At 32.7% G+C, this 65,526-nt stretch overlaps 2 protein-coding genes across 7 annotated transcripts; both read right to left on the reverse strand.

Annotated features, from left to right (window-relative positions):
- Positions 1 to 235: 235 nt before the first annotated feature.
- On the reverse strand, positions 236 to 39,818 carry LOC143075318 (P2X purinoceptor 4-like). Of its 6 annotated transcripts, none has more exons than XM_076250699.1 (12): positions 39,651 to 39,818; positions 31,719 to 31,875; positions 16,562 to 16,633; positions 15,439 to 15,514; positions 14,433 to 14,517; positions 11,334 to 11,420; positions 8,238 to 8,385; positions 7,414 to 7,544; positions 6,031 to 6,187; positions 5,502 to 5,603; positions 2,090 to 2,162; positions 236 to 437 (listed from the first exon to the last, which is right to left on the reverse strand). In XM_076250699.1, the coding sequence occupies exons 1-12, from the start codon at positions 39,782 to 39,784 to the stop codon at positions 418 to 420; spliced, it is 1,242 nt and encodes a 413-aa protein (XP_076106814.1). In that variant the 5' UTR covers positions 39,785 to 39,818; the 3' UTR covers positions 236 to 417. The 6 variants fall into 6 exon arrangements, with proteins under 6 accessions (XP_076106814.1, XP_076106812.1, XP_076106815.1 ...); XM_076250697.1 differs by having other exon boundaries at positions 2,043 to 2,162; XM_076250700.1 differs by lacking the exon at positions 2,090 to 2,162 and adding an exon at positions 3,622 to 3,651.
- On the reverse strand, positions 21,251 to 22,459 carry LOC143075319 (uncharacterized). The gene has a single exon (XM_076250703.1). It carries the CDS (start codon positions 22,306 to 22,308, stop codon positions 21,340 to 21,342), a length of 969 nt encoding a protein of 322 aa, XP_076106818.1. The 5' UTR covers positions 22,309 to 22,459; the 3' UTR covers positions 21,251 to 21,339.
- Positions 39,819 to 65,526: the final 25,708 nt, after the last annotated feature.

The raw sequence follows: 65,526 nt of genomic DNA on the forward strand, positions 1-65,526 counted from the left end.
TTTCATGACTTGGCTGTGGTTGTCTACAGCAGTTGGTTCAAATTTCTGACTAGTTGAACAATTTGATTTTAAAAAACAAATTGCAATTGGGTCAAAATTTTGAATGAGTTGCAATTGGTGGAGAGCAACACTAACAGTCAACTCACTGTAAATACAATAAAAACTTTATAAATATACATTTTTCTTTTTGTGACATAAGGTTACATGTTCATATAAAATAATCAATGTCAGGACCAAAATGTCAAAGATTATTTAAATTCATATATGTTACATGATATGGCACTCATAACTTCAGAATTCTTTGACTTTTAACTTTAGTAGTCTACCAAAATGTTGAAAATAATATGGCACTATTTCTTTGAGTAGTCTTTTCTACACCAATGGAATGTAAACAAAGTTCATTCAGATTTGTCCTCATCATTTTGGTCGTCCAGTTGCTGAAAAATAAAATAAACTACGTATAAATGCTTCCAGTTGCTAAAAAATATAATAAGCTTCATACAAATATAAAAGCTTTACCCAATATCTAAAATTATGTCAAGATCTGTTCAATTCTATGATGAAACAGGATGAAAAACTTTTATTGATGTAATTTGTAAAGTAAAATAACAAAATTCATGTAAATTATGTAATATTCTACAACTTTTTAAGGTTCATTCTAAGTAAATTCATCGGCATGCGTCAATAGAACAGCATAGGCTTTCAAAATATCACATTTTCATGTTCAGTGATTACTGAAAAATCTGGGTCAAACTTGCAATTTGGTCTATATTTATATCAAAATGCACATGTGAATTAACTCAAAAATTGATGTGATAAACCAAAACTACAATCTACCTAAAACCAACTCTTTTACTTTATATAGTGATAGAGACATATGGCATGCTAGAAAACATAATAAACCCTCCCTTTCTATCAAAGGTCTAACAAATATTCTAAATGTTGCCTCGGTCTGATAATATTATTTTCAAATCTAATTTGAACCCCGGATTGTATAATTACAATCAATATAAATTGACAAATTATCTAATAAAATTGAGAAAGGAAATGGTGAATATGTCAAAGCGACAACCACCCGACCATAGAGCAAACAACAGCCGAGTTTGTTTCAATACTTCTAGCACAATTATTTGCAATAATATGTTTGCTATTTTCTATCATTTTGCCTTTAAAAGCACTATACACATTTTAATATTGTTGTTCAAATTTCCAGATGATATATTTTGTGTGCTTTTCAATTTTTGAAAGTGTTTGTAAGGATCAAGGATAGGAATGAATCCAGGATGTTTTACTTACATGAATGTGCTTGCAATGCACTTTCAAATTCCTCACCAAGAATCAATACAAAATCATGTATTTTATATACATGTTGTCGACATCAGGCATTTATAAAAACATATAACACAGGTAAAGTGATTTCATAAAAAGCTCAAGCTGTGTTTTCATTACAAAGCTGAAATCAAAGCACTCTTGATGTTGTGAGCCTGTGAACCAGTTGAATCAGTGGTCTGACATGATGACAAAAAGTAGCATATCAGTACATGTAATTTATCTAGTACAATGTACTTTTAAATCATTTCTATACAAACGTTTATTCAAAGCAGTCTGCACCATAATATTTTCTGACTTCTAGCCTGAAGACCAATATGCCATCTAATTTTTACTAATTAAGTTGAGCTCCAATGACTGGCATTGGTCATATAAGGGATATAAAAAGTTAGCAAATTTGTGCAATTGGATTTTTCTAGGTCTGTTTAATTTCCAATGATTTGATTAGATGCCTTTAAATTTTGAATTTTGTCCCATCTTAAAATTAGGAGTGGTGATAAAGAGAACGATTGGCTGGCTAAAATAAAATGTACAAATCAACAAACTTATATAATTATAAACAATATCAGATAAGTTTGCTCAATGAACAAAAATGAAAAAAAAGTCTAATTTTAGAAAGTTCTTAGCAGATGATCCAAAGCTTTGTATGTGCTGGTTATGATGTGACATGGAAATAAAGGTAGGGAGGAGTGTAACCACAAGGGGGAACAAACCTAATCACTATCCAGTGATCTATATTTGGTAAAGTTATTAGTATTACTATGTGGTCTGTCATTGTGTATTGGAGCTCCACTCTCTTCCGCAAGTAGTGGCTTCCTATCAACTCCAATTGGCTGAATTAGATTGAAAACATGTGGAAATGAAATCAGAATTTTTGCTTCACTTGAACCACTTCTTTATAATAAATAGAACAACTAACATTGGCTAATAAGGTCACCAAATGTAAGTCAATGCAACAGTTTTATTTTTAAGTCAAGGTAATAGTTACACAGTGTGCAACAAATTTATCCATATTTTGTTATCACAACTATTATTTAATTAGGGGGGGGGGGGGGGTTCACGATAAATTCCATATTTAGGACAATTGCACACTGAGCCATGACTTTATCCTATTATTTATTATTTTTTTCCCCTGATAAATTCCGTATGGGAACAATTGCACATTGTTTAGAAATTCATCATGACTTCCATTAAGATTTTTCTGTTTGTTAGCAAAAGATTATTTGTATATCAAATAAGTTTGTGTGGGAAATTTATTTTTCTATAAGTCAATGGTATAAGGGAGATAATATAATTGACTTACTAGAAAATTGCACTGAAATGATTAGGACAATATCAGCCAATCAAATTTGTGAGAAATTACTCTAAATCATTAATAGTTATCCAATGAGGGGTGGCATATCAGTGTATGATCATCCTGATAACCGGAGTCCAGAGGGGGATCTTACACTGACACCCCAAGTTTGGGAATGGGATAACTATTTTACATCCCAGCTGTTTTAGATTAGACGAAAAACTATTTACAATTCATAAAATCTCTAGTTTAGAACACCACACAACCATTTTAATATACTTTATATATTACTACATAATATATACACTTTAAATATGACCCCTGAACACGATGTTTCAAGCATGAAACCATGTCAACTCGCCCCACTGGCCCACACTAAATTGCCACTTTCTATAAAATTGCCCCACTCTTGTTTACCAACTCACCCCACTTATAAAAAAGTTAAATTCCATTGAACAATCAGTCTAACAACTCGCCATATTTATGAAAATGTGTAGAATAATCATAGACAATGTTGAGGCAATCTGATTTTGTTGCTGTTAGAAATTAGGAAAATTTTATAGAAAATATGTTTACATGTATGTTAGTTGTTAGTTGGCAAAATGAAATTGCAAGTGGTGAAAAATATATTGTTTTTGCCAAAGACTCACTCAGGTGGCGAAATATGAAAATTGACCCAGGGGAAACCCTGCTTACATCCTTGTCATATAGACCAAATGGTAATCATACCACATCTCCTTACTTTTACATAGATGTTATTAATTAAAATATCAATAGACACTCGTCATAACTTTATATTGATTTCTTTTTTTTTCTTTGAAATTATTTCACACTAAATTTTTTTTTAAATTCACACATTTTAAAATAGCCTTTAAACACCCCTGAAGTTTCTGTAGTAGCATGGTTGGTTTGGATAGAAAGCATTAATTGAGTTTACACAGCACTCACTATATACTAAAATCCTATCAAGTTATAAGCAATGAACTAAAATGCATTACCAGTTGATCAGTTTGTAGAAGGGTTTCAAACTGAAATAGGTTATACTTTGTGTTGGCAATTTGTATTGTAATAGGACAAATCCTCTGATTAAACATAGCAACATAAAACTACATCTGATACAAAAGCAATAATAATAAAGGGCTGCGCTTAAGCGCATGATACGCCCGTTGCTCTTTTAACTTGTCTTTTATGCTTTAAATGAATTTATATGATCAACTAGAAATATATATACAAATCAAAAGGGATGTTACATTAATATATTCACCAAAGTTTCATAAAATCCCCCTTTTTTAAGTATAAAAATTCATTACTTAAGAAAACGTAAAATCTAAAATTTATAAAAATGGAAAGGGAGCTTATGTCAATAGATATAAACAATTTATCAAAGTTGCATAAAATTTTGTGAAAGTGTTAGTTATTGTCCCAAAATTGGAAAATCCCCCCTTTTTTAAGCATAAAAATTCATAACACGGAAATGTAAAATCTGAAATTTATAAAAATTGAAAGGGAGCTTACATCAATAGATATAAACAATTCACCAAAGTTTCATGGACATTGGTGAAAGCCTTTTTGAGTTATTGTCCGAAGTGTTGAAAATCCCCCTTTTTTTATGAATAAAGCCCCATAAATCCAAAACTTAAAATCTGAAATTTATAAAAATTGAAAGGGAGCTTACATCAATAGATATAAACAATTCACCAAAGTTTCATGGACATTGGTGAAAGCCTTTTTGAGTTATTGTCCGAAGTGTTGAAAATCCCCTTTTTTTTTATGAATAAAGCCCCATAAATCCAAAACTTAAAATCTGAAATTTATAAAAATTGAAAGGGAGCTTACATCAATAGATATAAACAATTCACCAAAGTTTCATGGACATTGGTGAAAGCCTTTTTGAGTTATTGTCCGAAGTGTTGAAAATCCCCCCTTTTTTATGAATAAAGCCCCATAAATCAAAAACTTAAAATCTGAAATTAAAAAAAAACCAAAGGGAGCTTGCGTCAATAGATATAAACAATTCACTGAAGTTTCATGGAAATTGGTGAAAGTGTTTTTGAGTTATTGTCCGAAGTGTGGACGATGGACGGACGGACGGACAACGGTATACCATAATACGTCCCGTCTAAAAGACGACGGGCGTATAAAAACTATATTGCAAAAATCCAAGAAAAATTGCATATTTTAAATTAGTTAAAGTGATTACGGGCTGTTGCAGCCAATGCAACAAAATATCATAATGCTCTGAATGTAGCATAAATGGTAGACATGATAATTTTGGTCCATAAAAATTAAGATAAGGTTCTTGTAAATCTTCAACTTCTTGAATGTGATAAAACTTTGTTGCTTTTAGTTCTTTGCTGGGGTTAATTTTGTTGTTAAACATCAATAATGGTGATCATAAAAGATCATATGATTGATTTTGAACGAAAAATGTAACTGAGAAGTCTTAATTTTAATTCTCTCAAAGTTGTGTAACGGAAACAGAAGAGTATAATAATATAACAATGCAAAATTCACTTTAAAACAATTAATAACCTTCCCAGCTCATCAGCTCACCTGCCTTATCTTATTTGTATACTAAATGCAAAAAATACAACAAGAAGAACTGTGGGCTATCGGTCACTAATGATACTTCACTTTTATTGCTTAGTAAATAGAAGAAATATGAATCTGAAAACTCATTACAAGGAAAGGCCTGATCACATGAAGCCTGATAGCCTTAGCTATGAGAATTATAACAAATGTATCAAACATGTAAAAACTTCTGAAAAAAAATCTCAAAAAAGTCAAAAATACACAAAGTAGGTCACAGTGACTTACTTTGTCTAGAGTCTTATCTGATAAAAAACAATATGTTGTTGATATATATATATTAAAATACCTTATATGCGTCATCTCCAACCACTTGTAAGTATTTCTTATCTTTGTAAAGATTTCTAGCCTTCAGGAAATATAATACCACTATATCACAAAAAACTGTAGCCTAGAATAAAATAAACAAAAAATTAAAATCAAACCCTTGTGGTCAATATACCTTAGAAATATTTTATAAGAAAAATGTGTCCTTTTTTTTTTTTATGTCATTTAAGATGGAATATCTAATATTGTTAGGACTGTTTATACAGTATGGTACATCTTGATAGAATATTGCTATAATCAATTTCAACTAACAATCTTAAACCATGTGTTTCTTTCAATTGTTTTATGTATTTAAAAAAAAATAAAGTTCAGTTTTCTGTCTATATCACCAGTATACTAAAGTTGCTTTTGGATACAATGCCTTACATGCTGTGTAACTACTCATGATTTCAATAAAAAGGTTGATAACAGATATATGTTCCAATTGTTGTTACCACAAAATTTTCCTCTTTCCTCGAATTGACCTCCAGAATTAGACTTAAAATACTCACCATACCCAATATAGCCAATCCACTACCAACATTGATCAAAAAAGGCTCCAAATTAAATTTACCAGCCTCCCCAGTCACTGACAGGATGAATTTGATACCAAAGGCTTTAAATAATGTCCTGTATTCTGTATCATTTTCCTTATAATACTTAGCATATCTGTAAATAAATCAAGAATGTATCAGAAAGAGAAACAATGTTGATCAGTTACTAGACCTGCTTTCACCTTTAGCGCCACCTTTTAAAATATAAAATATTTCAAATAAGAACTGATGGTAATGTTTGTGTTGGGTTTATGATGCTCACAACTGAGTTTCTATGTACTTTTTTTTCTAATTTATGTAATCTCTTCTCTTTTTTTTTGCCATGGTGAATGTCCTCGGAATGTAGCATTTAACCATCTATATCAGTTTTGTTATTTAATATTGCCGACTGATAATCTTCATACATTGGTATTGCCAGGAGACTGTGAGTCACTAAAAATTGATAATTAACCATTACAAAGTTTACAGCATTCCAAAACAAGCTTAACTAGCTTTACATAACAATTCAAGCAGTTCTTGAAGTTAGATATGAATTTAATGTAAAAAGGAACGAGAGCTAGGTTGGTCACTTAAAAGAACAAAAAAAGTTCCCAAAAATCAGGCTCCAGAATTATTAAAATTATGGGAAGAAATTTTGTGTGCCTTAAGGATGTACTTAGGTGAGGTTTTGGAATTTGTGTCAAATGTTCGGACTCCTTGGTGTTTTTCCATACAATACAATGTAAAATATTTTGCCCCATAACACCCATTTATTTTTTCATATAAGACTTATAGCTCATGAAAGGTCATTTACCAAAATTTTTAAAGATTCTAAATTTTCTTTCTTTTGTTTTGAGACCCAAATAATATCAATGCAAATATAAGGTAAAAGTCCGAGTCAGCCTTTTCCCGCCATATTTTAAATCTCAAATATCTCGAAAAGGAGGTCCATGACCTATCTATATTTTTAGCTTATCTTTATCCTTAATTGATGCTCTACCAGCTTATAGTATCAGTTTTAATTTCTTAATTTCTTAATTTTTACCTAACCTCACCTAAGTACATCCTTAGCATAAAGAAGAAGAGTTAATACTGCAACCTATCACATGATTAACATTTTCTTAATTCCTGTGGTTTCATTAATTTTTGTTAGTACTGATTTTCATGGATTAAGGAAAAAAATGTCTTTCTGTGAACCGGGTATATTAGATTTTTTTGGTTTTACAAAAGTCTGTTTAACAGACTTTAGAAAATGTTTACTGTGTTGAACATTTAAATACATGGTACACCTGTCACTAAAAAATCCATGAAAGTTGATATCCCACAATTAATACTGAATCCACAGAATATAAAATATAGTACCTGAAATTATATCCTTTAGATATTTTATAATCAGAACTATCAAGACGTCGAAATATGTATTTAGGAACACAATCAGATTCACTGAGATCTAAGTTACAGTTCCACTGTATCTGTATTTCTATTACGCCACCCTAAAATGGAAAAAAATAGAAAATCATAAATTGACAGTAGTAGAGATCAACAAAAAATAATACCATGGACAGATTAATGCATCAAGGATGAGCTTTAAGAATGTAACAATAGAAGCCTATGATTCATTTCACCAAAAAATACTTGGACATGTTAGAAGTCATATTCATTTCAGTATATCATACAATCACTTTTAGTTGTAAGATTTTTTTGTGAAAATAGACCAAAGTTTCAGTTGACTATTCAAATGATGAATAATTTGTTATGCCATCAAAGGATACCCTTGAAATGCACAACAGCTCCTCATCTTGTTTTAATATCCTTTTAATTGTCTAATTTTGGATTTTTTTCCTTTTCAACTTTAATGCTGTTTAATGTCAAGCACAAGTGATGAGAAAAGCTTTGTTAAATGTTTATGTGGTGCATCAAATTAAAGTTGGTATCTTTTATACTTTCACATTGTTGTTTTACATCCAAAGTTATGAAATTTTCAGTCAACTTAACGCTGCATAATTTGTAACATTCTCATGTTATTAATAGCTGTTTCATTCATCCTAATAGAAAAATAGCAATTAACCTTTACAGAATCATTCAATGAATTATTTGTCCACTTTTCTATTTTAGGTATCCATGACAGCCATGCTATTTATTTATAATAATTATAACATGTATAATGTAATGAAGTAAAACATTACCGAGCCTGCCATTTCTTCGTAGCTACTTCCCGTTAGATTTACAATATCATTCAGAATGAAAATAGGACAATACTGATCCTCTGGGTGGTTTTGATTAAATCGACAACTCGATAACATTGAATTGTTAAAGAAATCTAAAAGGTTTCTCCTGAAATGAGCAAGATATGGATCAATTAGTAAAAATTACCAATCAAATTTTTTTTAAATGTCTAAATAATTTGAAAACTCTGCCTGGAGGCTAATCTAAAGAAGTATCTAAACAAAGAATCTATTATTATCAGAAATTAGACCATCTTTAAAACATCCATATCCAATAAAGCATGCTTATATAGAAATGGCTGATCTTTGTAATGTTTTACCTGCAAAATGTTAAAAAGTGTACCTTAATAAAGATAACATGTGTGTGCATCATTTATAAGGATACACAAGTACCAAGCAACACCACCCATGCAAAATAATAGCATTATAACAAGATTTCACTGTGGACTCTCATTGCCAAAGTAAAATATATATGTGGTTCCTGTTACATAATAAAAAAAATAAGAAAGATAAGGAAATTAATTTCTCTTTCATTTTTAAAATGTCATTAAAGAAGATAAGATCTAGACCATTGTCAGTTCTTGTTAAAAATAACTCCAATAAAGTGCTTTGAGAACGGTATTTTTTATAAAAATCGGTCAGAAACCACAAATATATTTTATTTATTTTATTTTGGCTTATATCTAAACATATATGTCCCATAATCCTCTGCTTCAAACATGTCTACCTCTTTAGCCATAGCTGAGTAATTTTCTCCAGCTTCTCTGACAATGGTTTCTAAACGTAATATAGGACAATCAATGGAGTGTGAACCATAGTTACAAGTCTGGAAAAACTCATCTGAAGCATTGTCTGGTAAATTTCTCCTGTTAATATGTAAAACTTATATTGTTAGTAATATAATATTGTTATTGAAAGTACTTCGTATTGATAAAGACATCAACCTGAAATATCATAGACATTTCAAATTCCTCTGATATTTAATGAATAAAAGACAAAGTTACAAAAAAAGAGGCGGAATAAAATCATAACTATATATAGAGAGTTAGACTCCCAAAAAGCATGCACCCTACCTTTGTATTCATTTGAATATACATTCAGTGTTGACCTAGACCTTGCAGACAAATGTTTCAACCTAATGCATTCACATCATATTTCCTGGTACTTGACAACAAAATATCAAGCATCATTTTTATCCTTCAAGGCATTCAAAAGTTAGGTGCACTTTGCTAGTGTGCAAAACCTCAAACTTAATTGACAAGGACTGTTAGTTTCCTACCGAAGATTGTAGTTCTTTCTGGGCACTTTATCTTTCTCCACCAATAAAAACTGACCGTCATGAAAATAGCACATAAGTGCTAAAAGTGGTGTCAACACCAACCAATCAAAATTTAATACTAGTATATAGAATTTTTGATATTCAAATTATTCACTTAGACCTTGCACATGAATATTTCAACCTAATTTATAACACATTGGACCTTGTTTGGCAACCAAACACCATCAATTATCCTTCACGGCATTCAAATATTACTTTCAATCAGAAGATGTCATTTTGAATTAATTTGTCGTCTTTGAGAGACATTGACTTCACAGACAGACATTTCAACCACATCACTTTTAACGGTGGCCAACAATAATATTAAATATTGTTAATATTTTTCTAGGCATTCAACAGTCTTGATCCAGAAACAAAGGAGGGACAAATAGTGATTATAACATGTGCCTTACATAAGTTCTCAGTTTATATAATTCACTAGATCTACAAAACAGACAGCACATTTTAAATGTACTGCAAATGAGATTTACTGTAAATTTATCCTTGATTTTTTTTAAATTCCAATAGGGAACATATTTTACACAATTGTAGATTCCTGCTATCTTCATTCATGTATCTATTAGCATAAAGTTACATGGTGTGACACTGTGAATCTGGCCTTCATCATGCAAGATGCATGCAATTTAGATCATGCAAGTTGCTTATATTTTACAAGTCTATCCATAGCAGTGTGTAGACTTGTAGTTTTGTTCGTTTAAATGTACTTTTATCATTCTAAATATTATACTCATTCTATTCATTCACCGTGCTTTATTTGTAATTCATTTGATTATATAACTCAAATTTTAGGCACCATGATTGGTTAATATAATTATCTTATTATAGAGGTACATATATCAAAGAAGGTGTGTGTAACAGGTTAGATTTTTGCAATATGCTTACATGCCACTTTTTTAACTCATGTTTACAGTCTGCACCAAAATATTTTCTGACAACTAGTTTGAAGACCAATATTTCAACATTTATCTTAAGTGTCTAAGTTTTGCAAACTTACAAGTGCCAATAAAATTTTACTTGTCTGAGGCATCAGACTAGTGGCTAATGGTGCAGACTGTGTTTAAGGGCTGAAAGGCTGTTTTCTATTTTCTATGATGTTCTATAAGCATTGTACCTAAAAGACTAAAACCAATTTTAAGTTCATTGTGAAATAACATATTTGTTTTCAATTTCACTAGTACACTGAAATTCCTTAAATACCCTTTGTGCAGTTTTAAAAAGCATTCTATTCCAGGGGTTGTATTTCTCATTATGATTTCCTTGATAGAAGGTTGCTGCTCTCAAGAAAGCTATAAAACCAAGAGTTCCAAACGGTGAATTTGAAATCCCTTATTATATTTTACGGAGGCCATCACGAGTTATGGCACTGTTATGGAATATCTGTTTCACAGTTAATATCAGATATGTCCTTATGTCGTAACTACAATCCTGTTCCCTTTTCAAGAATGTGACCTACTAAATTAAACTATCTACCGGCTATGTAATAACATGAGCAACACAAGGGTGCCACATGTGGGGCAGAATCTGCTTAACCTTCTGGAGCACCTGATATCACCCCCAGTTTAGCATGTTTATTTTTCTATGTTGTGTCTTGTGTACTATTGTTTGTCTATTTGAATTTTTCTTTTTGGCCATGGCGTTGTCAGTTTGTTTTTGATCTGTGAGCTTGAATGTCCTTCTGGTATCTTTTGCCCCTTTTTTTATCAAAATATATGTCTTACCTTTTCACTTTAAACTTAGGAAACTGTATATTGTTTTTAATAAACACTGTAAAATCTTTTGATCCTAGAAGTGCTGGTGGCTCAGGTCTGAAAGACAAGAACAAATCATTATCAAGAGTACAAAAAAGGTATACTTTAATATTGTTAATCTATATCTGGTAAAGCTACATCTTAGAAAGACTAGCCAACTTATTTTTGCAAAGAATTCTGCCTAAGCTGGTGCTAGGGGCAGTCTTCAACTTGATGTGGGAGTTCTTTTGCTCTGTGTTGAAGGGATCCTTTAAAAAAATGACTAGCTATAAAAGCCCTGTTCCTTTACTCTTTTATGCTTTTTGCGTAGCATGTACTAATTCTGTGTCATGGATGGATACCACATATCCTCTATTCTTTATATTCAAATAGATGCACTATGATTAGAAGTGCCTTGGTTGTTTGGATATAGTTAATGTGACCTACCGAATTAGACTATTTACCAGATTTGTTATCACATAAGCAACACGACGGGTGCCACATGTGGAGCAGGATCTGCTTACCTTTCCGGAGTACCTGAGATCACCCCTAGTTTTTTGGTGGGGTTCGTGTTGTTTATTCTTTAGTTTTCTATGTTGTGTCATGTGTGCTGCTGTTTGTTTGTCTTTTTCATTTTTAGCCATGGCATTGTCAGTTTGTTTTAGATTTATGAGTTTGACTGTTCCTTTGGTATCTTTCGTCCCCCTTTTACTTGTCTAAATAACAGATCTAGGCATTGTGAATTTGTTTCATGATTTGATTACATCACACACAATTAAATTTGTATTTACCGCTTAGAGTGATATCTCTTGCTGTTGGCCATTTCCTCGTAAGATATATTAAAAATTTGATAGCTTACATCTTAAGACAAAACAATATAACCACATTGTAAGAAAATCTTCTCCTCTAAATGTGGTTAAAATATTCTTCCTAGATGTTAAAGCTATATAAACCACCATCTTACACACTTAATAAACCACCTTCAGTTTTGTGAAATCTATTGAAACAGAAATCTGGATATACTTCACACATTTTGCAGTTCTTTATATGTAAAATTATTGTAGTTCTTAAAAGGATCATAATTTATCATACATTACATGAAGCACTGAACATTTTCAGTTCAAGACAAAGACATTTTAGTAAATGAAGTTTTGTTGCCTTGGATAAATAATGGCTGTCGACCTTTTTAGGTAAGAGATTTTTCTGATTGTTTTTTTTGTTATCATACATACAATATTCTAACTGAATAACTGAATGTCCAATTTTTTTTTTATTTTTAACAACAAACATTCAAATTAATCTTTTCATCAATGAAAAATAAAAAATATGTCAGCTACATTGCATTGTTAGTCAAGTCAAACTAAGACTTAACCTCAAACTAATTGCAACAGAAAATGTTTAAGTTCTAATCTATAGCTTTATGCCCTTAATATACACAGAAAAAAGTCCCATAAAATCTAACTTGAGGAAAACTCAAAATCAGCATTTTTATTTTCCTATGGAAATTAACATTGGAAGGGGAGATAACTCTGCGAAAATGAGTCTTTTTTGGTCAGTTTTTGGTTGATTTTCTTGAAATTTATGTACAGTACGATACTTTGATGGGGTTATAAGGTGATATTTGACTAAATTATATAATCTTCTGCTCATGAAATGTACAAAACCTAAGTGTTATGAGTAGTTTGATTTTTTTTGTACATTTTCATTAAAGAAATTGCAAATTTGAAGCTTTGTGACCATTTGGAAAAATAATGTGAAAATTTGGTATTGTTTATATCTATATATTATATCTTTTCAGCATTTAACTTGTCTAAAGAAACTTTAAACCACAAAAAGAATAAAACATGCTTAATTATTTTGATTAAATTTGAGATTCTCTTGAAATTTATGTACAGTATGATATACTTTGATGGGGTTATAAGGTGATATTTGACTAAATTATATAATCTTCTGCTCATGAAATGTACAAAACCAAAGTGTTATGGGTAGTTTGATTTTTTTTGTGCATTTTTCATTAAAGAAATTGCAAATATGAAGCTTTGTGACCATTTTGAAAAAATAATGTGAAAATTTGGTATTGTTTATATCTGTATATTATATTTTTTCAGCATTTAACTTGTCTAAAGAAACTTTAAACCACAAAAAGAATAATACATGCTTAATTATTTTGATTAAATTTGAGATTCTTTACCTTGACATGTTGAAAAATTCAATAAATGGTCAACTAATGAATTACGAAATCTAGATTATAGCTTGATAAAAGATATACCTGTAGAGTTGTTTGTTATACCCTATAAAGACCGCTAAAAAATCAAGAACCAATACACTCTGATGAATAGAAGCGGTAAAGTTATAATTTTGTATCAATTTTTATTGATATTTCTGCCTTTTTTGCAAGAGTTATCTCCCTTTTCAATGCAAATCTACATAGAAATTTTAAATGGTAACTTTTTTTGTCTTCCTCAAATAAGATTTTATGGGACTTTTTTCTGTGTATATTTGGGGTATAATGCTCAAGATTAAAACTTAAAAATCTTCTGTTGCAATTACTTTCAGGTTAGGGTCAAATTTATGCTAGATTGACTGGACTATGTGTAAACATGGTAAACAACAAATATTTCGACCAGAGCTTTACCAGAAATATGGGAAAAGAGGAAAACACAATATGGTGATTTTTTTCCACAATGGGATATCTGACCTTTCTGTCAGATGATTGAATTCAGAATTGTATACTTTATATTTAGGCTACATTTAAAAGAATGTCTGTTTCCCCTCCCCCGGGCCTACCCTTTGTAAATAGACCAGGAAGGCAGGTTATTTTATTTTTTAACTGGATGTCATAGCATGATCACATGAATGGTTTGACTTGTCCAGTCGAGGCCACTAGCCAGTTGTTTGTGCTCAATTTGAGTGTATAAAAAATAATTATGTTTTTTTTTGTGGAAAATAATTTTTTGACCAGTGGGGGGAGGGGAAACAAACATATTTTCTTATTTTGGCCTTGGAGTCTTCCATCATTATCTAACAGTAATAATTAACAATTACAATTGTACTTCTTACACAGCAAGTGGATAAATAAACCTGACTTACATTTTTGCGGCACCATTCTCTACAGGACACCATGCTCGTATCAAACAACGTCCAACTGTTGTATTACATTCCCCTGTTAATAAACCTGTTACAAGAAACAAATTAAAATTGAAGAGATTAAACTTGGGGAATTTGTCAAGTAGAGCATGAAGATTTCAGTGAAGTAGCTATTATTACTCATTAATATTCGTGGATTTCGTGGGTACAGAAGAACCACAAATTCAAATATTCAACGAATTACAAATTTTCTAAAGGAATATGTGCAGACTTTGCCAAAACAATGAAATTAAATATCCACAAATATTCAAATTTTCCTCAAACCACGAGATTGGTACCCATGAAAATAAATACATCCACAGTTGTTACTATTAATTACAGATCCTTCTAATAAGTCAAAAGACAACAGGCTCCTGCTTGAGAAAAGGTCCATAAAAATACAGCGGGTTAAAGCATTTAAACAAGTGTGAATCTTCACCATAACCCGAGACAGTAGTGTAACATTACAAAATAAAAAGACAAAAAATAAAATACCAATGAAAATGCATGGCTTAACTTGATTAAAAAGAAATTTAAACAAAACAAGTACACATACACTGGACACATAAGTTTGATCTATGACACAATATAAATACAATATTAAATGTAGGTGCCTATATAGCATAGACATTACATGTAGTGAAAAAAAAAGATGTGGGAACAGTGTGGAACAAACAACTCTAACCTGAGACAAAATGGTGTTAAATGAAACAACATATATACAAGTAAATTTAAATATAATTTAAATATAATAATTCTGATGTTAGGACTACAAAAGTACAAATTTTTAACAAAATTAATAAATTTATTGTTTATAGTTTGAGTAACCTCCATGCATGTAATTAGAGATAGATCTACACAATTAGAACTAAAACCTAATTTAATATGTCCAGCTGAAGGACTTTTCATACTGCACACTAACTTGATACAGCTATTCACCCTGCATTCTACAATACCTGTAAAAACTTACCATTTCCAGCTGGAAGTACTTTTCCTGCAGGACACTGACTGGATGTTGTACAGTTAGAACCTAACACCTTAGGATCCTAAAATATAGAAACATGAAAAACTAAAGTGTTTGTATATATTTCTATCTGTATCAGTATATTAAACATTGTACATCAAACATGTTGGTCTTAACCAAATGCAAACATCTTGACCTTGTAGTAAATTTGAATAACATGCATAGTTCTTTTTTTAATTATGCTCATATCAATGAATTTTGACTCCAGACAACAGCACATATTGAAATACCTAGACATGCTAGATATAAGTGTATGGATGGCAAGCATTGAATTTTAATGAATGAGTAATATATGAGTATACTTGATTGTATAATTGTCTTTTTCTTAAAAGTGTAATAAAATATATATTGATATCCTGTAAAGGAAAACATGTAAAATACCATCTCAATATACAATTCTGTTAAACACTGAGTATTTCCCCATTATCATGTAGAACCTAAATTATGTCCTTATGCACATCTTCAAGTAATTTTCTACAACTGTGTAATATTTAGGTCACAAAATAGTTTTCTTTTTTTGTGAGATGGCTATAAGGATGCACTTAATCATGTTATATGACTATAGATCACTTACTAATATGACAGTTGTTATCCATTGGTTTGATGTGTTATATCATTTGATTTTGCCATGTGATATTAAGGGACTTTCCGATTGAATTTTTCTCAGAGTTCAGTATTTTGGTGATTTGACTTTTTACTATGTTAGATCTAAACTTGATGTTTAACAGTTAATTTATCAATGAAGCATAAAATATATGTCAAAGTGACATTATTTCTATAATGATGTTTATGTAACTTGATTTGGACACAAATTTTAATATGAATAATGATCGAAGTTTGAAATAATTTATCAATGTGACCTTCCTCTGATAGCATGATTTATGTATATATGCTGTTTCTCCTAGAGATTTTTGTATGCCAAATTATATAGTATCATATTTAATGGTTTCAGGGAACTGGATGGGAAAACCATCTATACCCTTGCACATCCAAATTACTCAGACATTCCCAAAGAACTTTTTTAGGAACATAATATAAACTACATAAACCAATAACATGAATAACTTACCTCAGAGCAAATACCTATTGTCTGTTTAGGTGTTTCTATCAAGTTTGTTATCACAAAAAATGCATTATTCTCCTGAAAATTAAGATGAATTGAATAAATATAAGAATATTTTAACATAGGGTTACAATTAACAATGGTCTAAATAAAAAAATATTCCAAAAGCTTTACTGATTAACACAATGAAGAAAAATTATCAAAAAGGTAATATCAAATAAATACGTTTTTAATTTTTTTCAGAATCAAATAAAAATCAAAGAGCTGAATAGCTCTGAGGGGAAAGACGGCCCTTGTTTCTATTTAATTATTTTTTTTGGAAGGGGGGTATCTTTTGATAGTCTTCATATAAAGAATGGAAAAAAGAACAGCTAGAACATGTAGAAAGGTTGACGATATTGAAATCAATTGTTGTTTAATGTAATTTAGTTTCCTTAGTTTAGGATTCAATTTGGACCAATGGAAGAGATCTGCATCTTCTAAATCTAAACATATGATTAAAGTTGATATTTAATTATCTAAATTTCAAATGAATTCTGTCATTTCACAACAACTACAATATTTTTTGAAATCTTAATTGTGTACCACTGAACTGCAGGCTAGGGCCACTTTCCATTTTTTGTGACAGTACTCTTAGATTTTTAAGTTTTTTCTGAAGAAAAATTTGGACTGAAAAATCTATTCAGTTTTAACATTCCATTGATAAAGTTCCCAGTTACAACTCTCATCACAGGGAAACAGGTACTAATAAAAATAGCAATATGATTGATGTAAACTGTGTGAAGCTTGTTTCCAAATCCTAAATTTGAAATATTTGTAAATTTCATGAATAAATAAGTTTAAAGTACAAAATGCAACATTTTTTTTTTTTTTTACCATTACAATGATTATGTTGGTACACAAAAAATTCAGTTTTAATGGAAGACTACTAATCCAATGAAATGTCACATTTTAAGTGTTTAGATACATTAACTTTTATTTTAGTGGATAATTACTCAACAATTGAGGTGCTCCTGAATTGGAGGAAGATTCTCAAAACAGAATTTTTACAGAAAAACATGAATAAAATCGTTTCTCTCCCCTATCTCATGTATCCCCACGATCTTTGTTTACTTTGAAAGTTGTTCACCTACAAATTAAAGTATTGCATGTTGATGTTTGAATCATCTACAGCAAACATTATTATGTTTAAATTTTACAAATACCAATGTGTAATTTGTGCACGATCTCTGAGAATGATTTAAATAACCAGTGAAGGATATCCCTGCTTCTGCGTAGTGTGGCATTCCAAGAATGACGTCACTATAAAATACAATGTAGGTTGGATATATTTAGAATATCTCGTCATACTGATTTTTCCGGATTGTAAAAGAAACATAAACAGTGTAAAGGAGAGCTCAAGATACGATAATTTCGCGAGAAACAGAAGGGAAATGTGTAAATAAGTGTTTAAAGTCAAACTATTCATTTCTGGGTCTCCCTCTCTTCAATCTTAGTAAGATTTGTTGGGGGGTTTTCCATACTATAAAAACAAAATGAATGATGTGAGGGAATGTCACTATGGTCAACCCCATAGGGGATTGACGGCTTGAAGCCGTCTTCCCCAAAAATCTCAAAATAGGAAGCTGTCCTCTAACGATTAAATATATTTTTTCATGAGTTGTAGAACTTGGAATGTATTACCTTTGACTTAATATCTACAGTAGTCATCTTCTAACTTATTTCTAAGGCAGCAACCATTTGATTTTCTGGGGGGGGGCTATGGTTTTTTTTTCTGGACAAATAATTTTTTTCGCCTGCGGCGAAAAACAATTTATTTTTTTCGCGACAAGTCGAAAACAATTTTTTTCTTTCAATTTTAGCATTACATATAGTGGCAGCTGAGGGTGAAACAAACAATTTTTTTTTCTCAGAATCAAAAACAAATTATTTTTTTCTCCAAAAACTGGAAACAAACTTTTTTTTCCAAAAAAAACCATAGCCCCCCCCAGAAAATCAAATGGTTGCTGCCTAACACTGTCTATTGAATTGGCCAAGTTTGATGAAGATCAGACATAGTGCAAACCTTTTATTGAACATAAGGCATGTGTAAGGCATACCTCCTAACATTCAATTATGACCTCAGAATAATATTTCACCTAAGTTATAAAGAAGTTTTAACTGATCCTGAGTGAAAATAAGTTGCTACAGCATATCCATCAAGACTCTTTGATTAGACTGAACTGTATAACAAACTTTGGATGAGTGACATCGGACTAAGATGTAAATTTGTATTCACTCTCATCCCATATGGAATTTATTGACCCAATATATATTGTATAAGGTCACTAGCACATTATTTAACAATTGAATAATATCATGACAATAAACAGATGTACCATAAGGATTGAAAGGTTAGTCTTTTTTATTATTTGTTCATTACTAGAAAGAAACAAGTGTGCTTCTTCAGAAAGCAATCAATTCGCTCGTGTATGTTACAACGTAGAAGATTTTAGCAAGAGAAACTTATGTATAATTAACTGAAAAATTATTATACCAGGGTTTTCGATATCACAAACTGGTCAAAACATTTACTAAATTTTATCATCGGTACAAGGACATCATTCGTAAATATAACTCAACATGCAGACTTATACGTTCAGGTATTTCACATCCAATCTTTTATGGTAATATTCTTTACAAAGCACATAAATGTCAGTATTCACCTCAAAAGCTAACAAAACCTTTAACCAGACTTATTACGAAGGGTTATAATATAGTTACGATACTGTTGACAGGTCATTAAAGATTGCATATTTTGGCATATATATTGATTATAGGGTCTTTACATCCGAATTAAACATAATATAATAATAATAATAAATTCTTAATTTAAAGAGGGTAAACTCAGTTAGTTACAATAAACTAATCTTCCCTGAGGCCCTCAAACACATTTATTCTAAAACCAGTTGTTGGCATGACAAGGGTTATGTTCTTCTCATGTATTTTATGATGGTATAATACTTAACCACTAACAGGAAGGAGTGTGCTTGATGTTCATATAATGAAGACATAACCTTTTAATCAGTTTAATTGAGGTCTGGAGCTGGCATGTCAGTAACTGCTAGTTTAGTTCTTTGTTAATTTACGTATTGTTGTCATTTTGTTTAGTTTCTTTTGTTGCCTATTCTGGCATCGGACTCAGACTTCTTTTAAACTGAGTTTTACTGTGCATATTATTTAGTGTTTGTTTTTTCTACATTGGCTAGAGGTATAGGGGAGGGTTGATATCTAAAAAACATGTTAAACCCCACCATATTTTTTGCGCCTGTCCCAAGTCAGGAGCCTCTGGCCTTTGATAGTCTTGTATGATTTTTAATTTTAGTTTTATGTCTATAATTTGGAGTTTAGTATGACGTCCATTATCACCGAACTAGTATACATGTTTGTTTAGGGGCCAGCTGGAGAAATCCTCTGGGTGCGGGAGTTTCTCGCTGCATTGAAGACCCATTGGTTGAAAACTCTATGGTTGTGTTGTTGTATCTTTGACACATTCCCCATTTCCTTATATGTCCAAATGTGAAACTTGCCATACTGACCTAATAACCATGAAATGAGATCAAGGTCAATGAAACAGTGCCAGACAAACATGAAAACTGTACAATCATTCCATAAACCAAATATGGTGGACTTAATTGCTAAGTCGTTAAGTATGATAAACAGATCAAACCACAATAACTTAACATTAAGCAATTGAACCATGAAAATAAGACTAAGGTAAATTAAAACCTGCTTGATCAGTTTATGTATAATATAGATACAATAGTTCCACACACCACATATGGTTTACCTACTTCTAAAAATGTCTAGAAATAGAAACATGACCACATAATACCTAACCATTATCACTAATCCATGAAATGAGGTTGAGGTCATATTGACACTGCCTGAGCTAGCTAGCTGGGTGACATATGGTTATCATTTTACTCATAATCTGTGAGAAATTCACATGAAAAAAGACAATTTATTACTTTATGATTTTGAGATGAAGAACAGCAATAAAACCGCTGTTCCTTTGCTTTTTGTGTGACTTTTTGTTGTAGTTTTTTGTGTCAAGGTTGGATACTCCTTTATATTTCTATTATAGTTTTGTAATCAGTCATTGAACCCTCAAAATAAGGTAATTTCAGCACAATGAACATAACACTGAGCAGCTTTATACTGTCTGTGCAGATTCAAACCTATCTGCATATATGCATGTATACAAGTTATTATGAAAGCATTTAATTGTGTATAATTATGATAAGAAAAAATGTCAACAAAAAAACACCAATATCCCAAGAGCTTGATCTGCTCAATCAATAAAATTGGTTGAGGGTTGATACAAGGTGTGATATTTAAATTTAAGCCATATATCAAATACACTTTATTATTATTATCTCTATACATTTGTTTCAAGAGAAATACTGATTAAGCTGGGTTTGACAAAACCTTTTTCACCATTACGGATATTGATGATGTGACGTCATACAGATTGAGGATTTGATAAAGCTTTTGTAACTTTGACTGATATCATTATCATCATTGATGACTGATTAGCACAATTGCCATTAATTGTATTACACATACTATTTACATGTATTTACAACAGAGTATACAGTAAAGCTAACTTCTTAACTAAAATGATTTATTCTTTTGCAAAATATTCTTCTACAAAATGTAAGAATTAATCTTAAAGGAACCAATCCAATGTACACTTTATAATTATCCACTTTATATAATTGTTGATATTTTCTGCGCTCGATTCATGAAAATTCAACCTTGTACAGTTTCCCTCTGAAAGTTTTTAGAAAAGGTATAAAAGAACCTGTACATCCTATATATAGGTGTCCTGATGTAGACAGAGCAAGCGAATGAGGATAATAGATTCCAATATCTTTCAAATTGTAATATGAAATAAACTCTCCATCATGATTCAAAATATGGATCAGGTGGTTTTCCCAATCTGTAACCAGAATATTATCTGATGGTGTAGCAAGTATATCTTGAGGCTTAAACGGTTTGTCTTTAGAATTGACATCATCGTGACCTGAATAAATCCCTTTTACTTTTCCTGCCTGCCCTATTACAACCACTCTCCCTCTAAGGTCTTTTTCTAAAGTATCCACTACACATATATTTCCATTACTGGTGCTTGCTACTCTAACAGGAAGTGTAAATAAAGGTTTGGGATACCTTTCATACTCAAACAAGTCAAATTTAACGAAACGTTTTCCTGGTTGATTTACAAGAACAACACTTCTTCCTTTGGCGGAGAATGCTTTACCTGGAGATCTGGCTGTTATTACGACTTTCTCATCCTTCGTGACATGAACATCCCTTGCTATCAATGGAGCAATACTATAAACAGAATCGCCTATATCGCTTGATCCCCTATCAATCTTTTTTAATCTTGTTTCTTCTGTTGACAAAAGAATGCAGCTAGATATGTCAACTAATCCAAAAACTTTGCTATTAAAACTTGATAACAGGTTTACATTATCTGTGTCAAGTTTAACATGTTGCAACAGGCCATTTACATTGTCTGCTATCCACAGGCTGCTGTCTAGACACCTTACAATTGAATGGATATTCCTCAGTTCTGTGGTCCATTGATTTGTAACTTTAAATTTAGCATGGGAGAGGTTTCCCTCTAGTGTTCCAAAATTAAGCACTGTAAATTCAGCGGGAACAAAATTTGGCAAAGATGAAATATTGCTGGTGTCTTGTAGCATGTTTTCATTTAAGGAAACCTACAGTTTATCAAAATCGCTTAAAAATTTCATGAAATCTCGAGATTTGATGATACTTTCCAAAGCCTCATTCTTCGCATGCATATTTTGAATCTCTTTATCAATTTTGGTTCCCTCTTCCTGTTTCAGGGTTCCAAACTGTTGATTGGCATCATGAACAAGATTGTCTGCATATATTTCCATTATCTTGTACAAGTTTTTCTTATGATCCATTATGTTCTGCTTAATCTGTAACAGTTTTGGATTTTCAGCTTCTTCAGGTGCCATCATCTTACCTTTTCTACAGCTTAATTTGCTTAAATTGCTCTGGACCTTCTTCTGTCCTTCTTGCAGTACCTCCTTTTTATCACAAAATTCCTCCTCATCCACAAAGTCATGTCCATTGTGAACTTTTACAATACATTTCAGACAAATAACATTACTACAGGTTTTACAATAAAGACTGCACGGTTGGTTGGGATGATCTTGGCAATTCAATTTACTGAAGGCAAAACTGTTCCAGGAGTCTTCATGTTCTCCTATCTCCCTAATGTTTAAAAGTTTATGGTCCTTTGCAATTCTAAAATGAACTCCATCTTTACACCGATCACACATAAACAGGTTACAGTCATTGCATTTCCATTCTATCTTTGGCCCACTTTCACACAGCTGACACCCTAGTGGAATCTGCTCCTTAGGTAAGGCCTCTGAATATGCCATTTATAAAATCTATGTAACCTTAGTGGTAGACTTTTATACTTAATTGTTTATCAAGGGGTACATGTTTATCTTCCCTTTATAATGTAATCAGTAATAAAGATAGCGCTGCGAAACAACTTTTGCTGATTCATCTGAACTTTAAACCAAATAACAATGAATAATATTAATAAATTAACATGATTATATGCCCTAGATTCTTTTTGGTAAAACCAAACTTTTATTGACACATATGTATATATATAGATGCCCATCATTCTGTTCTGTACAGCATGTACAGGTGTGCTCCTTCCTTATCATCCTTAATGTATCAGAGCATTCCTACTTTGGATATAGATTAACAAGGATATTTACAAAGTTTGATATATTGAAGGCAGGCTAAACATTAAGAGTAAATACATGTTATACATGCATATACAGATTAGAACAGTTAATTTTAAAACAAGTATTTATATATAAAATAAAAATAAGTATCAGCTTAATAAAAGATAACCAAAAATATTTATCAATTATGAACTTTTAATGAGGTCAGAATATGTAATATATGGACATGTTCAGATTATATTGACAGAGGACAGGTCCATTATAACATATCGTATTGACTGAGTGGAAGTCCTTAATTTATATAATACAAATGTAAATTAAATGTATTAAGACAAGATGTGTTGGAACGACAGGAATGGCCCTGTCTCAAAAAAACATGTGGACACAAATATGATGGTAGTCACATATCAAAAATCAGTTCAAAATCTAAAGGTGTATAGAAAAAAATCTGTGTAACTGTGATTTTCAACAATTCTCACTCAGTCTTAAACCCTTTTAAAATTTCTGTAAAAATCAGCAGAGCAGAACTTACTTAATATTAAACTTGATCTGAAACTCATCATGGTTAATGGACATATATAAAAAATCAGTCCAATATCTAATTGCGTTTAGAAAAAATGTCTGCATAACTGTGATTTTCAACAGTTTATCGAAGTCCAAGGAATGCAATTTCAGCAAAACGAAACTTAAACTTATCTGTTATTCATCATGGTTAGCTCACATACCAAAAATCAGCCCAATATCTGAAGGCGTTAGAAAAAAGTCTGTATAATGGTTTGTTGTGGAATGACAGAATGGCAGAATGACAGGATGCTGGAATGACGGAATGATGGACAAGGGTAAAATTATATGGCTCGATGGCCGACAATTTGTTGCAGGGCCATAAAAATGGACTTCAATGGAATTTCTGTGTATTTTTAAATTGTATTTTAAAAATTTTAAACATGCTATTGAAATATCAATAAATAAAATAATAACAATATGAATACCTATGGAAGCATATATAAAACGGTCTACTTGCAAATTTACATCTTAGGCCCGAGAACACAGTTTTTTCGTAGTGCATAAATTTCTTATAGACAATAAATTAAAATTTAAAAAATCGCACCTGCTCTATCTCAAAAAGATTTTTTACAGTGTATTGTACTACTAGTGGGACAAATAAGGCCAACTAAAATTAATTAGTAGATTTTCATCCAAAGTTTTGAAAAAAATGGGGCGGGTGGGAGGATTTTATTTTTTAAATTTTATTCAATTTGAAACCTTCTTGTGGCGTGAACTTCATATATATGCAAGTGTTATAATTACAAAATTTAGCTTATACCATGTAAATGTTTAAACATGTATAAAGAATCGTACATAATTCTTGAATAAACATCTCTGATTTGCAACGCGGACTGTTCTACATGCAATTGCTACTTTAGAAACATATTTTCAGCAAACAGTAAAACCATGGAGAAATTCTCTATTCATTTGACTACCAACTCCAAATTGGTACGCACTGAAACCCGGACCGGACCGGACTCCGGACCCGGACTTTGGTATGAAACCCGGACCCGGACTGGCCGCCGGACTCGGACTTAATGCCGGACCCGGACTGTGGATTTTTTACCACTTTGATTTTTCGTCGGAAACATTAATAAAAGACGTTTACCCGATAATCAACATATTAATATTAGGTGAGTCCGGACTGTGACCTGATATAACCCCGGACCAGGAGTATACAGATTGTATATAAATATACTAAATTATTTGTTTAATTGAAAGATTTTTTTTCCCTTTTTGCTTTTTACTTTTCATTTATTCATTTCTCTATTTCTTTAGTTATTCGATTGTCATCGGAAAAATCAATAAACGACACTTAAGCGGCGTTCAACAATGTAATACACATTCTTGAACAGGTGAGTCCGGACTGTGACCTGACATGACCCCGGACTAGCTTGAAGTTTACTATACCTGCGTGTATTGCATTACGACGACTAACTGTATGTAAACTGTTTATTGTCGTAAAGTATATTGACGGGACATTTGATCAAGCATGTAATACATAAGAAATTTATAAGATATTTATCCGACATTTAACGAAAAATATAATAGTAATAGGCGAGTCCGGATGGTGACCTGAAGTAACCCCGGACTAGGTGTATTCGCAAACTATAGACATCGATAGAGATATAAAAACTTCACAAATTATTTGATGAGACGAACTTATTCCATTTTATTCATTCAACTTTTTCCTTATTGGATTGTCGGCGGAAAAATTAATAAAAGACGTGTACCCGAGAATCAACAAATTAAAATTAGGCGAGTCCGGACTGTGACCTGATATAACCCCGGACCAGGAGTATACGGATTGTATATAAATATACTAAATTATTTGTTTAATTGAAAGATTTTTTTTCCCTTTTTGCTTTTTACTTTTCCTTTATTCATTCTCTATTTCTTTAGTTATTCGATTGTCATCGGAAAAATCAATAAACGACACTTAAGCGGCGTTCAACAATGTAATACACATTCTTGAACAGGTGAGTCCGGACTGTGACCTGACATGACCCCGGACTAGCTTGAAGTTTACTATACCTGCGTGTATTGCATTACGACGACTAACTGTATGTAAACTGTTTATTGTCGTAAAGTATATTGACGGGACATTTGATCAAGCATGTAATACATAAGAAATTTATAAGATATTTATCCGACATTTAACGAAAAATATAATTGTAATAGGCGAGTCCGGATGGTGACCTGAAGTAACCAGGAGTATACGGATTGTATACAAATATACAAAAATATTGACGGATGGGATCCATAAACAGTTCATTGTAATTATTGTAGAATGCCTCTGCTCCATTAGTTGTACATCTTTCGGTAGATGGGATTTTAGCACTTACGGATGGTGAAACCAGAGACATATATACATATATATATATGTCTCTGGTGAAACCAACGCACTATCATCAAATATTTGTTTATCGTTATTATGTATGATACAAATGTGTCACAAGTAAACTGGTGCAAATAATTTCCGAATATTGGCGCAATTGATATATTTGTAAGAAAAAATGGCGCAAATGATACCCTTGAAAAACATTAACTGACACAAAAGGACTACTGCCAACTTTAGTCAGTCGTTTTTAAACTGTTTTTTTTTCTTTCTAAGTCTGAGACTACTATAATAGTATAGTAGTCTCAGTTCTAAGTTTATGATTCAAATACATGTATGGGATTATAAATAAGATTATTTTTTTAAATCATTTCATAGTTCAACAGTTTTCAAAATATCATTTTGTTCATAACACTTTTATGTAATATATTTGTCTATGATTCGGTCTTTCCCTAATTTGATTATCAGTAAGACTAACGGAATTATTGCCAGAGTTATTGTGAGGTGACATGACCAGGTATTCTAGTGATTTCCTGTCGGACTTTAAAACACATAATTACGTACACAATTACGTAATGCGTGTTCATGCATCGCGTCACTGCTGCCCATATAAACTACTGTCACGGTATATATCCGCAGTATATGGGGCCGGTTATACAGGTCTGATTAATTTTCATAATTATTATACATGTAATGCATCTTGTTTATTTCTGCCAAAATTAACTTCCTTCTGAATAATTTTAATAAAAAACGGAAAAAATAATTCTAAGAAAATCCACTTTCTCCATATAATTTATAAAAAAATATTTCCATGTTTTTAAAGTCATTTGTAAACATTCATACTGTATGTATGATTTTTTTTAAAAAGTAATTGCACAACTGTAAATTGAAGATACAGAATCATTGCAAGGCTAACTTGCATACTTGTCTTCTCTTCTAGACTATACAAGAGTATTAAAGAGCAAAATTTGATTATCTTATTATTATAATGTACTGTGTTACAGTTCATAAAAAATTATCTTCCTTCTCCTGATTAAAAAAAGAAAAGGTGATTCTAAGAAAATTCATAATTATTACCCAGTCCGGGTCCGGCATTCAGTCCGGGTCCGGGTCCGGGTTTCATACCAAAGTCCGGGTCCGGAGTCCGGTCCGGTCCGGGTTTCAGTGCGTACCCTCCAAATTTATTTTGCTCTCTAAGCGATGGTTTGTAGTCCCCATAAACTTATGCAAATGCAATGGTATGCAGCACAAGTATTATGAATGAAATGAACACTCAAACAAGTGTTGCCAAGAATAGTCAAGTTGGCGCTTTTAAGATTCTCAAGTTATGCAAGAAGTGACGCATATATAATTACATTATAAATGGTATTTAGCCATAGGTAAATCCCATGAATCTAAGGGTTTTCTAGTACACAATGTGTATGTTTGCCGACTTTTTGAACTCTTTTTTTTCTACCAATTTGTTCCACGATTCTTGCACTTTGGAAATCATTCACAGCCCAAATTTGCTTACACAAAGTCAGTTTATTATTAAATAAATCCACAATTTTCTGATGAAAGAAATTTCCAATTTGTGACATACCGCGATTTGCGTTGGACACAGCGTATTTTATACTCGTAACCCGAATATTTCATGCCCTTCTGGTAATCTTTCTATATTCTCCGTAGATGATACTGTCATCATTGAGCAGCAGATTTTGTCAACATAATCGTTTTAAAGTACTCGAAACAAGAAATATGAAAACCGAAATTATATCAACAGGAAGTTCGAATAAAACGAAATTATTGACGGTTACCGGTAACGGAAATGAACAAAATCCGGAAATCGTAAATTTTGCAAAATAAAAAAAATCGGGGCGGGACGATTTCAGAGGGGCGGGCGGGGATGAAAATCTATCAATTAATTTTAATTGGCCTTATGACAACATCTACCGAGAATAGAGATTGATAACGAGAAGGGCATGAAATATTCGAGTAACGAGTAAAACGCCTTGTCATTTAACGCAAATTGCGGTAGTCACAAGTGAATCGAAAACCGTGTTTTTAGCTCACCTGGCCCGAAGGGCCAAGTGAGCTTTTCCCATCACTTTGCGTCCGGCGTCCGTCGTCCGTCGTCCGTCGTCGTCCGTCGTCCGTCGTCGTCCGTCGTCGTCGTCCGTCGTCGTTAACTTTTACAAAAATCTTCTCCTCTGAAACTACTGGGCCAAATTAAACCAAACTTGGCCACAATCATCATTGGGGTATCTAGTTTAAAAAATGTGTGGCGTGACCCGGCCAACCAACCAAGATGGCCGCCATGGCTAAAAATAGAACATAGGGGTAAAATGCAGTTTTTGGCTTATAACTCAAAAATCAAAGCATTTAGAGCAAATCTGACATGGGGTAAAATTGTTTATCAGGTCAAGATCTATCTGCCCTGAAATTTTCAGGTGAATCGGACATTCCGTTGTTGGGTTGCTGCCCCTGAAATGGTAATTTTAAGGAAATTTTGCTGTTTTTGGTTATTATCTTGAATATTATTATAGATAGAGATAAACTGTAAACAGCAATAATGTTCAGCAAAGTAAGATTTACAAATAAGTCAACATGACCAAAATGGTCAGTTGACCCCTTTAGGAGTTATTGCCCTTTATAGTCAATTTTTAACCATTTTTCGTAAATCTTTGTAATCTTTTACAAAAATCTTCTTCTCTGAAACTACTGGTCCAAATTAAACCAAACTTGGCCACAATCACAATTGTGGTATCTAGTTTAAAAAATGTGTGGCGTGACCCGGCCAACCAACCAAGATGGCCTCCACAGCTAAAAATAGAACATAGGGGTAAAATTCAGTTTTTGCCTTATAACTCAAAAACCAAAGCATTTAGAGCAAATCTGACTGTAGTAAAATTGATTATCAGGTCAAGATCTATCTGCCCTGAAATTTACAGATGAATCGGACAACCTGTTGTTGGGTTGCTGCCCCTGAATTGGTAATTTTAAGGAAATTTTGCTGTTTTTGGTTATTTATCTTGAATATTATTATAGATAGAGATAAACTGTAAACAGCAATAATGTTCAGAAAAGTAAGATTTACAAATAAGTCAGCATGACTGAAATGGTCAGTTGACCCCTTTAAGAGTTATTGCCCTTTATAGTCAATTTTTAACCATTTTTCATAAATCTTAGTTATCTTTTACAAAAATCTTTTTCTCTGAAACTACTGGGCCAAATTAATCCAAACTTGGCCAAAATCATCATTGGGGTATCTAGTTTAAAAAATATGTGGCGTGACCCTGCCAACCAACCAAAATGGCTGCCATGGCTAAAAATAGAACATAGTGGTAAAATGTAGATTTTGGCTTATATCTCTGAAACCAAAGTATTTAGAGCAAATCTGACAGGGATAAATTGTTTATCAGGTCAAGATCTATCTGCCCTGAAATTTTCAGACAAAACAGACACCCTGTTGTTGGGTTGCTGCCCCAGAATTAGTAATTTTAAGGAAATTTTGCAGTTTTTGGTTATTATCTTGAATATTATAATAGATAGAGATAAACTGTAAACAGCAATAATGTTCAGCAAAGTAAGATCTACAAATAAGTCAACATGACCAAAATTGTCAAGTTACCCCTTATGGAGTTATTGCCCTTTATAGTCATTTTTTAACAATTTTCATTAATTTTTGTAAATTTTTGTAAATTTGTAGAATATATTTTCCACTGTAATTACTGGGCTAAGTTCATTATAGATAAAGATAACTGTAGCAAGAAGAATGTCCAGTAAAGTAAGATCTACAAACACATCATGATCACCAAAACACAATTTTGTCATGAATTTATCTGTGTCCATTGTTTAATATGCACATAGACCAAGGTGAGCGACACAGGCTCTTGAGAGCCTCTAGTTTCTTTATTTATACGATGACTTTGTGTCAGGAAATTTGGACTGTAAATGATATCCAAAGCACAAGAATCGTAGAACAAATTGGTACAAAAAACATGACTGGATTAAAGAAATTGACACAAGCACGAATTTGTTTGATTTATGACCGTATATTGAGAAAAAAAGTCGACAAACATGCATTTTAATTTCTTTATATTTACCCATGGCTGTTGTTTTTGTTGACAAACAGCAAACACCCTCTGTAACTGTCCCAATACCCTCAATTTAGTCATTAAAAAACTACTTTTTGGTTAAGTTCATGTTTTACATCACATAATTACTTTCCACACTGAGTTTACATTTTATTTTGTACTCATAATACTTGTGTTGCATACAATTGTACCAATACATTTTATTGATTTTATGGGGACTACAAACCATTGCTTAGAAAGCAAAATAAATTTGGTGTAGGTCTAGTCCAACTGAAGAGAGCATTTCTCTTCCCTTTGATGTATACTATAAATAGGTTTCTAAAGCGTCAATTACATGTATAACAGTGGTTGCCAATCAGGTATTTTTATTTAAGAGTTTAAAAAATAGTGTCAGATTCCTTATACAACATGTATATACATTATACAAGCTTGTTTTCCACTAGCATATACCCCGCGGTATGAAGAACTTGTGACAAGGGTTTCATATGAAATAAAATTTAAAAAATAAAATCCTCCCACCCGCCCCATGTTTTTCAAAAATTTGGATGAAAATCTACTAATTAATTTTAGTTGGCCTAATAGAATGGAAACTAAAAAATTAACATATTTTCCATTATAAAGGGGCATTACTCTTGAACAGTTAAAGTGACACCAACTAGATCTATTTTTTTGTGGTAATCAGCATTATGTATTAGTTTCATAACATTTGGTTGAGACAAACTAGTCAGAGAACCGAAACCAACATTGGGACGTACGTATGTACAGACTGACAAAGGTAAAACTTAATGCCCCCTTCTCTACTGCCAATAAAAACCCACAATGTTAGAGCGGATTTCTAGCCAGGGTATGTGTTGTGAGAGATATAATGGTATGATTACTCTTGAGGTTGGGGAAGTGTAACGGGATGGCTGGTAGATACTTAGCGATTGAGCTAAGGCAGTTATTCTTTAGCTCAGTCAGTATATGTGCTGCCTTGTAACACAGAGGTCCTGGGTTCGAGTCAAAGTTTATTTTGTATGTTGAATCATGTCACTGGTTTATACACATGTATAAAAGCATAAGAAACCGATAAAATTCTTCTACAATTCTTATCATTTGCTAAAATTTGAGTTAAAAAGGAACTATAGTATATGCACAACATGCAAGTGTACATTCAAAGTTTTAAGTAGTTCAATCTCTCTTTTTTAATTCAACGGCAATTGATAAAAAGTTGATAGCAAAAAACTAAAATGTGTACTTTCTGCAAGTCATTTATCACATGAATAGTTTCATGATAGCAGGCCTTCAATTCAAAATTCTGCACCATATAAAACTATAAATTCCATGGCAATTTAATAGACCCCACATTGCTGGAAATGAACATAAATTTATATAGTTTACACATCAAGCTGCTTATTTTGTTTTTAGCTCACCTGCGGCGGGACAACATATTCAGCAACATCCCAAACAGATGTTGTAATATCCGGATATTGTGATTGGTTCACATAGACCACACCCTTCAACTTTGTTGTGACAGCACTCTGCACGGCATCATTCTCTTGGTAACCTTTTTTATACACTATAGCATATCTGAAAACAAAAACATCCTATATTCATGATGTTATATGCATGATATATATATAAGAACATCATGTAAGTCATCAAAATTATTCTCCTTAAATCTGTACAGGGAAGTTTTATCTAGCTCTAATTGTATAGTTTTATTGTTGATATTCACCCAATATGTATCAAGTGTTAAATTAGGTTTATTCATAATTACAGAACTTTCTTGGTATTCCTTATTTATATACACAGAAGAAGTATACCTAAGTTAATAAAGTTATTTTTCATTTTAATACCTGTATATATTATGAAACCGTTTATTTATTTTTTCAAAAGTGATGATTTTCAAAGGGTTGTTAAATATTTCGCGGTGGTGTTTTCCCATGTCTTTGTTTGCTTTTGGCCTTGAATGTTTGTCCTTAATAATTTTATTAACGATGTATTTGCATTCAGGTATCGCAGATCAAATTTATTCATTTATAGTGTGTTAATTTACATTTTTTTATGACTATGAGTTAAGCCTTCCAATTGATATTTTATCGTGTGTTTTTCTATGTTGTGATGTTATACTATTGTTTCAGAAAAAGGGAGAAGATTTGGTACCATTAAAACGTTTAACCCCACTGCAAATGTTTGCACCTGTCCTAAGTCAGGAATCTGATGTACAGTAGTTGTCGTTTGTTTATGTAATTTATTAGTGTTTCTCGTTTCTCGTTTTTTTTATATAGATTAGACCGTTGGTTTTCCCGTTTGAATGGTTTTACACTAGTAATTTTGGGGCCTTTTATAGCTTGTTGTTCAGTGTGAGCCAAGGCTCTGTGTTGAAGGCTGTACAGGTATAAAACCACTAATTCAGGCCCGGTCGGAAAGAACATACAAGAAAGTAGTACATATTTTAAACAAGTTAGTTCCTACGCATAGCTGTATCTTTGTCAATACAATGTAGTGGGAATATTTTGGTAGTTTTTGTATCAACCATTTTGTCAACTGAAAGCTTGGGCACTTGGGATCACTGCAGAACCCTTGTTAAAAGTTTTACCTGAATAATAAAGAAGTATATGAAATTTTAATAGGAGGGCACATTTGGCCTGTAGTTCAGATCAGAAGTTCCTGTTTTTGTACTATTAAACTTCGGGGAACCAGTACGCTCTAATATGCAATTAAAGGTATGTTGATTCTTTCAGCACAGGTCAGGATAAGCAATGATAAGGTACAGTTTTGACATGAAATAACTGTCACTTTATTTGAACTTAAGACAAAGTAGCCATAAATGCTAGAAATTGCAGAATTTAACATAGAAAGCAATGGGGCTACAGGGGCGGATCCAGCAATTTTAAAAAAGGGGGGTTCCCAACCCAGAGTAAAGGGGGGTTCCAGCTATATGCTCCCATTCAAATGCATTGATTGGCCAAAAAAAAGGGGGGGTTCCAACCCCCGGAACCCCCCTCTGGATCCGCGCCTGGGCTATGAATTAGTGGTTTTATACCTACAATACATTGACCTATAATTGTTTACTTTTATAAATTGTTATTTGGATGGAGAGTTGTCTCATTGGCACTCATACCACATCTTCCTATATCTATGATAAACAGTTGAACTTGTTTTGTTGAAATTGGCCAATCTTTTTATGATTAGGAAATCTTAATGTTCTATTTAAACTAGAGGCTCTAAAGAGCCTATGTCGCTCACCTTGGTCTAATTGAATATTAAAGGAAGCAGATGGATTCATGACAAAATTGTGTTTTGGTGATGGTGATGTGTTTGTACATCTTACTTTACTGAACATTCTTGCTGCTTAAAATTATCTCTATCTATAATGAACTTGGCCCATTAGTTTCAGTGAAAAATGTTAGTAAAAATTTACAAATTTTATGAAAATGGTTAAAAATTGACTATAAAGAACAATAACTCCTAAGGGAGTCAATTGACCATTTCGGTCATGTTGAATTATTTGTAAATATTACTTTGCTGAACATTATTGTTGTTTACAGTTTATCTCTATCAATAATAATATTCAAGATAATGACCAAAAACAGCAAAATTTCCTTAAAACTAACAATTCAGGGTCAGCAATCCAACAACGGGTTGTCCGATTCATCTTAAAATTTCAGAGCAGATAAATGTTGACCTGATAAACAATTTAACCCATGTCAGATTTGCTCTAAATGCTTTGGGTTTTGAGTTATAAGCCAAAAACTGCATTTTACCCCATGTTCTATTTTTAGCCATGGCGGCCATCTTGGTTGGATGGCCGGGTCACTGGACACATTTTTCAAACTACTAACCCAAAAGATGATTGTGGCCAAGTTTGGTTTAATTTGGCCAAGTAGTTTCAGAGGAGAAGATTTTTGTAAAAGATTAATAAGATTTACGAAAAATGGTTAAAAATTGACTATAAAGGGCAATAACTCCTAAAGGGGTCAACTGACCATTTTAGTCATGTTGACTTATTTGTAAATCTTTCTTTGCTGAACATTATTGCTGTTTATAGTTTATCTCTATCTATAATAATATTCAAGATAATAACCAAAAAGAGCAAAATTTCCTTAAAATTACTAATTCAGGGCCAGCAACCCAACAACGGGTTATCCGATTCATCTGAAAATTTCAACGCAGATAGATCTTGAACTGATAAACAATTTTACCCCATGTCAGATTTGCTTTAAATGCTTTGGGTTTTGAGTTATAAGCCAAAAACTGCATTTTACCCCATGTTCTATTTTTAGCCATGGCGGCCATCTTGGTTGGATGGCCGGGTCACTGGACACATTTTTCAAACTACTAACCCAAAAGATGATTGTGGCCAAGTTTGGTTTAATTTGGCCAAGTAGTTTCAGAGGAGAAGATTTTTGTAAAAGATTAATAAGATTTACGAAAAATGGTTAAAAATTGACTATAAAGGGCAATAACTCCTAAAGGGGTCAACTGACCATTTTAGTCATGTTGACTTATTTGTAAATCTTTCTTTGCTGAACATTATTGCTGTTTATAGTTTATCTCTATCTATAATAATATTCAAGATAATAACCAAAAAGAGCAAAATTTCCTTAAAATTACTAATTCAGGGCCAGCAACCCAACAACGGGTTATCCGATTCATCTGAAAATTTCAACGCAGATAGATCTTGAACTGATAAACAATTTTACCCCATGTCAGATTTGCTTTAAATGCTTTGGGTTTTGAGTTATAAGCCAAAAACTGCATTTTACCCCATGTTCTATTTTTAGCCATGGCGGCCATCTTGGTTGGTAGGCGGGGTCACGCCACACATTTTTTAAACTAGATACCCCAATGATGATTGTGGCCAAGTTTGGTTTAATTTGGCCCAGCAGTTTCAGAGGAGAAGATTTTTGTAAAAGTTAACGACGACGGACGACGACGGACGCAAAGTGATGGGAAAAGCTCACTTGGCCCTTCGGGCCAGGTGAGCTAAAAACAGCAAAATTTCCTTAAAATTACTAATTCAGGGGCAGCAACCCAACAACGGGTTATCCGATTCATCTGAAAATTTCAGAGCAGATAGATCTTCACCTGTTTAACATTCTACCCTATGTCAGATTTGCTCTAAATGCTTTGGTTTTTGAGTTATAAGCCAAAACCTGCATTTTACCCCTATGTTCTATTTTTAGCCATGGCAGCCATCTCGGATGGTTTGCCGGGTCACCGGACACATTTTTTAAACTAGATACCCCAATGATGATTGTGGCCAAGTTTGGTTTAATTTGGCCCAGTAGTTTCAGAGGAGAAGATTTTTGTAAAAGTTAACGACATAGACGACGGACGCCAAGTGATGAGAAAAGCTCACTTGGCCTTTGAGGCCAGGTGAGCTAAAAAAGTCCTATGTTAAGACTGAATCTTGTTAGTCATGTTAGTAGTGGGCAAGGTCTGGTTTATAAAAATTGATAAAATCACAGACTTTATAAGACATGGCAAGATTTATGGATTTTGGTAGCATTTATTCTGACTGAAAAACTATTGGAGCTGCTCAATAAATTAACCACACAATTTTAATCGTAAATATATATACAACATGTGCAAGTTTAACATAACTTTAAAGTAGATGTATTTTGTATATGAAATGACCAAAATAAGTGTGATTTATTTGACATGTTTGATGTAAATATAGATTATTGGATTTTCTACACATTGATATCATAAAATATCAACCACAAGCCACAATCTGCACCTTTTTGGTGAGTGAGCTTAGCGAACAAGTAAAAAAGCTTCACATTGTGTCGAGCAGCTGATATTTTATGATATCCAGTATTTCGAAGAAACGCCCGATTATCTGTAAATTGTTCTATTATGGTAGTTTTCTCCTCTCTAAGACAATTTAACGCTTGACGAAAGCAAGCATGGTAACGTCTCCTCTCACATTGTGACATCACTGATAACTTCACCTCTCACATTGTGACATCTGATAATGCCTGCTCTCATCCCAAAACAGTGATAAGAGAATTACAGAACTACTGAGCAGGGTGATAAGAGCGTAGGAAAGGACTAGAAAGTGTTTTATAATAATGGTTAATTAATGCGAAAAGCTATTTGACGCTGATTTTAAGTATGGGAGTGGATAGTAAGCAGCTCATTGACAACAAGTGTCTGCTTCCCATGGTCAGATAAAAACCAAGTACCAGTGTTATGTAACGGAGATGCTGTGGAATAATCTCCCTTTGCTTAATACGGAATGATGCAAAATGAACTATTTCACTGTCAGAGAAAGGAATAACAGAGTGTATATATTTAGATAAATTATATGGTAATGATTTGGTAGACGTTTCATCTAACTTATTGGATATCTAAGAGAAGATTTTGTCATTCTCATGGAGGAATTATACATTCTTAAATGGACCTGTGAAAAGTATAGACTTATTAAAGAAATATTTTGTACTGGGTCTCAAATAGACCACCAGGATTTATCATTAATCCGCCTTACATTTATTACTTCATGGGTGTGTTATTAATACGACCAACAAATTTTGCTTTACTTAACTAAATTTATGTTTTAGTTTCACTGTTCAAATGTATATTACAAGTATTATGTGGAACATTTTAATAAAGTATCTGAACATCATCTGTATTTGGTCTCATTTGCCAGAGCTCAGTCACAGCGGAACGAACCATTAATCGACAAGAGGGAACGGTGACGCATAGCCACCCGACCCTCCTGTTACATTTTTGGTGGCCAATGTGTTATCTGACTTGCGTTGAAACTTGGTAGTGAGATCCAGATATGATACTTTAATTTTTACTAAACTTAGTACATGAATTTTATGTTACCATTGTACATGTTGTATAAATATATGCTGTTGATTTTATGTATAAAACTTGATGTTCACATATTACACTATTAACAAATGGAAAAACTTTGTTTAAAAAAAAAGATATAAAAAGGAAATGAATAGATACATTTGTAGACAAGAATGTGTCCAAAGTACACGGATGCCCCACTCGCACTATCCTTTTCCATGTTCCATGGACCGTGAAATTGGGTAATTATCTAATTTGGCATTAAAATTAGAAAGATCATATCATAAGCAACAAGTGTACTAAGTTTCAAGTTGATTGGACTTCAGCTTCATCAAAAACTACCTTGACCAAAAACTTTAACCTGAAACTCCCACTTTCATTTTCTATGTTCAGTGGACTGTGAAATTGGGGTCAAAAGTCTAATTTGGCTTAAAAATTAGAAAGATCATCTCATAAGCAACAAGTGTACTAAGTTTCAAGTTGATTGGACTTCAGCTTCATCAAAAACTACCTTGACCAAAAACTTTAACCTGAAACTCCCACTTTCATTTTCTATGTTCAGTGGACCGTGAAATTGGGGTCAAAAGTCTAATTTGGCTTAAAAATTAGAAAGATCATCTCATAAGCAACAAGTGTACTAAGTTTCAAGTTGATTGGACTTCAGCTTCATCAAAAACTACCTCGACCAAAAACTTTAACCTGGACAGACGAACGGAACCACAGACGGACGGACGAACGGAGCCACAGACCAGAAAACATAATGCCCCTCTACTACAGTCTTCACGCTGAACTGGTAAATCTACGGGCCCGCAGCTCATTTTTTGAAAATTTTTAGTTAGATTCTGTTGGCCTGTAGGTCTGATTTTTACAGGCCCGACAGCATTTTTACCAGCCTGGGCTGCCTGGGCTGCCACTCCGCATGAAGACTGCTACTATCGTAGGTGGGGCATAAAAATGTTGTATAAGATATAATAAATATATAGAAGTGAGTAATAAGCAGTATACAACTGTTAGTATTAGAGGCAGAGGAGAATTTTATTTGAGAGTTCAATGATTGCATACATTACATTTTGTAGACACTTGTAGATTAAGCAACTGCATGGATAGTTTTACATTTACATTCTCAATACATGTAATTATTTTTAAGTATATAGCATATAGTAGCGAGATATAACTTTGCAATGGATGTGTTTTTTCTCACAAGGGTTGAGAGTTATTTTAGGACCAGAGTGGTTAGGTTAGACTAGTACTTCCGAAAATGTGAGTAGGGGTATCTAGTATAGCTGTTTCTGGTGAGATTTACATTCAGAAGTCAAGGTGACTAATGGATTGTATATCTATGAATGACACATTGATGTGTCTATTTTCTGGTGTATATGTTAATAATATGTCTTTCATGTTGGTGAAGTGTTTACATAGTTAATTGGTTATACCGTTAATAGGACTTGGGGAAAAATAGTACCGGTACCTAGGTTAGCTGTGTGAATATTTTCAAACACTGTACAGCAATTTAGCAGTATGAACATTATGTGTATATCTACATGTTTTGTTCGAATTGACTTTTAAGCATGTTAAGTATAGTTTTCTCATGTTTACTTTCTACTTTCAGCAAGTGTACTTGCTAAACATAACGTATGCACAGCTTACTTGTCATGGGGATCAAACGTCTCCTACATCATTTACATACAAGTGAAAGAAGTTCATCACGCTACAGACACTGTTAAATGTGTATAAAGCGATGTGATGATAGACAGTGTGAGATTGTTTCGAAAGTTTAACTAGAAATAAAGCTTAGCTGTATTTCAAGTTTTTTAAGAAGGGAGGAATGTATACTGTTATGGAGATGCTGTGGAATAATCTCCCTTTGCTTAATACGGAATGACGCAAAATGAACTATTTCACTGTCAGAGAAAGGAATAACAGAGTGTATATTTAGATAAATTATATGGTAATGATTTGGTAGACGCTTCATCTACCTTACTGGATATTTAAGAGAAGATTTTGTCATTCTCATGGAGGAATTATACCTTCTTAAATGGACCTGTGAAAAGTATAGACTTATTAAAGAAATATTTTGTACTGGGTCTCAAATAGACCACCAGGATTTATCATTAATCCGCCTTACATTTATTACTTCATGGGTTTATTATTAATCCGACCAACAAATTTTGCTTTACTTAACTAAATTTATGTTTTAGTTTCACTGTTCAAATGTATATTACATGTATTATGTGGAACATTTTAATAAAGTATCTGAACATCATCTGTATTTGGTCTCATTTGCCAGAGCTCAGTCACAGCGGAACGAACCATTAATCGACAAGAGGGAACGGTGACCAATAGCCACCCGACCCTCATGTTACAGTTACAACACCTGGTATAGACTGTGCACTGTTTTACATCTTCTGATATATAATCAAAATCGACCAGAAATAGAATATTTTATGTATTAGTCCAAGATATATAATTTACTTGAATACATCACATGTCTTTTGCTGTTTAAGGATTGGTGTGTTGGAAATTTTAACTTTTGACTTTTGTACGGTTCTTACCCAATAACATATCCAATAATTATTAACTGAAGCAAACGATTAATCACGCCGACTTTTTTACTACGAATATGAACTATTCTCGGCGTGTCATATTCGAAAAATACACCAACAGCCTTATTACAAATACTGCCCATATTTCCTACTTTCAGTTTCCAGCGAAATCCGAATTCACATGACTTTTCATTCGGAGCTTCTTTTGATTCTTCAACCAAAATTTGGCGGGAAAAGTTTATTTTAAAAAAACCGACTGTGTCAATTGTATGAGTGTTTGGATGTGGGTTAAATGATTAAAAAAATAATGCCCTAAAAAAATGAAGATTAGAGAATAACGGATAAAAAATGAAGATTTATAGAGAAATGCGTTGTCTAATTTTTTGAAGATTAGTGAAAAAAAGCTGTTAATTTTTTGAAGATTAGAGAAAAAAGGGGTGAAAATTAAATGTTTACAGAATAACAGATCCCCCATCCAGACCCTCTTGTATAGTACCATATCTGCAGAGACATACATTAATGATCATTAATACAATATGTCATTATATATGTCTCTGCTATCAGTATTTCTTTATTTTTTTTTAATTTGAAATGATATTTTTATTAGGCACTGGCTATGGTTACCGTGATGGAAATGTAACAATTAGTATAAACTAATTATTGAAATGTAACAATTAGTATAAACTAATTATTGTTACATTGGAGACTAATTGCCGGAATGCAGTGTTGGGTAAGGAACCGATTAATTACGAGTGTAAAAATAATAATTGAGTCTACGGTTAGTTAATGCGTTATTTTTTTGAATTTTGCAATATTGCATACACTGATACAATTTAAATTGTTTATTTAAAATGTCAGTTTTTACAAATGCCTATGTTGTTTCACAGCCACTTGTCTCAGAAAAAATGTTCCTACATAAACCTTAGTATAACACTTTCTAAATCGCGAGTTAAGTACCTTGTGTTATATAAATGAATATAGGGAAAAAAATTCTAAGACTAGTACCTGTGAGTCCGACATATTTTTTGGTGAAAACACTCTAAGCAACCATCACAAACGAGTGATATATATTTTCACCTCTCATCATTCCTGGAAAATAAAATGGTAGTCCCTTTATCAAAGACATCATCCAGAATACACTTAATTAATATAAAGATGCTGATGGAATGTGCATAGCAATTAAGGGACAACCATGATGGTTTGATTTTATGAGCAACACTGAAAAATTAAAACATCTGCATGGATGGATGTGACTACTTGATCACAAACATCTCAGTGAAATCTTTACACAACACTCAGCAAGAACAATGAAATAATGTTATCAAACTGAAAATAACTGATAATATAGCATCCACAATTAGATAGGATGCGTTCATTTGAGTCTAGACTAGCATTTAGATAATACTAGTTGGCAAAATGCATTATTTACATCGAAGTATTCAAAGTAGAGAAACACACTATTATATAAGAATGAAATTTGACATGATAAAAATGCATCATATGCATTGCTTGAAAATGCAAATCCAACTTTTTTATTTCAAAGGAAAATTTGAAACAACATTTTAAGATATGAGTCTCACAAATTTATTTCACAGAGCATGAAAAAATGCATTGTGAAGTATCAATTATAATTTCTAGTAACTGTTTATAGACTTTTACACGGTTTTTGAAAATAAGTGAAAATGAGCAAAAATCAAAATTTAGAACATGACCTTCACCTTGGACCTTGACTTAATTCTCATATTTTTGGACCAATGACCTAAAATTAAAAGACAAGATGTTGCTTATGGTTTACCAGCTAGAATTGCATATCACTTATATCAAATGCATCAGGGGGATAACTCTCATATGGAGTCTCCAGATAGCTCCGGTCCAAATGGCCACCCTATTCCCGAAAAAGTAACGATCAATTTGGTAAACTAAATTTGTCGTAATCTTTTACGGTTGCGAAGGAGTAGTGGACACAAGAAAAACAGTGATTGGAGAGATAATTCTTAAAACGTAAAGTCTTCGGATCAATGGTGTCATTATTAAAAGCGTATACACGGTTCGATATCATATGCATAATATCTAAGCAACATCTTGTGAAATAACAATACCCCGCAAGAACAAAATTTAGGCGGTAGAAAAATAAATAATAATCAGAACAAAAACAATTGGTCTTTTCACGGAAAGGTGGAAATACCTTATAATACTCATATTTTGCTGCTGGCCACTTCATTCATCATATGTCAGCAACTGATAGGTATATTATCATAGAGAGGTAGAAAACAATATTGAAGTTAAAAAATAGTTATAATGCTTATAATGAAATATATTTAAAAACAAAATACAATCACAAACACTCTATTAACTCATAAAATTCAAACAGATGCTTAACTTCTTTGAAGTAGTGAACTAAATTTGAATTAACTTAAAAATAGTGAAACGCACGAAGAAGCGAAAACTAACCTTACAATAGAAGACTTGTATTGAGAGTTGTCTCATTGGGGGCCATACCACATCTTCTTATTTCTATATAAAATTAAAAAAAACCCCAAGAATAACAATTAAAAGATTTAATAAAAGTGCCCTCTTTTGGACAATTCTATTTTTGAAATCGATCCTTTTCCATGATGTGTAAAGGTAACGACACATTCAGTAAAGCCCAATTTGAAACAGTATCCTTTGATTTCAATCCAAAATGGATGCAACACAGACTTACCATGTACCCAACTCTATATTTTTCTGCAAAAAGGTTAAATAGGACATGTGTAGTGAAAGTCAATGAGGTAGCAAACTAACGGAAAATAGGTTTGTTGTCCAGGCATAATTTCATCTTTACATATAGAATATTTTATAAATGCTCCATATGACAAGGTATTTGACAGTCTAAATTTACTTCGAAAAATACAGGGTACATACAATGTAGTACAATGTAGTAATATAAATATATATATATATAAAGTATATTTTAATGATCGTGTGACGTTTTAAAATAAAAAAAATTATAAACCGTAAATGTTTTTTTTTTTTTTTATCAAATCTAGAACAGATGGGTTGTAAAGTAGTTATCCCATTCGGATTTGGTGTGTCAGTGTAAAATCATCCGCTGGCTATTGGCCATCGGGATGATCTTACACTGACACACCGCGTCCTCATGGGATAACTATTACTGATATCGAACTCTTTCACAGAAAAAGGACTTATGGAAAGTTTTCAATTAGGTTTAAATCCTTGTCAAAGTTTCGTAAAAATCTGTTAATAGAATATGCTTATCACTATATCCGTATATTACGATTGATAATTGAAATGTACTCATTTAATAGTTCATACGTACTACAAATCAAAACGAAAATAAGAAATAAAAGGTTGGTTAATGATAATACATTTACGCTTAAACTTAGTATGACAGGATGTTCCTAAAGAATATAAGTCTTTCCATATGCTGACAAATTAACATAATAATACTCCCACGCATAATCAATCTTACAGTTCATAAGTCAGTTGATCTTCACTAAATTCTCGTTAACGAGTGATAGTACAAAGTACTCAAACTGGAAATTGTGTTACGGCCAGAAATCGCCTTTAAATTGTAGCCAACAAAAGACACAAATCAATAATAAAATTTAACAATATTTAATATACAAAAGTTTACAAAAGGTATTACACAAATATTACTGTTAACTTAACTGTCAAAATATGAGTCCAATCAGTTATCTTTATCTGTATCCGGAAATCTTTCGGAATCCAATTTGAATATTACGTTCACTACTAATGTCACAATCCAGTATGATGTTGTTTGTAGAATAAAAGTGTCAATCCAAATGCTGTGAATACTAATGTCTATCAATGTCTATGTCCAAGTTTAATTATGAGAGTTTAACTTTAGTGTCTGTATATATAGTGTTGTCATGGAAAATTCTAGAACACTCTATAATGGAACATTGTGGAAAATCCTGGAAAGTTACAACGGAAGTTTCTGGAATAACGTAGAAGTTTAAATTACGCATCTTTTATAAGGATCATTCTAGAAAGTTCCAATCATTCTGTGATTGTTCCAGTGATTCCTAAACTGCACAGTTATAAGATTATTTGGTAAACAACTATCAGGCCATACAACACAAATTAGGCCAACATAAATAAACATAATAATTACAATATCATAACACCTCCCCCCTTAAAAGAAGTTTTAGTGTAACAAAAACTTATCATGAATAATATGAACAAAAATACATAATATATACAAAGTGATTTAATAAGCTCTAGATAAAGCATCAGCTATTACATTATCTTTACCCTTAATATGTTTTACAATTACATCATATTCCTGTAACAATAAACTCCACCTAGTCAACCTCTGATTCTTGTTTCTCATTTTATGCATGAAGGTGAGAGGATTATGATCAGTATAAACAAGAATAGGATAAACAGTGGGATTCAAATATACATCAAAATGTTGAAGTGCTGACAACATTGCAAAACACTCTTTTTCAATAGTTGAATAATTTTTCTGATGTTTATCTAATTTCTTAGAAAAATATGATATAGGTTTTTCAACATTATCATCTGTCTCTTGATATAAAACAGCTCCAATTCCTACATCGCTTGCATCAACGGCAAGTTTAAATTGTTTTTCAAAGTCTGGAGTAATCAGAACTGGACTATTAATTAAAAGTGATTTGCTATTTTCAAAAGCTTTTTGACAATTTTCACTCCAGATAAATTTAGAATCTTTTCGTAAAAGATGAGTCAATGGTTGAACAACAGTAGCAAAATTTGAACAGAATTTCCTGTAAAATCCTATCATGCCTAAATATCTCATAAGTTGTTTTCTATTTGTAGGAGGTGGAAATTTGGAAATAGCTTCCACTTTAGCCATAATAGGTTTTACTTGACCTTGGCCAACTGTATGCCCTAAATAATCAACAGTGGCCTGACAAAATTCACTTTTACCAAGATTAACAGTCAAATTTGAATGTGACAATCTATCAAAAGTATCATACAAATGTGTTAAATGCTGTTCCCAGCTATCACTACATACAATAAGATCATCAATATAAGCATAACAACAGTCTAAATCTTTTATAACATTATTGATCATTCTTTGAAATGTAGCTGGAGCACTTTTCATGCCAAATGGCATTACAGTATATTGAAATAAGCCATCTGGTGTAACAAAAGCTGATATTTCACGAGCTCTCTGTGTCAATGGAACTTGCCAATAACCTTTCAATAAATCAAATTTGCTCACAAATTTTGCTTGACCAATATTGTCAATACAATCGTCTATCCTTGGAATCGGATAGGAATCAGATTTTGAGACTGAATTTACTTTTCTGAAATCAGTCACGAAACGAAAAGTTTTATCTGGTTTTGGCACAAGGAGACAAGGAGAGCTCCATTCACTGTTACTCGGCTCAATAATATCATTGTCAAGCATATATTTAATTTCTTTTCTCATAACTTCAAGTTTGAGTGGATTGAGCCTGTAAGGATGTTGCTTAATTGGAGAAGCATCTCCTACATCAACATCATGACAAACAGCAGTGGTTTTGTTTGGCACATCTGGAAAAAGATTTTTAAAAGAAAATACCAAAGTTTTTATTTCTTCTCTATGATCAAAAGACAGATGTGCAAGTTTTGAGTCTAAATTTGACAAAATTTCTGAATTTTTCAATCTAACTGTCTCTTCCAAAGTTTTAGAACTAAAAGGTGGTTCAATTACATCTGGTTTGTCATGATTGTTCTCAAATTTAACCATGCCTAAAGTGGCAACTGGTTTACTATCACATAGAACATTAGTACGCTCAAAATATGGTTTTAACATATTAATATGACACACTCTATTTTGTTTGCGCCGACCTGGAGTTTTTACAATATAATTCAAATCATTAATTTTACTCTCTATTGTATAAGGACCACAATACTTAGCCTGTAAAGGATGTCCAGGGACTGGCAGAAATACAAGTACCTTATCACCAGGCTCAAAAATTCTGTCCCTGGCATCTTTATCATACCATATTTTCATCTTGTTCTGTACATTTTTTAAGTTTTTCTGAGCAATTTGACAAGCAGTAAACAATTTTTCTTTAAATCTAGATACATAGTCTAAAAGATTCAAGTCAGTATGTTCAGTAAGCCACTTTTCCTTAATCAGTTTTAACAGTCCCCTTACAGTATGACCAAATACCAACTCAAAGGGACTAAATCCAAGGGATTCTTGAACAGCCTCTCGAACCGCAAAAAGTAGAAAGTGAACTCCATCATCCCAGTCTCTGTCAAATTGAAGACAAAACGTTCTAATCATGTTCTTCAATGTTTGATGAAAACGTTCTAAGGCACCTTGAGATTCTGGATGATAAGCACTTGATCTGTACTGAGCAATCCTTAACTGGTATACGACTTGCTGAAATAAACCCGACATGAAATTTGATCCCTGGTCGGACTGTATAGACTTAGGAAGTCCTACTAATGTGAAAAATTTGATCAAAGCTTTGACGATAGTAGGTGTCTTGATATTTCTGAGCGGAATAGCTTCAGGAAAGCGGGTAGATGTACACATGATCGTCAATAAATACGCATTTCCAGTCTTGGTCTTTGGTAAAGGTCCAACGCAGTCAATCAGAACTCTGCTGAAAGGTTCGTCAAAGGCTGGAATAGGCAGAAGAGGTGCTGGTGGTATTTTCTGGTTAGGCTTACCAACAACCTGGCATATATGGCATGATTGGCAGTATTCTGCAACATCGTTTCTAAGTCTGGGCCAGTAGAAATGTTGCAATATTTTTAGGCAAGTCTTCCTTATACCTAAGTGTCCAGCCAAGGGGGTGTCATGGGCAAGACCAATAATTTCTTGCCTATAAACTTTAGGCACCACCACTTGGTACACCACTCTCCATTCCTCCTCTGGGGTAGCATCAGGAGGCCTCCACTTCCTCATTAAAATGCCGTCCTGATGGTAATAGCATTCGGCCACTTTGTCTGCTTCCTCCTGTGGTTGAGCTCTCTGGCTGAGCTGAAGAACCTCAGGGTCTTTATGTTGTTCTTCAAATAAATTCTTTCGGTCTAATGAATGGCTGGTAACGTCTGGCCATGGCATAATAACATTCTTGTTAACACTAGGTGGTTTTGTAATGGCCTTTTCTGAGCTACCAGGACCTTCAATGTCAGCTATAAAAGTGTCAGAAAGGTCCATGTAATCAAACTTGTCTTCTTGCAAAATCTCATTTTGTTGTTTTCTAGCCATCGCCCTAGTAACAACACAAGCTGGATACAATTCAGCATCATCTTCAGGTGATTTAAAATCCACCACCGGTTCACTGGTAACAATTGGTTCAGCAACCACTTTGTTCCTAGCTAGATCATTTCCTAGCAATAATGTAACACCCTCAACAGGGAGATTAGGACGAACACCCACAACAACTGGTCCAGTTATCAAATCTGATTTCAGATAAATTCGATGGAGAGGAACATCTATACAACCTAACTCTACACCTTGTAACAAAACGGAGGCACCAACAGAAGTCTTCTCGGACAAAGGCAACACACCTTCTAACAATAATGACTGAGAAGCTCCCGTGTCCCGTAAAATCTTAATAGGCTGAAGAGTGGTATCATCAACAATAGAAATAAACCCATCAGACATAAAGGGTTTATATTCCTCCATGTAATCACAAAAACTGGACTTAAAAGCCTGACTCGCAGGACATTCCAACGTACTGGTAATATAAGGTGTCGTACACGCACTGGACTTCGGCTTATTATCTCGTTCATTCTTCTTCTGGAGTCTAAAACAATCAGCCATCAGGTGACCAATCTTCTTACAATAAGCACAAGTCAGTGACTTCTTCTCAAAAGTATCAAATTTTGGACTAGACATATTATAACTGGACTGACTCTTATTCTGTGGAACAGGCTTACTATCAGTATGCTCAGTGCTTTGATTTTTGTAATTTCCACTGGAAGTATTAACATTTTGACCCTTGAAACTTCTTTTATGTGAAAGAGTATAATTATCTGAAATTACAGCTGCATCATGTATTGTCCCAACAGTTTTGTCGTCTAAATGTGTTTTTAAGTCTAAATGAACACATTGTTTGAACTCTTCTAATAACATCAATTGTCTTAGGTTATCAAAATTGTTATCTGTTTTCTTTGAAGTAAGCCATTTATCAAATAGATCTTCTTTTTCCCGAGCAAATTCCACATAGGTTTGTGAATCAAACTTTTTATAAGATCTAAATTTCTGTCTATATGCTTCTGGTACTAGCTCATAAGCTTTCAAAACTTCCTGTTTCACCGTGTCATAATCGGAACTTTTTTCTGATGGAAGTGCAGAGTATATTTCAGCGGCTTTACCCTCGAAAACACTTTGTAGCATTGTAGTCCAATACGGCTTTGGCCAATTCAAATTACGAGCAATTTTCTCAAACTGTGGAAAATATTTATCAACTGTTTTTTCACAAAATCTGGGAACCAAACGTATATTTTTTGCTGCATCAAAATAATCTGATTTTGATAGGACTTTAGAGTTGCTTTCTTCTTTAATTATTTCAATTTTCAGTTTTTCCATCTCTAGCCTTTCTCTCATTTCAAGTTCTTTTATTTTCTCCCTCTCCTTCATTTCCAGTTCTTTTAATTTAAATTCATCTTCTTTTTCTTTCTTTTCCATTTCTAACCTTTCCTTCATTTCCAGTTCTGCTTGTTTTAATTTAAATTCATGTTCTAATTCAATCTGTTTTAATTTAAAGGCATCTACATTTTCGACCTTAAGTTCAAGAGCCTCTTCACCTAAAATTTCTGCGTCAACTAATTTGTCTATAACCAAATTTTTTATAATTTGTTTTCTCATAGATACTTTAAAATTTAACTGCAGATGTTTAGCAAGCAACACTAATTCGTCTTTCTTTAAATTATCAAAACTCTCCAGGTCTGGCGTTTTCAAAAATTTACCAGCATCAAATGCCATTTTGTAGAATTTTGTTGGCTAGTTATAATACAAATACTAAACAAATTTTGAATAAAATATTTTTAAGATCCCGGACGAGCCCCCAATTTCTGTTACGGCCAGAAATCGCCTTTAAATTGTAGCCAACAAAAGACACAAATCAATAATAAAATTTAACAATATTTAATATACAAAAGTTTACAAAAGGTATTACACAAATATTACTGTTAACTTAACTGTCAAAATATGAGTCCAATCAGTTATCTTTATCTGTATCCGGAAATCTTTCGGAATCCAATTTGAATATTACGTTCACTACTAATGTCACAATCCAGTATGATGTTGTTTGTAGAATAAAAGTGTCAATCCAAATGCTGTGAATACTAATGTCTATCAATGTCTATGTCCAAGTTTAATTATGAGAGTTTAACTTTAGTGTCTGTATATATAGTGTTGTCATGGAAAATTCTAGAACACTCTATAATGGAACATTGTGGAAAATCCTGGAAAGTTACAACGGAAGTTTCTGGAATAACGTAGAAGTTTAAATTACGCATCTTTTATAAGGATCATTCTAGAAAGTTCCAATCATTCTGTGATTGTTCCAGTGATTCCTAAACTGCACAGTTATAAGATTATTTGGTAAACAACTATCAGGCCATACAACACAAATTAGGCCAACATAAATAAACATAATGATTACAATATCATAACAATTGTAAGTGTGGTAACATTTCAGAAAACTGTAACTTGGGTTTTATCTACTCGCTTGCATTATATTTGCAATTGATATACGGTAGAAGACATTATTCTTACATTAAATTGTGGTAATTTAGCGTTATTTTTAACATTGTCTTTAAGCGCGAGGTTTGGCTAGCCACAAAACCAGGTTCAACCCACCATTTGTCTTAAAAAGTCAAGTCTGGAATTTGACACTTGTTATCTTATAGCTCGTTTCTATGTATGTTGCATTGGGGTTTGTTTTTTTGTTGCACTTCGGTGTTTATATTGTTCCGTTGTTTTCCTCTTCTAGTTGATGAGTTTCACTCGGTTTTCGTTTGTCACCCGGATATGTTTTCTCTCAATCGATCTATGACTTTTGAACAGCGGTATACTAGTGTTGCCGTCATTGTGGATGCTAGTAGGGAAATTTATGCTTCGACTTCAGAATGAGAAAATTGATAGTTGTTATAGAAGGTATTAAAATTTTGAAGACAAATAGACAGACCCAATTTCAGTGTTTGCATTGAGTATCCAGCTCGTTCTACATGTTTTGTAATGCATTGTGCATTTCGCAGTAAGACTAAAGGTATTGTAACTATCATATTTATTTGCATATAGCGATAATGCTGGAGCAATAATCATATTTTGTTTTATCTGAATTGATTATCTATATATTCATGCTGACAAATGAATTTGTAAGAGAATCATGTTCTGATACATTTAGGACATTGAATTATTTTCGATAAGAATCTACGGAACTTATCTCATCACAATAAAAAGCCGATTATTCGAAAATGTGCTGCGATTGCGGTTACTTATGCATAGTGGTATTTTTGCAATAACGAATTTTAGATCAGCCAGTAGCAATTACTATAATGTGGTAATTTATTAAAACAAGATCGTACCAAAACGTTTTCAAACCTAGAATAAATGCATGAACCAGTAGTATGAGTTATTTCAATGAATTCTTTATTATGTCGTGACCAGAATGGCCTTGAAGTTTGTAAACAAGAAAAAAAAAACCTTATTTCATTTTTAATCGCTTATTTTCTAGTGTTTTCTGATATAAGACCTAATTACCTAGATAATACTTTCTAGATGAATTGTGAATTAGGATTGAGTTATTTCCCCATGTCATGACTAGAAAAAAATGTGAAAGGATAAATAATAAGCACATGAAAATCATGTGATAAACAATATGAATACAATGGGATATGAGACAGCAACTTTCAGATGATAGTTATATATAATAGAGCATTTATGATTTTGAAGGAAACACAACCTAAGCAATGACAATTAGCATTTAAAAGTAGAAGGAGACGATGGTTTGCTGTCATTTTAGGATCGAAGGTTAATACGTATTTATATATTCCTTGTTTCCATTGATGAAAGTAATGTTTGTTGATTATATTTAACATTGTCTATATTGAGCAGAACTTTGTAAATATCTTGTATTGATAAAACTCATACATAATTTTTAGAATATGCCAAAAGTCACAGAATCTGAATCTCGTATCAATTTGTTTTCCTTTTACTTTGATATTTAAAAGGTAAGTAGTGATAATTTCATCAATATATTGTTATCGTATCAATTAGCTTGTTATTGTTCTATTGTTTATGTATCTGTATGGTTCATGGAAAACCAATGTTCTGTTGTACCTAAGCAAAGATTTCGCTTCTCTGAAACAACTTATATATACATGTAAAGATTTTTCTAAATGGAAAGGCTTAATTGAAACGACCAACTTTGATTGTGAATCAGTCATCTTAGGAAGTGCACAGCTATGAGAAACATGAGACTATCTGCCAAGATAAATGTTTTCTCTAGGTTCGACTTTAGGTCAGGCTATTGGCAGTCTGTATATGATGTTATATTCGCCAAGCTTAACCAAACATAATTTTTTAAGTCAAAACAACTCAATTCAGTGCTCCTAGTGAAAGTACCAAAATTTGATACTTTATTTTTGATACAAATCACAAAATAAAAAAATAAATAAAAAAGTCATAGTTCATAAGTTAGATACAAAACTTACGACTTCTGGAAAACAAGTATGTGTACTTCTTTCGTGTTCAATGTAAAAACAAGCTAAATAAAGACAACAGTAGTAGACCGCTGTTCAAAATTCATAAATCGATAGAGAAAAACCAATCCGGGTTACAAACTAAAACTGAGGGAAACGTATCAAATGTAAGAGAACTACGACACAACAGAGACACAACAGCAAAGAAATCTGAACGTGAATGATCGAACAAAAACCAACACAATATACAACGCTCATTTTGTACTATAATAGCAAGAAAAACACTACCAGTTGTACTGCACCAGATCTGCATTTCAACAATAAATATTCTTTTTTAATGATGTTTAAGGCAAAACGTATGAAATTCTAAAAACACATTTCAAACGTGGAAGAACTGATATAACTGAACCGGAGATTTATGTATACGGAAAATAAATTCCTTAATTTGCAAAATTATTTCGAAATTGTATAACACCAAATTAGAAACAAATTATCTGTATTTGTACTGGTAGATGATATATTCGGGGACTGACAATCTAGACATAGCCACGGCGGTAGTAATAACATTAATGGTACCAATTTAACTGCACCAGTTGCACATTTCGATAATTGATGTCTAAAAATACGTCCACAAAAAAGGAGATAAAAGGAAATGAATTAGACAAGTAAGATCACTTGCTTTTTTTTCAATATTTGTAATTGCTGCATATATCATTAAAGATTTGAAAAAAAACATGATGATACACTTAATATGTAATTTCACCGAAATTTTTGGGGTGTCTTCTAGATCTAGTTAAAGTCAATATCTGTTTTATCGAAATATTTACCTTCTTTCATCTTCCTTTCAAATATATATATATATATATATATCAAAACGTACAATTTGCATATCGGATAAAAGAACATTTACGACAAACGATTATTTGGCCTTTGAGATTAAAACACTATTTCATCAATATACGTTGCCGCAAATCATATAATATTAAGATATGAAAAATGTTTGTTCAGACATAGTTATGTTTGTATAATGTCTTGTAAAGCATAAAATATTGACATTGGCATTACACTTTGACAGATAAGATTAATTTTCGGTGAGGGTGGCCTTTATTTAGCAAGAACTATCTAATGAATCTTTATTAAGATTTTTACATTCACAGATCACTACATCTCAAAGTTGACATACATTAGAATTGTAAATGCATGTACATAGTTTGGAAACATAAGGCATATTTTATTGTGGTTATGATATACTAATTATTGGATATCAAATATAGTATTATACTTTTGTTGAAAACACATTCTTGCTTACTTTGCTGTAACACAATTTTACATAAATGAACGTGGACCCTTAAACAATTACCAACCACATAGATATTTCATCATCTCCATTCGTTATCTATAGGGAAGTTAGATATTTTGCAGCAGTTTATATAGGAGACCTGAATACTAGTAGTTTAATGATTTCGTTCACAAGACGTAATGGTCGCCGTTTGAAATCAACGTTTTGCTTTTTCAATTTTTGGTCTATTTTAGCATTATGACTTATTGTCTAAGGGAACTTTTTTGAGAGATTTAATCCTTAAAGTGATTGCATTACTCATGTGTAGTTGACCAAAATTGATCACCATTTTATTTATAAAAGATTTGCAGAAGTAATGAGATTTGATTATTTGTGACCTGGTTTGGCTGAATAAAGAAAAAGCATCGTGCAAAGTTTTTTATTTTCCCTTGATATCTTGGCACTCAATAACCCACATATCAGAGAATTCTTGGATCTCATATATTCTAGTGCACCTGTCATTTGGGAAATTATGGAAACTAAACTGATGTCTTGTTTTTTCCCATGATACCGAATCAGATTCCTATTGTTTTATTTACATTTTTTTTTGCAGTACCATCGTATGGTGTTTGCATATCTAAATTAATATGTTACGCTCGCATATCTTCGGAATATACGAACTATATAAAAAATGGTGTTCGCCAAAAAGAGTTTCGTGGAAGATTTTCTGGAGTTCATGCGATTCCCGGAATTTGATTATCATTGATTTGTATCTTTTGAGAGTTGAACGTTGGTAAACTACTGTTGTCTCCTTAATATAGCATATTATTGACTACTTTTTATCTTTTTAAATAAAACAAATTTGTTACCCATTCGTTTTATGTGTTTAAACTTTTGATTTTGCCATTTCATTAAGGACTTTACTTGTATAACTTCCTCGAAGTACGGTATTTTTGTGATTTTACTTTTTTTGTATAATATAATGATACTTACTATTTGAAAATAAACCAATATTATTATATATCCATTCACAATGTTTAATTTTGACTTATTACAGGTGATGTGTTTGGTTATTCATTCTTACTACTGACATTGTCTTCCGGCCAATCGGTTCTCCTTTCATCGTAACTTCAAACCAAACCCAACTAAGGATATTTTTCTGTCTTTTAATCCTAAATTTGTAACTTCAAATTACTATCTTTTTAATGTTTCCTTTTATAAAAATGCAAGGCATTATATAATATTTGTTTTGAGAAAACTTTATCTAAAAATCATTAGACTGTATAAAAGATCAGGAAATATTAACATTTATCATAACATATTTTTGACAATGTAAGAACTGATATAGGAGCAGGTCAAACCGTTTATCTATAGTATTATGTACTGTTTCAAACCGTTTTAATATGGCGTACAATGGCTTACATAATACATAAACAATTAAATAACAACGTTGTCTATATTCACAACCTTCTTACATCACAGTGCAGCTGTGTGTATTTCCTTAGTCAAAACAATTCAGATAAGACTAAGGAGCCCTCATGATGATATGTAAACAGTTCTATAACATGCTCGATTGATTCATGGGCTATATTCCCTTTTTGTAAATTTTGAGACATGCATTGCATACTTGAAGACCATCCTAAATATAGATGTCGTAACGGATTTATAGAAATTGCTAAGATTGCATTTATGAAGTTTCAATACGCATCGGAATTTGGAATTCCGTTTTTATTATCAAAATCCTCAGTTAAAGCCTCACCGTGTTCTACAAAAAAAATCGCGTATTTTGTGTACACGTATGCATTAAAAGATTAATGGGCAGGCAATAAGGTTCAAATCGAGTCCAAAGTTTAATGAATGTTTAAAAGTAACAATATATAAGCAACATAATCTTAACTTTGCCCTAAAATGACTTATGGAAAAAGTTTTCGGAAAATAAATTTAAAGAGTTACATTAGCAACAAAAAATGAAAACATTTGTAAATAATATTAAACCTTAATTTCAATTGTTTTTCGGTTGATTAATGTGTTACTGTGGTGTTTGACGTTGATGGAAGATGTTAATTTTTGATCTGCAGTTTGCATGTTTTTTTGTCGACTACTAAATTATTTGTATGTGCGTTTCTCTGTGATGAGTTTTCTTGCTGTGTTTGTGCTTTATTTATGTCTCGTAGTGTTGTTATTCTATCGATATTTTTAAACATTGTTATATAAGCTAAAGGTTTGGCCAGCCATTAAACCATGTTCAACCCACCCGTTTTCCTTAAAATGTCCCGTACCTAGACAAGAATATGGCAGTTTGTATCAAATAGTTCGTTTGTATGTATGTTAGCTTTTGTTTTTGTTGCACTTCAGTATTTCTGTTTTCCTTTGTTTTCCTCGAATAGTTGATGTGTTTCCAACGATCGTAGTTTGTAACCCGGATTTGTTTTTCCCAATCGATTTTTTTACTATTGAACACCGGTTTACTACTGTTGTCTATATTTTGCGTCAATTTTTAGTATGCGTAAACCGTAAATCTATAAAACATTAAACCAATCTAACAATCTTATTGCGATTCAATCGAGTAAAATTATGTTTGCAAGAAAACAAAAGCGATCAGAGGGCACTCATTCCACTCAAAATGATTGTATGATAATACATATTGCATGGAAGGTTATACATGCTAGTGATATTTGTCAATCATGGCTGAAATACATATCTTCCTTAAAGTTGAAAAATCTCTCACATGCAATGTACGTTCAAGGTTCTACGCGTTTCATTATACACAACTCTGTAAATCGGTCTTTAGTTTGACGCTTTATTTTGTACTGTATATGCTGCTGAATTACCTGAAATTAATATAGTCAATCACCTATCATCAAAGAATAATTATTCTCAAATTATTACAAATTACCTTATTTTGCAGATTGTTTTCGCCTTTAGTATAATCTTTATTCCCCATTTCACTGTAATGAACTCTGTAAATCTGTTGCCTATATTAGCTACAGATGTCAGATATTTTGTAAGGTGTATTATAATAGTCCCATATTATTGAACAATATATATATAAGAACATATAGATATAGCAATGATTGTATACTGACAAATAATTAGACATCTAAATATGAGGTAGGTGTTTTTATGTACGTATTTTCAATTAATGCATTAATAACACTGATGACCAATGACAAATAAACAACAACTTAGAATACCAGGGTTGAGTTCAATATCGTAGGAGCTACGTAGCAGCTACATAGCTGCTACCAATATCTATGTAACAACTAGTCTATAGATACACGTTCAATAGTCAAAATCTACGTAGCACTACGTAGCCGCTACGATATTGAACGCAACCCATAGCACACAATTTTAAGGTCAATCACTTGCAGTGACTTTTATATAAATTTTATATAAACACCATCATTGTTCTTGGAAAATTGATCAATCTCAAAGATAAATAAGGATTGTCAACAAGATAATTCAGAACAGTTAAGAACATTTGGAAGACGGTTTTAGACTGCACCGAACGAGACATTATTAAATAGGTTCTATGGTAAGCAATATGACAAAAAGAAACTATTGACGTCACCATGAACGTCTTGAGGATATTCTTTATGCATGTTTTCCAGTAATGTTAGGATGTTATGTGCATAAATATAATAGAATGCAACGAAAGGTTATGGCAGAATTGTCAGGAATAAACCCATAAAAAGTTGATTGTTGTATTTAAGTTCGCGTTAATCAGCATAAATGAAGTAAAGTTTATAAGTTATCATAAGTTTATAAGGATAACTTACATATAATACCGCAGTCCCACTAGGCCACGATCGCACTACGATCTTTGAAAAAAATGAAAATTTTGATGATCATAGTACGATCGTGTAGATCGTAGTAAGGTCGTATCACGGTCGTGGTGAGGTCTTCAAGATCGTGAAGGGCGTGGCAAACGTTGAACATGTTCAAAACAATCGTGGTGCGGTCCTGGCGAAATCAGGTCGTAGTAGAAGCCCTAGCGTAGTGAGAGCGCACTAAAATCGTAGTAAGATCGCAAAGGTCGCTGTACAATCGTGGCGAAAGTGTGATTCTATTCGGAGAGACTGCGCTACAATCTCACAGCGACGTTATCACGACCGCACTACGACCATCACATTCTCACCGAGACCAAACTACGCTTCAATTATGACTATACCACGCTGTTCACGACCATAGTATGATTCTAGTACGCCCTTGTCGTCCTCATCACGCTCTTCTAACGACCTGACTACGTTCACACTACGACCACCATTCTCATTGTCATTTTCACATAAAATATACAAAAAAGCTCCCAAGATTTTTTTTGTCTGAATGTAATTATCTACTTGCTCTAACGGCTCAACTATGCTTCTCATTTTTAGCTCACCTGGCCGGAAGGGCCAAGTGATCTTTTCTCATCACTTTGCGTTGGTCGTCCGTCGTCGTCGTCGTCGTCCGGCGTCGTCTGTTAACTTTTACAAAAATATTCTCCTCTGAAACTACTGAGTCAAATTTAACCAAACTTGGCCACAATCATCATTGGGGTATCTAGTTTAATGTGTCCCGTGACAAGGCAAACCAGCCAAGATTTTGGCTTATAGCTCTGAAACCAAAGCATTAAGAGCAAATCTGACATGGTGTAAAATTGTTTATCAAGTGAAGATCTATCTACTCTGATATTTTCAGATGAATCAGACAACCAGTTGTTCGGTTGCTGCCCCTGAATTGGTAAATTTAAAGAAATTTTGTCATTTTTGGTTATTATCTTGAATACTATTATAGATAAAGATAAACTGTAAACAGCAATAATGTTAATCAAAGTAAGATCTGTAAATAAGTCGTCATCACCAAAATGGTCAGTTGACCCCTTAAGGAGTTACCGCCCTTTATAGTCATTTTTTACAATTTTTCATAAATTTTTGTAATCTTTTACAAAAATCTTCTCCTCTAAAACTACAGGGCCAAATTTAACCAAACTTGGCCACAATCATCATTGGGATATGTAGTTTAAAAAAATGTGTCCTGTGACCCGGCCAACCAGCCAAGATGGCCGCCATGGCTAAAAATAGAACATATGGCTACAAAGCTGTCAGGAGCCTCTGGCCTTTGTTAGTCTTGTATTATTTTTATTTTAGTTTCTTGTGTACAATTTGGAAATTAGTATGGCTTTCATTATCACTGAACTAGTATATATTTGTTGAGGGGCCAGCTGAAGGACACCTCCGGGTGCGGTAATTTCTCGCTACATTGAAGACCTGTTGGTGACCTTCTACTGTTATTTTTCTATGGTCGGGTTGTTGTCTCTTTGACACATTCCATATTTCCATTCTCAATTTTATTTTTTACAGAGTTTGTCTTTAGTGCCGTGTGAAGAGAGTGCCTCCCCGTGCTTAAAGTTTATGCTCTTATAATATACTAGATTATGGAGTGTGTGTCCGAGCGGGAACTTCTCTAGTTCATTAGTTTAGGAATATTTATCAAAAAGTAGTATTTCAATATTCAGCCCCATTCTACTACTTAATTTATTGTATGCTGGTTCATATTCTGGACGCCAGTCTTTGCTCCTTTATAATATAATTCACAAACAAAAAACAAATATGAAGCTTAGAAATGGAAACATATTAAATACTTAACTCGTTCAAAGGGTATCTACACGTCCCAATTTTCAAAATCGGTTAATACTACCATCGCTAACATTTTTAACAATAAAAATCGTGGTTACCCTTCTATCGATAAGTGTCATGCCAAAAAATGACTTAAGTGTCCCCGTTTTTCCACCAACAATACGGTAAGGTCCACGTTTAATGGTCGCACATTTAAATTTTGAAACTGATATAACTCGAAAAACAAACAGTATTATTTATTTACTCACATGAAACAAACCGGGATGTGGTATTCAGTACGTAGGTGAAACTGGACGATATTTATCTAAACGCACTCAAGAACATCTGTATCGTTTTAAAAGACCCAATAAATTCAAAAGTATCATTTATCAACACCTTAAGAAGCACAATCACCCTATTAAATATTTAGCAGTTCAACCTTTAGAAGTAGTAAATAAGCAGCCTGGTGAATCTTATTCAAAGTTTGTACGATCACGGAAAATAATTAAATTAAATTGGATTAAAAAAAAAACAGACAGTCTACCCTCTTGGTCTTAATGATAATATCATGGGAATTGGTAATATATCAAGAACCGATTCCGTTAACATTTTGGATATAGTTTCTACAACTGTTCGTAAAAACCGTTCTCACGGTCGTAGAAAAAATCGCAATCAAAGAAAATTTCGGACCAATCATACCAATATTTGGGACTTAATTTCTATTTCAAAAAAAAAACAACGGCAGACATTATCTGTTAATAAAGCTCTGATCATTAACGGTTTTATAAGTTAAATAAAATTTTGGAGGATTGCAACACAATTTCATATAGCAGTCCTAGGTATGAAATTGTTCAAATTATTATGGCATATTGTTTTTCTAAACTATTTCCCAAAATTGATCGCCTTGAAGATCATAAAAAACATTTTAATAAAATAAAGTATGTCAATAAAGGTTTTGATTTTGTAAATATTGCCGGTATATTTAACGACCATTCTGTTAAAGAACAAATTCCTGGATATTTTGACAATACTGAGGAACTCTCTCTTATTTGTTATATTTACAAGAAATCTACCCGGAAATTTGTGTTTAATGATAGCCAATTGTGTACAGATGTTAATATCAGTGAAAATACACCTACTTCATGTAATTGTAGTAATTCCGAATACATTTATGGACCCATTTCCCATGTTATAACAGGAGATCTTAACATCGTTCAAGACCGAGAGTTAAAATCATTCATCAGTAAAGGACCTAAATATCGTCCCCCGTCAATTATTAATTGGAATGAGTGTCGTAATATCATCCCCGACTCACTCCGTACTTACTGTTTGAAATGGATAAAACGGGAAAAAGTTGGCAAAAAATCTTTGGACTCATTTTAATTCAGTAATGAACATAGTTGATATACGTATTCAACATTTTAAAGAACATTTTAATAACAATACCACAATAAATCTATTTCTCGTATCAAACATAAACTAAAAGAACTAGCCAAGGAATTTGTTTTTGTCCCGTCCGATAAAGCTGCTAATAATATTATTATTGTTTGACGTAAATTTTACATTGAGCTTCTGAAAAAAGAAATCACTAATTCACCAACATTCAAACTGACTCCTTTTTCAGAAAACGACATCTGTAACAAACATAAACTTTTAGCTACCGCTTTACAAGCAGAACCAAATACAATGAAAGTCCCAACTATGTATTGGCTTCCGAAGCTACACAAAATACCTTACAAATAAAGATTTATTTCGTCTTCAAGCCATTGTTCCACTACTAAATTGTCTATTGGTTACAAGAGCGCAATTATTTGTTTACATTCAACCGACAACTTTTTTACCCCACTCAGAAAAAAAAAACTTTGAAGCTCCTGATTGTATGATGCAAGTTGGAACTATTTTTTATTTGAAAGCTTATCCATTTAGGTTTGAAAATTGTTGAAAATTAAATTCATAATTCACAATGTGTAGAAGATAGAATTTTTTAATTAACTGAGGATCCATTCAAAATTAGCCTTTCCAATTTAGTGCGAAATTAGGAAGCTTCCATAACAACTGCATTTTAGGGCACATTTTGCCGCATGACCATATACTTTTTTTTTGCTGTAATAAAAGGCTGACATCTATAGTCTCAGGAACTGCTACCCATTTTTTTCTAGTTTGTTTATTATTCAAGAAATAAATTTTTTGAATACCACTGGGGTCCTATGGAAAATGCATTACACATAATTGCGCTCTTGTAAACGATTCTTCTTACCAGTACACTTGGTACAATCAAAAACCTGATAATAAATTGTTAAAATAAGGCCTTCAAAAATAGTGGAATTAATTACTTTTGGAGTGTCAAGAACTCGTTGGAAGTACTTGATAAATTGCATGCTTATATTGGTGATTTTGAATCTGTTCAGTTTTGATTTTTCTACCCTGTTTACCACATTGCCTCACATTCTCATTAAGAGAAAATTCACACACCTAATTAAATGGGCATTTAAAAAGTCAGAATGTGAATATATATGTTCAAACTCTTTTAGGTCATTTTTTAGTAGCAATAAACAAAAAATATATATATCAATTGGACATGCTTTGATACTATATCTGCCCTTGAATTTTTACTAGATAACATTTTTGTTCGCTTTGGAGATTCCGTATATCGTCAGGTTGTCAGAATTCCAATGGGGACTAACTGTGCACCACTTATTGGTCCGAGACCACAATTGTCGTCCCTTGATTTTCGTTGTTCACGAATATAGTCCCTAGTGTTGACAGTGGGTTACTTGCCATTAATTTTTATACCCCTTCCAAATTAATTTCTCCATGTTTAATGCCTCAAATTGCAAGTAGGGGGGTGAAATTACACTGTAAAAAAAATTGGGTCCAGAATTTTAAAGGAAAGTAGTGATTAGTCCAGCTGAAAAAGGTTGAAAATTAGCACTTCTGAAGCTGTCAAAAGATTTCAAGACGCCCTAAACATAAAATTGTTCATATTTTGAGTTAGAGCTGATGAAGTTTTCTATAATTTTGATATAATTTGTCCCAAAAGTAGTACAACACACTGTAAAAGTTTCTTCGAGAAAGCGCAGGTGGGACTTTTTTTATTTTCATTTATGTTCTTAAAGAAATGCACTACGAAATAATTGTGGTCTCGGACCTATTGCGGACCTGTTTTTGTATTGCTATGCGTTACAATTTATGACTAAAGTCAGCAAATACCCATCGAAACAACATCTGATTAAGAATTTTAATAATACTTTTAGATATTTGAATGACATTTTGGCTCTCAATAATGACGACTTCAGTATGTATACTAAAGATATTTATTCTGTAAAACTTACTTTAAATAAAGGTAATACTAACAAAGACCACTGCCCTTTCCTCGATCTTGATATCTATATCACCAACGGAAAGCTTAATACTAAAATTTATGATAAAAGAGATGATTTTTCATTTCCTATCGGTAATAATCTATTTTTAGATGGTGACATTCCCTTGTCACCATCTTACGGTGTTTATATATCTCAACTTGTACGATTCGCTCGTGTATGTAACAATGTTTTAGATTTTAACGAGAGAAATTTATGTATTACTGAAAAAAATTTACACCAGGGTTTTCGATATCACAAACTAGTCAAAACATTTACTAAATGTTATCATCGGTATAAGGACATCATTCGTAAATAAAGCTCAACATCAGACTTCTTATACGTTCAGGTATTTCACATCCAATTTTTTATGGAAATATTCTTTATAAAGCACAAAAATGTCAGTATTCACCTCAGAAACTAACACAACCTTTAAATAGACTTATAAAGAAGGGATATAGTTACGATACTGTTGTCAGGTCATTAAAGATTGCATATTTGGGCGTTAATATTGATTCACTTATAGGGTCTTTGCATCGGAACTAAGATAAACACATTTATTTAAAAACCAGTTGTTGGCATGACACGGGTTATGTTCTTCTCATATATGTTATGATGGTATGATACTAAACCCCTAACGGGAAGGATTGTGACTGATATTCATATGATGAAATCATAATCTTTCAATCAGTTTAATTGAAGTCTGGAGCTGGCATGTCAGTTAACTGCTAGTAGTCTGTCGTTATTTATGTATTATTGTCATTTTGTTTATTTTCTTTGGTTACATTTTCTGACATTAGACTCGGACTTCTCTTGAACTGAATTTTAATGTGCGTATTGTTATATGTTTATTTTTCTACATTGGCTATAGGTATAGGGGGAGGGTTAAGATCTCATAAACATGTTTAACCTCGCTGCATTTTTGCGCCTGTCCCAAGTCAGGAGCCTCTGGACTTTGTTAGTCTTGTATTATTTTAATTTGAGTTTCTTGTGTACAATTTGGAAATTAGTATGGCGTTCATTATCACTGAACTAGTATATATTTGTTTAGGGGCCAGTTGAAGGACGCATCCGGGTGCAGGAATTTCTCGCTACATTTAAGACCTGTTGGTGACCTTTGACACATTCCCCATTTCCATTCTCAATTTTATTTGGCTTATAACTCTGTCACTTAAGCATTAAGAGCAAATTTGACAAGGGGTTAAATTGTTTATCAAGTCAATATCTATCTGCCCTGACATTTTTAGATGAATTGGTTGTTGCCTCCCCCCCCCCCCCCCCCCCCCAATTGGTAATTTTGCCGTTTTTGATTATTATCTTGAATACTATTATAGATAAACTGTAAACAGCAATAATGTTCAGCAAAGTAAGATCTGCAAATAAGTCAACATGCCCAAAATGGTCAGTTGACTCCTTGAGGAGTGTATAGTCAATTTTTAACAATTTTCATAACTTGGTAAATTTTGGTAAATTTTTACAAAATAATTTCCTCTGTTAATAATGGGTAAAGTTCATTATAGATAGAGATAATTGTACAAAAATGTAAGTAGCAAGAACGTTCAGTAAAGTAAGATCTACAAACACATCACCATCACCAAAACACAATTTTGTCATGAATCCATCTGTGTCCTTGGTTTAATATGCACATAGACCAAGGTGAGCGACACAGGCTCTTAGAGCCTATAGTTATATAGATAAGACCGTTGGTTTTCCCGTTTAAATGGTTTTACATTAGTAATTTTTGGGCCCTTTATAGTGTGCTGTTCGGTGTGAACCAAGTCTCTGTGTTGAAGGCCGTACCTTGGCATATAATGGTTTACTATTATAAAGTGTTACTTGGATGGAGAGTTGTCTCATACCACATCTTTTTATATCTATAGACACATTTGTGTCATCTCTGCTATCGTTCACTAAAATATCGCCATTTGAGTTTTATGGACCAGCAATATGTTGTAATTTAGGTTGGATTGGTCGGTCCGACATCTCTGCTTGATCAGGATTCGTTATTTTGCTCCCTCTGTATCTACATCAATCCCTACCACCACGCCCACGTGTTCTTGTAGATGTTGGTGGCATGACTGTATTGTTAACGAGAAATCTACGTATTAATCAGAAATAGAAGGAATGAAATTGTATTGATATGGAACACGATGTTGACGTTATTGCTGAGAACGTAGTAAGATTGCGGTATGAACGTAATATAATCGTGGTAAGAACGTGCTATAATCGCAGTAAGATCGTGTTGTAATCGGATAACTCGTGGTATGGTCGTACAAATGAAGTGAGAACGCGAAGAAGGTAGAAAGATCTTGTTACGCGTAGTGAAGTCGCAGAATAAGCGCGATGAGAACGTGGTATAATCGTAGCGGGATCGTTGTAGAAGCGTAATGAGGATGTAGTAGCATCGTGAAAGCAACTGAAATTTACATTTTCATGCCGCTCATACCGCGACCTCACCACGATGTAAATTTATTTTAGATCGCAGTGAGCGTGGTGCGATCGTGGTATAGTTGGACTGGGGCTTAAAGTATCGAAATAAGCTAGAAATTAAAAATTCAAAAATAAAATACAACAGCGAACAGTTACATATGTGACAATACAAAACAGTGATTCTTTTATTTTTCCAAATAGTAAATTTTCCATTGAAATCGCAATGAATTCATTAAAGTCATATGAAACCAGTTACTGGCAAAAATAATATTTATCTAATTCTTAAACCAATGCATGTATATATCTAAAACTTAGTCTTCTATGCACGATTTTATCATATTTAACACAAACATATCGTATAATCGTCACTTTTTTTTTCTCTATGTCTGTTATGTTATGAAAATATGGCAGCTCAGTATGATTACTTGTCGTGTTTTGAAGCCGAAGTTTACCGATTGTCACCTTATAGTAAACAATCAACAAAGAAGCATGGATATCGATAACGTGTTTAACATGAACAACCAGATAATAGTTTATTTCAGTGACAGATCCATTCGTATTGCAATCACCATATATTTACGAGGAGGGTCGCGCTAAGGTCCCATTGCATAACTTCTTCTAAATGTGGACGCATTAAAGAAGTTTCTTCATAAAAAAAGTATATGTACATAAGCTTAAAAAGGAAAACTATCCATTTTATAATAAAAAAAACATATGCCTCATTTTTTTTAATTTGAGGTTTCGTATGACTTTAACATCATTTACATAATGACGCTTACGTTTTGTTCACGTTTGATTTAAAACTTAAACACATAATATATTGCAATTGGAAAGTCAACTTTCGACGAATACGAAAGATAACCGTTTCTTTATATCCTGACTAAAACTACTCGACAATTGCTTAAGGTGGTACCTTACACTACAGGGAGATAACTCTGTAAAATCAGGCTTCTCAATGATTAAAATTAGTGTTTGTCAAATTGCTATATATCCAACCAATTTTTTCCGAGAAAGTGATTGGTTCAAGTTTTTTGAAATTTTTATATCTTTTTCAAAGGTTCAAAGTAAATATTTTGTCAAAATTTTATGAAAATTAAACGAGCCAAATTAGTTTTAGTCAAGGTGTTGGGTACCACCTTAAGTGGTTTATTGTCGTCTTGTAAAGCCGAACGACTGTTTCATACGCCCTGAAGTCAAGAAAAAGGGGATTTGCGATCGGAGCTTAAAACACAATACTGTTTTCTCAATTCTAATGAAAACAACGTCAAATCATGCATTTAAATTCTGCCATTCGTCGTCTGTGAATTGATGCCATGAAAACTGGTGACACTATCCAATCAAAATGAACTTTACAAACGATAATGCATTATAATATTCGTTGTTTGTATAAATAACATTTCATGTTGCTGCGGTTTTGCCTACTCGAGAATGTTACAGTGTGTTTCAATTCCGACGTTCTTCTAAAACCAATGCTAGATAGAAATAATCTTAATACCATTTTTACACATACAGGACTATCAAAGCTAAAGAATACTATCAACATATAATCT

This window comes from Mytilus galloprovincialis, chromosome 5, assembly GCF_965363235.1.
Source record: "Mytilus galloprovincialis chromosome 5, xbMytGall1.hap1.1, whole genome shotgun sequence".
In the NCBI taxonomy this organism is placed as follows: Eukaryota; Metazoa; Mollusca; class Bivalvia; order Mytilida; family Mytilidae; genus Mytilus; species Mytilus galloprovincialis.

Excerpts from the sequence above, each read along its gene's own strand:
- LOC143075319 (XM_076250703.1), bottom strand. The coding sequence starts at position 22,308 with ATGCTACAAGACACCAGCAATATTTCATCTTTGCCAAATTTTGTTCCC.
- LOC143075318 (XM_076250697.1), bottom strand. The coding sequence starts at position 39,784 with ATGGGCAGTATTTGTAATAAGGCTGTTGGTGTATTTTTCGAATATGAC. Across the intron at positions 15,515-16,561 it reads CAATAGGTATTTGCTCTGAG|GATCCTAAGGTGTTAGGTTC; the intron begins GTAAGTTATTCA and ends TCTATATTTTAG. Across the intron at positions 6,188-7,413 it reads TCTAAAGGATATAATTTCAG|ATATGCTAAGTATTATAAGG; the intron begins GTACTATATTTT and ends ATTTATTTACAG.